Source organism: Carassius carassius, chromosome 6, assembly GCF_963082965.1.
Source record: "Carassius carassius chromosome 6, fCarCar2.1, whole genome shotgun sequence".
Classification (NCBI taxonomy): domain Eukaryota; kingdom Metazoa; phylum Chordata; class Actinopteri; order Cypriniformes; family Cyprinidae; genus Carassius; species Carassius carassius.
This window is the reverse complement of record NC_081760.1, coordinates 39,607,136-39,679,224: the sequence shown is the minus strand read 5'-3', so window position 1 is coordinate 39,679,224 and position 72,089 is coordinate 39,607,136. Positions and strand designations below refer to the sequence as shown.

Here is a 72,089-nt window from a genome sequence, read left to right as displayed (position 1 = left end):
ACAAAAGCACTGATTGGTGGATTACAAAATTCGTCCTTTTGGTCTGTTTGGTTTGCTGAACTACATTTCAAGATGACGTTTTTTTTTAGTGTATTATGTTAGGTGAGTAAAGTTATGTAGATATAAAGTTGTTTTGCATGATTTCTAGTAGTGAAATATGTTATCCTTGTGGTACGTGATTTTGATATGGTATGATTATTGAAACGACAACTTATAGTATTTGATGAAGTGGCCCAATCGTTTTTCTTTGAGAGAAAGAACATGGCAGCTAACGTTACTGCTTAACTCGTTAAACCAATACACTGGAAACCCTAATAAGTTAACTGAACTAAATTGATTGAGTAAACTCGTTGCCTCAATTTAATTGAGTAATGGAGTTTCCCAAAACTTACATATTTAAGTTTATTTAACTTTACGGTTTTGTAGATTGTACTTAAATCACTCAGTTCACCAAACTTGGTGCTTATTTAATGTACTTAAACGATTATGTTCACTTAACTTGGTATTAATTTCAAGTGTACTTATATATTTAAGTTAACTCAACATGTAAATTTGACAGAAAATTATGTTCTTATTTTTGACCGCACACTTTTTGCACACTGAAGTAAAACAAATAACAGCATATTTAAACTTTGACCTTTTGACAAAATGTTGAGTAAACTTAACAAGAAATAACTATGTTTGTGTATTTTAACATCAACCTAATCCATTGGGCAAAGTTACGTCCAGTGGACATCTTTTTATGTCTTTGCAGACGTTGAAAAGATGTCCACTGAGGAGGCAGAATGTTTTATGATGTCTTTTTTAAAATCAGAGGTGTCAAGTCCAGGGGTCAGAAAGTAAAAGTCCTGCCATATTTTTGTTCCACCCATGAACTCAGCAGCTGATTTCACCAGAGGAGGAACCAAGTCATTCCTTTCAAGTCACAAACGAGTCTCAAGTTAAATCCCAAGTCCCCAAAGAGTTAAAGTTAGTGAGATAATTAAGTGACTAATTAAATGATGACTGTGCAGTAGTGATAAACACCTGCTGTTATTGAAAATTACAGAGGATCGGATGATTTATTGTTTAAAATGATGCGACCATCATGGAGATCAGTGTTTGATTTAGTTGGCCTCTTGACCCTTTTAATAATACAAAGTAATTTGCTTTTAAGCACTTGCGGTTGTGTTACATAGTAAACATTAACACATTGCTGAATTAAATTGCTCTTTTTTATCTAAAACATTTAATGAACACCATGAGGGTGTCTCTCTTTGGTTTGTTACATGATGTACAGCTATTTCTGAACTACAAAAAAGTCCTATTAAACAAATATTATTGCAATTCTTAAATATTGGGGGAAAATTATACAGGCTCAGGATTTTAGACATGAGCACTTATCATATGATCCTCAACAGTGGTGACAAAATTATTCATGCTACAGTCCTTGATGGGAGTTTTACTATGGTGTTACCCAGCATGCACTTCAGCTTGAAGAGTTTTGTTGATTGTCACCATTGTTGAGATTCATATGCTGGGTCATGATGTCTGTGCGTCTTAGTAGGACAAGATTAAAAAAATATATATATATGCACTACATACATTAGATTTCAAATTATTTCATTATAACTATTATACCAACGGTTTAAAATGTCACGGTTTAAAAAAAAAAACTGAACATATGTTAAATGAAATACACTTTTTTTGGAAATAAACAGATTGATGCCTAACAATTACTTTGTCATGTAAAACCAGCTAGTACTGGGTTTCTGCACAGCACTGATCACACTGCTTTATAACAGCACATGTACTTCTACAGGGAAATACCTAACACAAGAAGCCAAAGGTCAAGAGCCCAACTGAAGCAAACACTGATCTCCATGATGGTGGCATCAGTTTAACCAATAAAACATCAGCATCTGATCCTCTGTAACACACAATAATGGCAGGTGTTCATCACTAATGCACAATCATCATTTAATTAGTCTCTTAATTATCTCATTGACTTTAACTCTTTGGGGACTTGGGATTTGACTTGAGACTAGTTTGTGACTTGAAAGGAATGACTTGGTTCCTCCTCTGGTGAAATCAGCTGCTGAGTTCATGGGTGGAACAAGAATATGGCAGGACTTTTACTTTCTGACCCCTGGACTTGACACCTCTGTTTAAAATGTTTTTTATGTCTTCTGTACGTCCGATATAGACGTTCACAGATCCTCCTTATAAGGTTTTCTGTGACTTTATTTCTGTCAGACATCTAGAGAAGCTCTTATTGAGAATTAACAGAGGTTTAAATGTTGATACATTATACATTTGAAGTCACCATTGTGGTGGAAAGTGTTTGGTTTAGTTGGGATCTTGGTCCAGTTACTTCTTGTGTAAGCTTGTCTTTTACTGCTGTAACAGTGTATTTTAAAACACTGTTTTTGTGGCGAAGAAAGACAAACTTAAATGAGCTCAGGTGTTATCAGCTCTTTGCCGATGTTGGCTTGTCTCTTGCTGCTGTAACTTGTGTGTTGTAAAACACTGCTATTGTGGCAATTACAGTTGAGATCAGACATGCACATCTTGCTTGTAATGGTAATAAGTTAAAATAAAATGTACTGCTGCAACTGTGGATTCACTTTTATGGATAGAAACCTAGTAGATAAAATAATGTACTTACTTTTTGAAAACAGATCACATCGTCACAAACAGACATCAAGATTTTGGATATGCATCACATCAATGGTGACAATCAGAACAAAAAAGGCTGTAAAATAAGGATGAGTTTGTGCTATGGAGCTCTTTTGTTTGTCAAGGTTGTTGTGATGCATATGCTAAATCTAGAAGTCTCTGTGTGTGAGTACATGAACCTTTTACTCAAAATATTTCAAATGCATTCATTTTGTCCATCTTCAAAATAAGTATTTTGCTCTTGGTGCCTGTTAAAAATATCAAACATAACTTATTTTATGATCTCAAATACGTATTATGTGATAACTTTCTCATCAACAAAAAACAACTGATAACACCTGAGCTCATTTAAATTTGTCTTTTTTCACCACAAAAACAGCGTTTTAAAATACACCAACTCAGCAGCAACTGGACCAAGATCCCAACTAAACCAAACACTTTCCACCACAATGGTGACTTCAAATGAATCAAGTATCAACATTTAAAACCTCTGAGTGATTTAGGTAGAGTCTACAAAAGCGTCAAGTTAAATAAACTTAAATATGTAAGTTTTGGGAGACTCCATTACTCAATTAAATTGAGGCAACGAGTTTACTCAATCAATTTAGTTCAGTCAACTTATTAGGGTTTTCAGTGTACTTCCATGTGTGGCCTTTTGTAATGTTTCACCTAGAGCCAAGGGGGTTGTAACAATCTAAACAATATAATTCTCCCTGAGATTTCAAACTGGCATTAAAGAAAAACATTAACATACAGTAAACATTTTATTGCTCTAAATTACTCATTAATTTTCTTGATAATGATATAGAATTTAATTTAATTTATTTTGCCTGGAAATTAATCAATTTTTACTTTATGCACGTTTTTCTTCTATTTTAGATGCTGTTTGCCATTGTTCAGTTTATTGATGAGGAGGATCAGCCATTTGCAAGCTCTGAGGGAAAGCACTGCAAGAGCAGGTGAGAACATGCACAAAAAAGTCAAACTTAGGAAAGAGTATGTGAAGTATGTACAAAATTACCATATGCCTTTCATTTTGTAGCTTCAGATGACAGCGGCTCACTTCAAGAGCAGGTGAAGCAAGTTGGGACAATGTTGAAGACGTTTGCTTGCACTGGGCAATCAGGTACAACTTGCAAACAACACCTGTGGTTGTTGGTTTAATTCCCACTGGGGCCATCTATACATGTAATAGACCTAGATATAAATGTCATAGTTTAGTAGTTGAGGGACCAGGACTGACTATTATTTTATTTAACCCCTGTAGGTGCAGATCAGACCTTAGTGCTGCGATGTCTTGGAGAGTTTGGCGATGTTGTGCGTAGCATGGACAACAAAATGGACACTATGCTGCAACATTTCAGTGCCAATGTGTCTGTTGGAGAGTTATCCCTGCCAGGGGATCTATTACTCCCCCTAGACACCCAGGAAGATTTAGCGTTGCTTGACAACAGTTTGAGGCAGGATAAAGAGCTCCAGGAACGATTTGTAAGTGTGCTGATTTCGTTTATAACTCCATAGGGTAATCTAAAAAGTAGAATTAAGATTGTACACTGCATATTCTACAGTCTGAATCCACACCCTGTCACATTTTATATGTATGTATGATAAGCTTCAGAGAAATGTAATTTGTAACACTTTTTTTGGATTTTCAGCTTCGGTTTTTCGCAATCAAATGTGGGAGGGACCTAAAGACAACCGTCTGGCAGATGCTTCAAATTATCTTCTCTAATCACCTTTCCATCAATACAACCTGGACTGGAGTTGGGGATAAAGCATGTTTTAGAGACATGTTCCTTAAGACCATTGTTCAAAGTAAGTTGGATGTAAAAAAAAAATGTTTAGTAGATGTGTATGGCATTATGCCATTCAAATGGAATCACAGATCTGTATTTTCTACAGGAGCCATCCGGAAGAACCTGGCAACCCAGGATGCCACTGATGAAGCCGTCCAGGTTAACGTTACGTGTTACCTGAAAGGAGAATCTGACTGTGAAGGCGGAAAAAGGCGCCGCACAGCTGAGAGGGACCCACAGCCGACCCCTTAAACCTAGGCTGACTACTGACACCCCAGCATCACTGACAACTGGAACCCTTTCTTTATCCTGCAGTCAGTAACGTCAAGACCCCTAAAGAAGCCAGAAGTGTCAGACTGCACTCACCCAATCCACACTGTTCACTGTGGATATTATCATAGTGCTTAACTCTTATTATATTGTTAAATATAGCTTGCAAATCCTTGTGCCACAGGTCAGCATTGCAGTTATATCTGTTCTACTACTGTTTTTACCTCAGCATTTTTTATATATTTGTGAAGATGTTTATCACAGATACAAGAGACATCTTGTACCCCAGGTCAGCAATGCCATTATAATGGTCTATTCTACTCCAGAGCTTTATTCTAAATTATTACCACTTATCTTATTGTTAGAAATGGCTTGTAAATGTGATGTTATACCTGAATTTTTTTTGGTGTCCTGCACATTCTTTCGTACCAGATATACTCATTACTAATATTTACTGGTAATTCTTTTCATCCCAGAGCTGACCACTTTATATTATTAACAATTATTGTAAGTGTTATAATTTGCTTGTAAGCTAAGGCTGTTTTTTTTTAACAATTTAATTGGAAACCTGCATGTTCTTTTGTGTGTGTGTATATATATATATATTTTTATTTTTTTTCTGTTATTTATATTTCAGTGATCTGACATCATGTTTCAATGACAGTTACTCTACTTTGAAATGTGGAAATAAAACTTTAAATGGAAATTTGTCTGGTTTGATCAATCATTATTCTTGATAAACTGCATGATATATATATATAAGCGGCAACCGATCGCTCGAAAATAGAATTGCCTCCGACGGGCCGTGGAAGGGTCGCCTTTGATATAACGGCGGCGGGACGGCGGTTGGACCGCGGGCCGGCCGCGGAACGAAGGCGGTAGGAAGGCGGCTGCCGCTTCTAAAAAGCAGCTGCCGCCGGCGGTGCACCATCAAACGTGTTTGCGATTACGCCATTCTGATGCTTCTACTGCCGCCGGAGCGCTGCCGGCGGTCCGCCGACTCATTGCTATCTGGGTCAGTGTGTGTTTATAGCATTGTGTTAAACAAGGAATGAATAAAAATCATCTCATCCGAGGAAATTGACTCTTGGACATGGATTATCGGAATAATGACTACCGTATTTTCCGGACTATAAATCGCACTTTTTTCATAGTTTGGCTGGTCCTGCGACTTATCAAAATTAATTTGACATGAACCAAGAGAAAACATGACCGTCTACAGCCACGAGAGGGCGCTCTATGCTGCTCAATGCTCCTGTAGTTTTTATATTTTTAACTCCACTAATGTTTTTTTTTTTATAGAATTAGAAAACCCCAAATCGTTATCTCTATAATATTTTTTCAATTATTTTATGTGATTTTTCTTTTCTTGTATAGGATCTCATATGATGAACACGTTACATTTGTATTTACAGTTTTATGGTGTTATGATTGTTATTGTTAAATACAACCGTCTTACCCTGATCTTTTATGTTATAAGTTTGGCAATAATAATAAATAGAGGTACAGGTGCACTACCACTTCACAGCATCACTAACTCCACAGTCCAGTACAGTTTCTCTCAGCGACTCTGCAATGTATGCACACGTCGAACAGCTGCTCGAAGATCTCACCTTTGGAGAAGACTGATGGTTTTATACTCTAAAAATGTAAGTATTACTACTCAACAATGAAGATTACCCCATAATGAACTGCATCCTTTGCCCACCCCAACACTTACATGCAATAATAATGATAAATGCCAATCAATAATTATATACATTTTTTCCTTAAAATTACATTTTAGTAAAAGAAGCAAAATGTATTTTCTGTCGTGACATAGCTATACAAGAATATACACTAATGCAGTTGATGTGAATGCATCAGTTTTCAGTCAAGCAATTAATACACAAATAGATAAAATATTTATATTGTATTTACTGACAACAAGAAACATGTTTAAATGATTAAAAGAATGTATAAATGTTAGCATCACAATAAATGCATACATGTACAAGTCAACAACACATGAAACAAAGCTTAATTCAAACTTACTGTTCTAATAATCATATATTTACAGATGCTGAATCCCACATCTTACTCTCATCTCAACACAGCTGTGCCAATTCTGCTGCTGCCCTGTGCTTCACAGTCTCACTCTTCTCAACGGGGATGTCTTTGAGCAACAGGATGAGGAAGACCATGATGTCGGCTCTCTGAACCACACAACCTTCAAGCGAGAGCAGAAGAACACGTGCAGGACAATCTGACTGCTGCTGTGTCTGCTCCAAAACAATCGTGTGCCTGCTCTCCACGAGCACTACTACCTTTAAAACATTTACACAGAGTTTACAAGTACATGCATTAATTATTACTTTTGTAGTGGGCTAAACCACTGAACTGGTTCAAAACCAGCAGTATGTCTGGGAGCACGGCTCTTTTCTCCAGGTGGATCAGAGGATTGTAGGCCCCTGTCATAAGAGCACTGTCAATCACTTCAGATAAAAGATCCATCACATTTTTTGATGATGCTTTTTGAAGCTTCTGAAAGTCAGCCTTCATTGTATAAACAGAAACCAGCAGAACAAACTTTACCAAAATCAAATCCTCGGTGTCTTGTGGTCTTTCTCTAGATGCTCTCACTGCTCTGGGGTCACTGATGAGGAAGAGACCACAGCAGCATCTGGTCCTGATGAGAGCTGGAGTGATGGAGCACCTCATCCATATCTCTGGACCTTTTCCGGATGCTGCAGTGGACTTCTCCATCCTCAGTGCACACACCAGTCTGCAGACATTTTCATAACCTACACAAATACACACACACACACACAATAAAAATAGTCATTACTTTATTATTTTGTTTCAGGTATTTCCTTTTTTCCCCTTTCCTTGCAGGACCTGCTCCACCACAAAAGATCTGCAGCAAATGCACAGAAATCAACAATAAGAAAAGTGCTGTTATAACTCTTTGAAATTACTCTAATTAAAATGTTTCATTTATTTTTGTAGTGTACTTACACAAATCCTTTGATGGCAGCATTCCTTCATCAGTCACTCTTCAGCAGATAAACACACATGTGTCTCATCTGTCTCTGTAACATCCAGACAAGAGTCAGTCTCCTCTGTGATTTATCTGTAATATACTGCATCTACATGTTTAGTTAGTAACTGATGTAACTCGCTTTTTATCCAAAACGAATGTTCCTAAAATAATCAATATGGCAAATGGACAAATAAAATAGATAACCTGTGTTTAGTTACTTTATGTAGATTTGTTTGATTACATGACTTACACTCATCTAAAGCAGTGTTGACAACAATGAGTGAACTCAGATGCCTCTTTCATGTCTGTTAAATGTGCTCACCTGCAATACTTATCAAAGACTATCCTGTCAGATGACAGACATTTAGTAATAGTCTTCAAGATGTATATATGGTTTATGTAAATCCACTTTTGAGTCGTGTACTTAATGGAGCTCCCCTGTTAGTTATTCATTATAAAACGTGTTTTTACAGCACAATCACAAATATGCTATATTATGTAAGTAACAAACAGGGTTTAGATTAAGCCAGGATCAGGCCATGGCTCAAGATCTTTCCTGTGAAACCGGAGGATAGCGTCTTTACACCTTTTGCTTATATGTTGCTGACTTTACACCTTAGATTTAATAGATTATTAACTCCAAAATCAATACCACTGTATGAAAATAACTTGTATTCTTAAATTTAAATAATTATTTCGTGAAAAAAATATATTCTCACCATTGTAACTCACAGCAAGCCGTCATATTCGTCTTCTTCCCAGTTTAACGGCGGTTGGCATCCAGCTTATTGGCGCAATACCGCCCTCTTCTGTTCCGGAGTGTGGATCAGATAATAAACATTGTTCCCTAACATTAATATCTACATACACTAGCGTACTCTTCAAATACAGTTTCTCCAAACGTGTTTATTATTTTAGGTAGTCATTATCAAGATAATACATGTCCAAGAGTCAATTTCCTCGGATGAGATGATTTTTATTCGTTCCTTATTTAACACAATGCTATAAACACACACTGACCTCATCGAGCTTTTATTTTGGCCCTTCCGGCATTTTGAATTTGCATATTAGCTAAATATTTAGTTTCATCCGAAACATTTAGATTCAACATTTAGATTTAGAGTTAGATTTAACATTTAGATTGAACATTTAGATTTAGCATTTAGATTTAACATTTAGATTTAAATTTGTATTTAGATTTAACATTTAGATTTAACATTTAGATTTTATATTTACATTTAGATTTAGATTTAGCATTTAGATTTAACATTTAACATTTAGGTGTAACATTTAATATTTATATTTAACTATTTAAAATATCTCTAAGTTGACAAATATTGTTGTAAATGTGCTAAAAAAGTGACCGTCTAAAATTCATACCAGTTTTTTAAACATTGTTTGAAGCTAAATGTGACAAAATGTTGCTGTTATTTTCAGCATGAGCAGCTTTACAAACGGCACCCGATAAAAACCCGCATCATTCAGCTTCTTCAAAGAGTCTAATAGAGTCATTACAATTGAATCTCGACAGATAAATCACAACAGCATATCACATATCCACAAGTGCTCCTCTCAATCCCAAACACATTTAGGATGTTTGGTCGAGTCTTTGCATTCAGACTGCAGGAAATATATCCAATGTGTTTGTTTAAAGAAGAAAGTGTATAATTGTATGAATATTGTATCACAAATTGAGCTATAAAACACATCTAATGATCATTTAAAAAATAAAATAATAATAAAAAATAATGTAAAACAGCATTTAAGATATGTTTCTGAGACGTCGCTGGATTCTTTCAGCCAGAGAAGAGACATTCTTTTATATTTACATGTATAATCGTACATTTCCATTAAGCAATATCAAAACGAACACCAGACATTTATCCTCAGTAACAAACATTTGATTAATAAATTAAATATTTGCATAGCATGCTATCAGATGTTTGAATGTCAAAGTTTGGCTGCTCAGCAGGTCACTGCATGGAAATATATGACCACTTGAGGAAATCATGTGACCACTGATCTTCGGATTTAGATGAGGTGAGGACATTGCCAGAGGACAGATATATTTGAATTGATGCTAATCTGTCTGGATGTGTGGTCGTTTATCTCCATCTCTCCTTAATGTCTCTCTTCTTTCTTTCACTTTCAGTTCTGAACACAAAGCGGTTTTGATAATAAATTTCTTAAACTTGCATTGGAAATGGAAGGCATTTTTTCAAATATATTAAATAAAGCTGATGTTCCAGTGCCTAATGCACAGAAATGTCCTTAACTCAAACTGCTCTGACAATAACTCATCTAATAAAATACAAGAAGAGTTTACTTTAGGAGAAAATACAACAGGAGGGAACAGTCTACTAAAACTTCTACTTATAAAAAAATAAAAGAAGAAATATAATATACATTTTAAAATATTAACTATTGTACTATATTTTGATTATTTAAAGTTGCATAATGTTATTGGGATGCCATCCAAAACACTTTATAAGGTCTGTAAACTTTATCCATTATCCTCTAGCACACATCCTGCATTTTCATGCAGAACATATCATAACTGACTCATCTTTAACATATATAAATCATTTCTACTCATCATATTACAAGAGGTTAAATGAGTTAAAACAGCATGTTTGTTTAAATTTACATTTACATTTACATTCAGTCAGCAGTTTTTATCCAAACGACTTACAAATGAGGAAAAAAGCAAACACCAGCAATTCATCAAAAAGGAAAATAAACATGTAAAGCCCTGCAGTACTGGGTTAAAGAAATTAAAATGACTGCATATACAGAACTGTACAAAATGACAAAGATATGCTTCACTTTTAACTTCTGTGCAATACTGTATTATTATTAATTCCTTTACCTCAATTTATTTAGCAAAAAAGTAGTTAAGCTCATATTTGCTCTGGAATAAGCTGTCATGCAGGTCATAAAGTTGTGGCTATTTATGCAATATTTGCATTGTATTTGTAAATATTTGCTAAGCATGCTCACTTATCAAAGGCAGCTGTAAGACAAATAATTATACAATAATTACACAGAAAATATTGTTTGACTAGCAGCTCCCAAATTTCATAGTCTTTCCATCCGCAGTCCATCATGTCTCATGCCAATGAACAAACTTAACATTCTTCTGAGCAACATGATCTCATGAGTATTAAAATGTACTTTACATAAACCGTGCTTACATCAAACATACATTTAGACACTAAAATGGATAATGTTGATTAATAACTTAAATTCTGCTTTGTATCTTTACCTGTAAAATGATTGTATTCTGCAAGAGAGAACTATGACTTTAACACATTCTCTTTTGGTACCGCTTTTGAGATTTTTTTCAGTAAATTCAAGTTACTGAAAACATTTTTTTTTATAAAATAAAGTCTATCTGTCAAGTTTCCTTTAAATACTTGGTTATGGTTAGGTTTAGAGGTAGGAGTGGGATTAGCGACTTTTTGAAATGCTTTTCCTGCACATTTCATCTAATTTTATATCTTTTTATATTCACTATAAAATAATTATATTTAGGTTTGGTTAAGGGATCTAAAAACAATTCATTTGTGTATCAATAAAATTATATAAAACTATACAAATAAATTATATAAAACATTTGTATTTTTTATTTTTATTTTTTTGCTACAATAATGTTTACATTTTAAATGTTTCAGTATTACCAATTTGTATGTTTCAGTATCAATCAAAACAGGCAGAAATTTATGTTTTGTGCCTGTAAATGTTAAGTACTTATACCTAACAATGAGAGCAGGCCGGTCTGAGACACAGACTTAAAATGACAAGTCTTTCCTGAACATGTATCTATGAAATCCGTGAGTAGTAACAGTAGTAACAGAAACTTTATTGCCAGAGTTTTTAACAACCCAGAAAAAGAAGACAAAAAGAGAAGATGCCTCGATCTGAGAGAAAAACACTCTCCGATCACAGGAAAATTCTCCAGGATCTAAAAAGTCCTATGAAGCAAGTAAGACAGACTTGTTGTGTTGAATGTAAATGTAATGAGCATTTGGGTTTAGAGTAATTTTCTGTTTTGAAAATAAGATGCAAGGAATTGGATGAGTTACAAATGAGACAACACACTGTCACCACCCTTATGAAAAATAATTTTATTCAACTGTGCTATTAGTATACTTCTTTTAAACTAAAAATAGGAAAGTATACTTTTAGTTTACTTTTTATGTACTTCTCAGAAATGCTTTTTATGTACTTCTCAGAAATATACTTAAAATTACGTTTAAGTATACTTGACTTATACTTACAAAAAGTCTAAATATATTTGAGCTATACTCCTAGAATCTGTGTTTTCATTGTTTTATGGTAGAGGGTGCTAGTATGCATCTTCTGTACAAAATTTTCAAATTGAAGAAGAAAAAGAAACACCACCCAGCAGGCACAGTACATCAATGTGACGTCAGGGAAGGTTGGACTCCAACTAATCCAATGTCAGTCAGACGTCATATTTTGGTTGAAAATTAAAGTCGGATTGACGTCTAAACCCAACTTTGTTTGACGTCAAACTCCGACATCAGGCAGACGTTGAATTTTGGTTGAAATAAGCACCACACTGCAACAATGGGTGAAATGCATGGCAGCACATTAAATATATCAAGATCTCAGCAGAGGAGGATTAAACAACTCCACAAACAGCATTACCAGCTTCACTTATTACTAACCAGACTGACTTTATTTCTGTCAGACGTCTACAAAAGCTCTTATTGAAAATTAACAGGGGTTTAACTCTAATGTGTTTAATTTCCATAACAGCATAAGAGTTAAACACCATAACAGTGATTAGTTTTTCCATTAGTTGAGCTCTTAACACTTATTATATGTTTTGGCTATTGTGGCTGCTGTGACAGTTTGTTTGTCCAGCACATTTGCAGCCTCAAAGAAAGCTAAAGTGACATGAGATCAGATGATGGCTGTTAATGGTTTTACAATCATCATGAAATAACCTGATTCACTGATGTTTTTTAATCTAACAATTATGTTGTTCCATTAGTACATTCATATTACAAACCCTGTGTTTCTGACACATGAGATCCAGCGGTATTATAACAATCAGTTAAAATCTTTTAACAAACATGAGCTCAAAAAGCTTAACTTATGCTGACACACTCAGACATCAACAATCACCGTATGAATCTCAACAATGGTGACATGCTTCATGCAGCAATGCATGCTGGGAGCCATGCGTTTTATACTATCCCAGCATCCATCCGATGCACATCCATGACATTTCTGTATCCGGTTCACGTACACTCTGTTGCACCTTAGCATATTTTTATGCATGCATATGTTTACAGAATGCAGAACGTGTACATTCTGTGTATAGTGTACATTGTATAGTACATATAGTACATTGTACAGTGTAGCGTATAGTGTACATTCCGTGTATAGTGTTAAATCTGTAGTGCTAACTGTATGTATGTACATATTGCGTTTAATGTGTAGTGTTAACTGTAAGTTTGTCTAATAGAACACTGTGTGTACTGACAATATGTATGTGCATATTGCACACTTTCACCTGTTGAAGTCTGTTGATTATATGTTAACTGTTGCTGCAATTTCTGCTCCATGATCAAGTATCATTAGAAAACTCATTGTGTGTGTTTTGTCTTGTATTGACAGCTGGCCAGTTTCCTGCCAAAGAGGTTTAATGAAGAGCTGGTCAGAGTTTACTACAAAGGAACTGATCAGGCAGCTAAGAATAAAAAGGAGGAAAAGAAGAAACTGGAAGAGGCTGAGGAGTGCTTTCAGATGTGCTGTGCCTCCAATTCTGGGCTCAAATAAGCAGATGAATACTATTGTAACAAAGAGTCAGAGACGTTCGGAACAATATGCAGTGGTTTATTATCAGAATGGTCAAACAGGCAATGATCAAAGGACAGTGTCAGGTATGTCAGGGGATATCCAAAATCAGAAACAGTAACAAGCAAAGGTCGGGGCAGGCAGCACAGAATCACAGTCAGTATAAACAATCAAAAGTTACTGAAATGGTGCACATTGGTCAGAAAAGCAGCACAACAACATGAAAAACAACATTTGTACAATCAATTAAAATATTATTAGTATTTTTTTTTTAAATCTGAATTAAAAACAAGATTTGCAAACAGTGGTTGCAAGACACTTTCATTCATTTATTTGCAGTGGTGTCAAAAGTATTGGCATTCATTACTCAAGTAGAAGTATAGATACTAGGGTTTAAAAAGACTTTTGTAGAAATTGAAGTATCAACTCAAGCTTTTTACTCAAGTAAAAGTGTAAAAGTACTGGATTAAAAAACTACTTCAAGTATTAAAGTAAAAGTAATGTAAGGGGAAAAAATGGCATTAAGAACAAAAGCTTAGGCCGCGCCACAGGGGCCTAATGTGCACTACCCCACCTCCTCAAAAAAACATTATTCTAAAAGCCATAGGCCATAATGACTATAACGTTATATTCAAATGTTCATGTTGAAAAAGTTGGGATGCACTAGGCTACCTGTTTCAGCTGCATATATGCCCATTGAAAATGAACGCATTTTAGTACAATGCAAATACATTAAAGGACTAGAGATATTATGACTAGTTGCCTATAAGTTGTTATGGTGCAAAAAGTCAAACTTCAGAGGCATGTCATCAATAACCTTTAATGGAATGTAAATGTACATCCAAGCTTAGCTGCAGGAATCTGCGAGGGCAATGGACAAGAACATTGGTGCAGGCTTAGTAACAATTACTCTTGTATGGTTGTCTATATACAATAAACATTATAGTGCTGTCAAAATGAATGATTAATCCAAGTGATTAGTCAAAAACTAAAAATGAAAAATAACTCATACTCCTAATACCTTTTTGATTGATAGCTTCCTGTATTCAGTACATACGTCTGGTATGGTCCAGTGTGTGTGTGTGTGTGTGTGTGTGTGTGAGGGGGGGGGGGGGTAACGAGTTACAAAGTTGTTATATCCTATTTATCACAACATTGTCAATCGCGTCGTCAATCGCAAACGATCATTTATTAAAACGTCTCGCTACCGAACTACCTACAGTAGCTTAATTTGTTGAGGATGAAGAGAAAGCACCCATTTGGTAAATGAGCCAGTACTGAGAAATAATAACTTTTAAGTAGGGTCCAGTGCCTTTTTGATACTTTTAAAACTGTACCGGCGCCTAAACGGTGCCTGAACCGATACTTAAAAAAAAAGAACCACAAAAAAACTATGGATAACATTAAAGAACATACAAATATTCAAAATAAATCCATAGCTTTCATCTTGGATCCTCTCATCCAGTCAGTGTCAGTTATGGTTGCACTAGCAGCAGGTTACCCTGCCCTGCAGTTTAATAATCTAGTTAAAGAGAATACAAGTCCCTTAATCTAAGGCTAATAAATGTATTTCACAATCTGGGTCATTATTTAATACAAAACCACACATAATGTTTCTACTGTATCTCTGCCACTCACTCTGATATTTAGTTAAGATGAGTGCTGTCTGTCACTGTCTTTAATCAGTTCTGTGAATTACTGTATGCTAATTCTTTATAAAGTAGCAACAATGTAGTTTTTAAAATACAGAATTGTGCAAATGTTTTAAGCACATTAGTATTTTCACCACAAAAAAAGGGTTTTAAGCCAGATATTTATATGTTTTGCTGTAGTGTGTCAGTAGGAAATATCAGTTTGCCATTAATTTTAATAATAATCTAGTGCGATTTTGAATGCACAAGCAGTCTGACAACGGCGAAATGAATGTTTGGAAATGTAAACTGATATTTTATACTGACACACTACAGAAAAATATATAAATAAGTGACCGAACACCATTCTTTTAAGTGAAAATACTAACGTGCCTAAGACTTTTGCACAGTAGTATATGTATAAAGTACGTATGATTAAATGAAGTATTTTTAAATAAGTGAAATTAAAGTATGTGTTCCTTCATATGTGTTAAGGGCTATATTTTTGCTGTGTCCTCTGTTTGTGATTAAGTGCGCTTGCGCTGCTCCGCCGCGGTCTGCGGATTGTAGAGCGCACTGAAAGACGGAGAGGAGACCGGTCTGACGCCGGTTTCATATGAAATTTAAGGGGGCTGACTCTGAGGCGATCGGATACCGGTTCCGTACCCAAACCCTACTTTTAAGAAATATATTTTTTGATAAACGAACCCAAAACTGGCTATGTCCTTGCTGGAGTGTGATGTGATTTGTGTCATGTGCAGGTGTGATGGATCGCGTACAAACCAATAAATCAAATTAAAATCCAACCACAATCAAATTCACTCCATCCGGATGGCGCAATTTATCTGGATAGGTTTTTTTTTTTTTTTTTGAATGATGACAAGCCGGAATGAAATAGCAGTAACGAAGCTATTTTTAAATTGTAAGGAGTAGAAAGTACAGATACTTGCGTGAAAATGTAAGGAGTAGAAGAAAAAAGTCGGCTGAAAAATAATTACTCAGGTAAAGTATAGATACCACCAATTTCTACTTAAGTAATGTAACAAAGTATTTGTACTTTGTTACTTGACACCTCTGTTTATTTGTTTATTCTTTCATTTAAAATTCTAACCAAAAACATCAGCTACAGTTTTAATCAATAGTGATTAACAGTCAGGGATGGGCAAAATCCCCAGTGTTAATTTAACACTGAGTGTGGACACATATAAACACTGAAGCAGTGTTAAAAGTAACACTGAAGCAAGCAAACACTGGTCAAGCAAACACTGACCACTATAATGGTGACACACAAATTGTGATTTTTCTCGCTTGGTGATTCTGCTTGTTAACATCAGGTGTCTTCAATAATGGTCAATCATAACTCAATTAACTTCTTAATTATCTCATTAACTTCAACTCTGCTTCAGTGTTGTGCACTTGAAATATTTATCTTAAAAATGAAGATGATGTTTCCATGAATAACCTTTAGCATCCATGGAATCTTTCCATTCAACAAAAGGTTCTTTACAGTGGAAAAATTCTTTAGATGTTTATAAAGTTCTTCACACAAAGAAAAATGTTTTAAGAACTGTTCTCTGAAATATTTGGGGGGGGGGGAGGTCCATGGGGGAAATATTCTGATTACAACATTATGAATTCATATTATGATATCTGTAAGTTTAGGAGGAAAAATTGTGCATCTGTTTTCAGTCATTGCAAAGGTGAGATTCTATTTGCTTGTGTGCTTTTACTCGAGTGATCAAACTCACTGTCACTTTGTGACACAACCTCTTATTTTCCTGAAGAAGCCAGTAGCGTAATCTAGTGGGCAGTCTCTGAATCTATAAAATCTCTGCAGAGTTCTACAGATCATCATTCCTGTCATCCTCATTTCAGGACACAAGAAAGACAACAACAGATCACCAACAAAGTGAAAATGTCTGAAGATAAAATAGATGTTGAAGAAAGCCTTTGTGATATAAAAAGAATTTTCAAGAAAGATTACGGTAATATTTTCATTTTAAGTTTGCTTTTAATTTTTTATGTACAAATGACATTTAAGTGAAATATAAGAATGTAATCTATTAAGTTACATATTTTTATTGTAAGTTTTAAACCCCCATCTCTATAACCCAATATGAAGAATAGTGGGGGTCAGTAACCTTTTTGTGGCATTTTTCCATAGGCTACTGCCACTAAATAAATAAATTAATCACATTTTAAGAAGCTTGCTAACAAAAGGTAACACATTTATGTGAATACACTGTTTGCATCACTTTATTTATATAGTTTGTGGAAATGTGTGATAGCTTTTCACTTAATGTTGTAGTTCTCAAATTAGGAACATGTATCCAGAGATGATGTCGGATAGCAGTAACTTTGCTTCTTAAGTTTAGCATTTTTAACAAATTTAGCATTTAACTCACCTTGATCTCTTGGCAAATTCAGCGGTTTGGTGTCAGTAATGGTTGCTCTAGCAGCAGGTTACCCTGCCCTGCAGTTTAATAATCTAGTTGGAGAGAATATCAGATATTGTAGTCTATTTGTTATTTAGCATTAGTAGTTTAGGAAAACTAAAACATTTTAAGAATTATGCCAATATGTTGATTAATTTAACAAGTGCATACAATTCATTCCCAGTTTTAATATATTGATCGGATAAACCTTCCTCAGTCATTCTAAATTTGATTTAGAACTGTTAGCCTACATTTGTGATCTCTCATTAATACTGTAAAGACTTATAAAGCTGAAACAACATATTTATAACAAAGTATTTCTAATAGACAAAAATGTGTCTCCACAGAGAAAAGACAGACAAAAATCACAGAGGATCTGGAAAACGTCAAACAGAAATACTCCGTAGAATTTTCAAAGGACATCATAAAGGCAAGTGAAGCATCAGAATAGAAAGAAGAAAGTTTCTTGTAAATAGTAGGAATTTAGACATTAACAAACAGAAATCATCTCATTACAGTCAAGTGACTGATTAGATGACCTAGTTGGTGAGAGACTGACATGTGCTAAATCACACCTCACGCATAAACACATCTGATAGCTTAACAGTACCATTTTTTCAGTTTTCACATGTACAATATGACCTTATCAAATGTACACTGATTTTTTTTTTACTTCTATAATACAAATGATCAAATAAATAATGGCATTATATTCAGTTTAAATCCATTGTGTTAAATCCATAATCTCAAGATAGATATTTAAACATCAATTCAATCATATTTTTGTAAAGTAACTCCAGATGATGCTCTCTGCTTCTGACATTTTCTTTAGGTCAGTTTTATAAAACCTACACCATTTACTATCTTGCAGATCTTCAACGACCCCATTCATGGTCACATTGAGCTGCACCCGCTGCTGGTGAAGATCATTGACACTCCTCAGTTCCAGAGACTGAGACACATCAAACAGCTGGGAACTAAAAATCTGGTGTATCCTGGAGCCACTCACACTCGCTTTGAACACTCAATCGGGTAACTTTTTCTCCTTTTTCAAGGCTGTACCTTTACTTAATTTTCCTTGCAATAAACTGGTTATCATTGTGTGTGTTAGTGTGGCTTATTTAGCAGGATGTCTTCTCAAGACTCTACATGAGAATCAGCCGGAGCTCAACATTACTAAACATGATTTCCTGTGTGTTCAGATCGCTGCTCTTTGCCATGACATGGGTGAGGAGCACAAACATGCACGTGCATATTTACATAGAAAAAAAAATATATCTGTTGGGATAAGAAGCACATAAGTGTGTATTTCATTGCTATTTTTTTATAACAATGACCGCTTACCCACCCCCGAAATTCAATGCCACTGTGATTTTTTTTAATAGTCTGTTTTATTTCATAATTAAAATGTATTTCACACTCATTTCACACTTAGTGTATGTCTAAAAAGTGTTGTAAAGTACCTTAAAGTACATTTGTTTGAGAATAGTTTATTTAGTTTTTCAAACACAACAAAAATTAGAAAAAAAAAATACACTTTGTTTTTCTCATAGTCAACAAATGAACAATAAGGGAAACATTCTTTCTTATGGTCACTATAGTCAAAGTTTGCTTTATTGCCACTGACTGTATACAATTTCTACAACATACTCTTCAACTGGAAGAGGAATGTACATGGCTTTTTTATTGTATGTGTTGAAGTCTCTGGCTCTGCAGCTAAATTTGAAAGAATGAGGTTCATAACTGAACTCATAAAAAAGTAATTTATCAATGACAAAGTAAATTAATAAAAGTAAATTCAAACAGTAATTTATATATAATAAAGGCACGTTACGTTGTCCTTTCAGGTCATGGTCCATTCTCTCATTTGTTTGATGGCATGTTCATCCCGGAAGTCCAGCCTGATGGTAAATGTCTGAGTTTTCTTGATTCAGTGATTTCAGCTTTGCATGTAAGCAATCAATAATTCATATTTAGCTGTTAGATATTTAATGCTGAACCATAACCAAGGCAAATATAGAGATTAATGTATATAACTGAAAGAACGATGTAGCTTAAGAAAATCAAATGAATTAAGTTAAATAAGTTAATTTAATTTATTCTGAATATTTAAAAAAAATCTGATAGCAAACTGAATATTTTACCATTGCTCAATAATTGTTGATGTCCTTATTAATACAATGTAATAGTTTGTTTATGTTGACTATTATAAACCTGCCTCACACAATGCATAAAATCTCTTCCCATTTCTCAGATGAGCATTGGGAGGTAAGCATCATAATTTCCCTATACAGATATAAACATGTATTTCAAAGTCAGTGTGCTACAAAGCATGTAGAATATCAAGTCAAAACATTCAGTCAAGCTTATTTAATTTTCTTAATGTGTCTGGTCTTTTGAATGATGGTTAAATATGGTAATAGAAGAAATGACTATAATTACTGTAATACGAGTGTGAACTGAATGCAGTGAAAGACAGTAATGCAAACTGAATTTACTTATTAATGGGTTGCAGTCATACGCTAAAAATTGTGTACATTTGTAATTTCAACAGCTGATCTACAACACACAAATAACAGATTTAAACAGTTATGCTAATACATATAAACTGTCTGAATAGAATCTGTCAAAATGTTCCATTTACTCAACTGTAAATGTTCTGTTACTGTAGCACTTCTTTGTGTTCACCAAAAGAATACGGTTTCATTTTCATTCACTTCCATGCTCTGAGCATACACTTCAAAGTTACTTCTTCATAAAATTAGAATAATAAAAAATAACATTAGAATATAAACTACTAAGCAAGTTGTGTAGTTATTGTGTACACTTTAATTGTACTGCTGTGTATTTATGTTGACCTTCTGAAGCACGAGCAGGCGTCTGTTGACATGTTTCACTGCATGAGAAAGAAGAATGGACTGGACAAAGAGATGGACCGCTTCAGACTGAATCTAGATGAAGACATCAAATTCATTGAGGAATTAATTCTGAAAGGACAAAAGGATGGCAAGGTAAAACTTGTGTTTAAGCTGCTGTTTCAGCATTTATCAGGATACAGCGTTTAAGTTCAAAATATTTTCCATCTTGCAGTGGTCAATGAAGGGCAGGACTGAGGACAAGTCTTTCCTGTATGAGATTGTGGCTAATAAAGTGAATGGCGTTGATGTGGACAAATGGGACTATTTGGTTCGGTTAGTTTTTTTTTAAAGTGATGTTTAATTAGCCTATGTCAGACTTCGTACTTCCGCTCAATTTAGCTTCTGTCTATGAAGTAAAGTGAAGTAGCAGAGTTTGGTATTACTAAGCTAATATTTAATATGATTTGAACAGGTTATGAACATCTGAAGATAAAGTATAAATATGGCTCATTGTAAATGTGTTAAGTGATTGCATTAGTTAATTCCTCTCTTATTTTACATGCAGAGACTGTTATTATCTCGGCATTCCATGTGGTTTTGACTCTCAGCGTCTGCTGAAATCTGCTCGAGTGTGTAACGTGAACGGGAGGAAACACATCTGCTTCAGAGACAAGGTACCTGACAATTCATCTTTTCATTTACACCATCACTATGTGTGTATATGATTTTGTGTTTTTGTTCTTCACCAAGAGATTCACACCTTTTCACTTATATCCAGCCACTTCTATCAAACTTGGCAACACTTTGAAAGCAGTCTTACTGTGAAAATAAAATACCACGTTTTACCCTGATTGTATCCCTCTGATTTGAATGCTCTATTTATAAGGAGCTGCTGCTGTTTATAACCAGCAGGAGCGCAGTGATGTGTGAACTGAATTTGGTGGAAGTAATGTTTGTGACAGTAAAGTTATTAACCATTATGTTCAATAACCATGAAGTTATTAACAATTTTTCATAATAAAAAATCATAAAAATGAGTAAAAGCAATTACTTTCAAAATGAAGTATCAGTAGTAGTATCAGTAGCGTAGCCAGAAAAGAGACTCTGGGTGTGCATATGAAAATCTGGGTGTGCCACATTTATTGTCAGATTACTGTGCAAAATTATGGGATAGTATTTTTGTCGCACTGCTTCCGTCCAACCATACTCCTAGTGGTAATTTGCAGGTCATGTCAAAATGTCATTAATTGTTAAATGTAATAATTTTCTTCCAAATACGATAATTTTTAACTTCTGGTACGATACTTTGACATTTCCAATCTGGCAACACTGTCTGTTGATGTTGGGCCCGGGGAGGGAAAAACATCCTCATCAGGTGTAACGTTAAGGCCTTGTGTCCGGCTGTTCATCAAGCCAAGGTTTTTTGCTAAAAAAAAAAATTAAGAAAGGAGTTCTGCGACATATTGCCAGCTAGCAATGTGCAATCAAAAATTATCTGTTTATATCATAGATTGCTGGGTCACAGTCAGCTGCTGTTTGCTGATTGGTTGGCAGTCCAAATGTCGGCAGATATATTTTAACAAAAATAATTGAAAATGTAAATTACATTTTAACATTTTTAGCATTATGGCACCATATATTGGATTCTTATTCCTGTGCCCCTGAGAGTATGATTTAGAATGTTCAGTGGCGTCACAGAACTGCCAGATTCAAACAGCTTTCGCGTGTTGGCTGGCACTGAGCCAGAGACGGACGCGCTCAGCGCTTGTCAAATATCACAATTAATGCAGTGTTTTCAACCACATAATGTTTATTTTAGGTTTCATACATTTAAATATACATAATCACTAGTAAAACAATACATTGGTAGTTTGTAAAATACACACTGATGTCTATGGAAGCAGCAAGAACTATCTAATCAAATGTAATTTGCAGACGTGTTTTATTCATATATCAGACAGACATAGTGTCACGTGAACCAGTTATGTTCTGTGATTGGGCATACGTCAGTACTTACGTATGCGTGACGGATACAGGAAGATAACACAGGAGAGATTCATGTGTATGCGGTTGCGTCATGTTGAAATAAAGTGAGTTAAAGAAGATCTACTGTCTCCTCATATATATATATTACACGAAGATAGTACACTTCACATGGTGTCAGAAGTGAACCCACACAGTACGCTGACTAAAGGAATTAGTTTGACAGGAGAAAACCGGACAGGATGGCAAAGTTAGTGAAGCAACAGAACAGCGAGGCTGGTGCATCAGGGCACGTTGATGAAGTGAAATCAAAAGTTTATAAAAATAAGTGGAAAAAAACACAATACGAGGCAGCAGGAAGACGAAAAGAAAATGAAAAGAAAAACTTGTTGAAAAACTTTAAGTTGAAAGAAAAAGTCAGTGGTAGATGTGGACGCAAACATGCAAGAAACAAATGTCCAGCTAAAGACAGAGAATGTAACAAATGCCACAAAATTGGCCACTTTGCAAACAAATGCAAAACCAGAATGATACAAGATGTGACTGAAGAAGTTGACAGCTTATTCTTAGGATCAATAAATGAGACTATGACCAAAAATGAGGCTACAGTGGATGAAGTCATCACAGATACAGAGCCACCATGGCGCACAACACTAGTGATATGCCACACTCCAGTCAGCTTCAAGATTGATTCTGGTGCTGACACGACAATAATAAATGAGGCTACATATAGCGGCCATCTGTGTCAAGCCGAAACTTAGTCCAGTCACCTCTAAACTGGAAAGTCCAGGAGGAAAAGTGGTCCATTTGGGGCAATTCCTAGCTAAGACGCAAGAGACAAAAGGAAGAAAAACAACAGACTGTTACTTTAGAGTAATAGTGGCAAAGTCTACTTGTGATAATTTACTGAGTAGATCTGTCAGTGTTCGTCTGGGTCTAATACAACACATTGAAGAAGTGAGTGTGTTTGGGGAACTAGGGCTGCTTAAAGGAGACCCCATAAAAATAGTCCTAAAAGAAAATGCTAAGCCATACAGTGTCGTAGCCCCTCGCCGCATACCCATTCCGCTGCTACCTAAAGTAGAGGAGGAGCTTAGGTGAATGGAGGAAAATGGCATAATAGAGTGCGTGACGGAGCCTACAGAATGGGTAGCGCCTATGGTGCCTGTGTGTAGGTCTCACTAAACTAAACGAGAACGTGAAAAGAGAAAAATTCATCTTGCCGACCACAGACAGCATCTTGCACAAACTGACTGGAAGTAAGGTGTAAACAACTCTGGATGCTGCCAGTGGATTTTGGCAGATGGCTCTGGATGAAGAAAGCTCAAAATTAACAACCTTTATAACACCAAATGGACGATACTGTTTTAAACGGCTCCCATTCGGGATAACATCAGCACCAGAAATATTCCAAAGGAGGGTGCAAGAACTACTGCATGATCACGAGGGCACAGTAGTTTATATGGATGATATTCTTGTGTTCGGAGCTACTCTGGAAGAGCACGACAGCCGCCTGAAAGAGGTGATGGAGACAATCCGTGCATCTGGCTTAAACCTTAACTGCCAAAAGTGTAAGTTCAGGCAGGCTTCCATTCACTTCTTGGGCCAGGTCATCAGTCAAGAGGGCGTAACTCCAAGCCCAGAAAGAGTGTCCGCCATCACCGCTCTGGAGACACCTACAAATGTGAGTGAGTTAAAAAGAGTACTTGGTATGGTGAATTATGTCGGCAGATACATACCCAACTTGTCACAAATCCTTCATCCCCTTAACGAGCTGTTAAAGAATGCAGTAGCATGGGTGTGGGACTTGCAGCAAGAAGCAGCCTTCCAGAAAGTAAAATCGCTGATATCCTCTGCACCCATTCTTCAGTACTTTGATCCAAAACTGCCCACCGTAGTAGGTGCTGACGGATCCAGTTATGGATTAGGAGGGGTGCTGATGCAAAATCATGGAGGCACACTTAAACCGGTAGCCTACTGCTCTCGTACACTAAATGAAGCGGAAAAGAAGTATGCACAAATAGAAAAGGAGTGTCTTGCTAGTGTATGGGCCTCAGAAAATTTCTATCTATATCTGTGTGGTCTGGAAAGCTACAAACTACTAACAGACCATAAACCACTGGTGACACTCTTTAACCACAGAGACCTAGACAAAACTCCACTAAGATGCCAGCGACTTCTGCCTAATGAAGTTTAACCCAGTCGCTGAGTACATCCCAGGAAAACACCTGATAGTACCCTATGTGTTGTCAAGGCACCCAGAGTCAAAAGTGGACGACACAAAACTGAGTGAGGACATCCAGGCATATGTGGACTCCATCGCAGAACTGGAAAGGCCTAAAACAGTGCTGGAGCGCATAAAAGCAGAGACAGAGAAGGATGAAACCCTACAGAAAGTTGGACAATACATTAAGTCTGGCTGACCGCGATATAGAAAGGATGTCGTGAGACCTGCTCTAGACTATTTTATGGAAAGAAGTAGTCTCAGTGAGCATAATGGACTGGTAAAGAGGGGAAACCAAATAGTAATCCCACAAATAATGATAACTGAGATGCTGGAGAGAATCCACCATGGGCATCAAGGCCTAAACAAATCCAGGGAGAGATACAATGATGCTATCTGGTGGCCAAAGATAAGCCATGCAGTAAAGGAGAAAGTGTCCTCATGCCCACACTGCAATGAGCACAAACCAAGCCAAAGCCGGGAAACACTCATCACAACGCCTTTGCCGAAACTTCCGTGGCAAAAACTAGCTGCAGATCTTTGTGAGTTTAAAGGAAAGCACTTCCTGGTTGTTATTGACTATTATTCAAGATGGCTTGAAGTATTAAGTCTCACCCAGACCACGAGTGAAGCAGTTATAAGTAAGCTGATGAGCATATTTACACGGTTCGGGATACCTGAAGAGCTGATTACAGATAACGGCCCACAGTTCACCTCACGGCAGTCAGGACTTCACATCTAAGTATGAAATCCAGCACACTACATCAAGCCCATACAATCCCCAAGCTAATGGGATGGCGGAGCGAGCTGTCAGGACCGCTAAAAGCATCCTTAGGCAAAAGACCCCCAGCTAGCTCTCCTGATCTACAGGGACACTGCTACGGAGCCGACAAAAGAAAGCCCAGCCAGACTCCTCATGGGAAGGAGACTGCGAACCACAGTTCCCAGTTCACCATCAGTTGAAACCGTCATGGCCAAATCTGTCTACCGTCAGGCAGACAGATGCCAAAGCTAAGCAGGCCTACGAATACACCTACAACAGGAGATACTCAGCTAAGCAGCTTCCCACCTTGGGGGTCAGAGACAGAGTGCGACTGAAAACAGACTCAGAAAAGACATGGAGAGGCACCGGGGTGATTCAGGCTTCGTGTTCCACTCCCCGTTCGTTTGTGGTGAAAACGCCACAAGGAGACACCATCAGACGAAACCGGAGGCACCTGCAGATTGTCAACCAAGAAAGGAACGACTCTCCAACACAATTACCAAAAGTGTCCACCCCGCCGGGCAGCATAACATCAGCTACCTTTCCAACTCAAAATAATTCAGAGACTGGTAGCATAACATCGTCACCCAGAGTTTTGAGAACACGCTCTGGACGTGTTGTGAAACCTGCCGTCAAGTTAACTTACTAGTCAGAAGAAATGAGTTAACTAGTGATGTTCACAAATGAGTACAGACCACTTATGTTGAAGGACAAAAGGGAAGGTCTGAGAAGAATGTTTGTTTATATTTGCTTGTTCAGATGTAATTTGTTAATGTCTACTTAAACAGCAAGTTAAAAATAATATTGATAAATAGAATAAGAGATCTTATGTGTATTTAATACATTTTCAAAAAAAAGAGAATATGGAAAATATTGTGTTTTATGCGGAAATGTAATTTCAGACTATGTTTCTGAGAAACAGTTGTTTTGTTTAATACTGTATGAATCCTTAGACTAAAAGGGGGAGATGTCACGTGAACCAGTTATGTTCTGTGATTGGGCATACGTCAGTACTTACGTATGCGTGATGGATACAGGAAGATAACACAGGAGAGATTCATGTGTATGGGGATGCGTCATGTTGAAATAAAGCGAGTTAAAGAAGATCTACTGTCTCCTCATATATATATATATATATCATTGCCCACTATAATGGTGATACACAAATTGTGATTTTCTCGTTTGGTGAGTCTGCTTGTTAACATCAGGTGTCTTCAACAATGCTCAATCATAACTCATTTAACTTCTTAATTATCTCATTAACTTCAACTCTGCTTCAGTGTTACTTTTAACACTGCTTCAGAGTTTATATGAGTCCACAGACTCCACACTCAGAGTGTTAAATTAACACTGGAGATTTTGCTGTGTACCTTTCACTATATAATAATAATAAACACAGTTTCTGTGTTCAAGTATTTTAATCTGTTTCTCTCACAGGTGGCTGATAACATTTATGGGATGTTTCACACCAGATATACTCTTCATCGTGAGGCTCTTCAGCACAAGATCGGCTATATCATTGATGTCAAGTGGGTTTTGTTTGAATAAGAGCATATTTATGCATCTCTTTTTCTGCTTGCATCCTGATATTTCCCCTGATTTTGTCATTGCTCACAGGTGTATGCTTGTTTCTTTCTGTATGTTAGGATCAAAGATGCCTTCGTACTAGCCAATAACCAGCTAAAGATATCCGAAAAAAAAGATGACATGTTAAAGTACACAGAACTCACAGGTCAGAAACACCATGGGTAGAAATTGAGAGAGAGATGTTCCTTTCTAAAAAAAAAAAAATACACTAAGTAAAAATAAAAGAAAACCTATTTTGGCTATTTGATGTGGCTAATATTAAATTGAATATATATTTGATCAATTAATCATCTAAAGTAGTTATCTACTTTGTAATAGAAAACAGCTGAAGGGAGCACTTAAATCGCTTAACTTTGAACATCAAGGTCCAACTGAGTTGTCACCGGATTAAATTTGATTCACCTGCCTATACATATATAATATTCAGATCGTATGCTGTTTTTATGAATGTTGACTATTTCCCTTTCCCCTTCTCTTTTTTCACAGATCACATTTTTGATCAGATCCTGCACCCATCAGACTCACACCGTGATCTGACTGCAGCTCAATGCATTCTAGAAGATATTGTCGAGAGAAAGCTGCCAAAGTTTGTGGGAGAGGCCCGACTGAAGGAAGATGGATTAAGGGTACTACACCTTGTGCAAACATGTGCAAATATAATAGTTTTACTTTATATTGATAATGGATATCAAAAATGTATATTTAGAATTTATATTTATATTTATAATAAATATCCATATGTATTTGACTGGGTAACTTTTTTTCCATCAAAAGCTCTTAGCAAATGCAGACAAAACATGAGGACAAATTAAAAGGAATTAGCCAACTGATTTATCTGAAATATTGGTGAGACTGTAAGTGGTAGATCCACTTACTGTATTATCAACAAAAGGAAGACAAAAGTGCAATAAAATAAATTAACAAAAGAGAAACAAGAGTAATCAATAACTCTTGAATTAATTTCATGAATGGAAAAGGAATAAAGTGCATAAGATGCATAAAAGTGATTCAGTTGGGTTTTACTATGGCAGAGTTACAGTTGGTTATCTTCTGAAAAGATAAACAGAAACTAAAAAGGTGGAAAAACTTCTCATGCATCAAACAAACGATGAAGATGGCCAATTTTTTTCTTATTTTGTTGAAATATATATTTTGTTCTATTTAGTTCTGCCCTTCGTAATCAACAGAAGATACTTGTATGTTTCCCAGAACACAAATTAAGTTCAGTTTACCTTGATCTTCCAAAAGTTTTCACCCCCCAGCTCACAGTATTAAGAACTAGGGCTTCCCAAACGTTTGAATGGGGTTATTTTAATAATTTCAGCAATTTGTTGTCTTAGGGTTAGGGTTATCTTTTATGTAAAATATTTTACTCAGGACAGTACTAAATAAAAAAAATAACATGCATTTAGTATGATCTCTCTTATTTTTTGAAAATTATTCACATTTTCACAGCTTCTGAAAGTTGTTTCCAAACTTTTGCATTCCACTTTATATGCATGAAATGTTCAGTTTCTAAGCTTTTTATTGAGAAATCACAGGACAGTGTTGAGAATACATTTCCACGCTGAATGATTCTATTGCTCGCAGGATCCCCACGTGATGTACGTGCTACTATCTGAAGCCTATGTGTGGCATTATAGAGCAGCACCGCATTATATTAGAACAGTGATGAACTGACCTGTACTAATAGATGTTTTAAACGTGCATTCACCCATTTAGTTTTGAGCATCCAGTAATATAATCGCATGTGTCTTGTGGAGAACTTTCAGTCTTCATTTATTTGTCATGTCCTGTTTGGAAATGGAGCATAAATGTGCAAGTCCTTCAGAGATTTCTTATCCTGTTGCGCCCTCTAAAGGACCAGCGACCAGTCGACTACAAGCTTCAGGGCAGAGCATTAAAGTTGACTAGTCTGTGCAACCCCTACCTTGAAGTGAAGGTTTGCTTGCCTTGTTGCAAATGTCTGTCTGACTCAGAACAAGGCTGACAACATTGTCTGTTGAAAGGGGACCTTTATCCCTTTACAGTCAGCAGGAGATTGCAATTTGCCGCTTTTCCTTTCTACTGCTGTGATTGGATGCTGGCATCAGAGGGACAAGTCTTTAAAGTGTCTTTAAAGTTTTACTGATGCATTATTCACTTTCCAAACCACAGCCAGAACACTTTTGGAAATATTACCAATGCATTAAATACCAACATGATGGAAATAGATGAACTGTCAAAGATGTATTCATGTGTCCATCAACAGCCGAGTTTGTGTAAAATGTTGTTCTACACATCGCTGTCACTGAGAATACTTTTTTCTCCTGAATAAGTATTGAATGGATATTTTGTAGTTTACATCAGTTATTTGGTTTCAAAACATGGATCTGTGTGATCTCTCTGTTTCACCTACTACTGCTGTATTTTAGTCCATCAAGTTCCACTCAAAATGTAGCAAATCTTTGTCCACTACTGTGGTCAGAAAGGGGCCCCACCATACCTGGGCCCAGGATTGTGCTATTCATTACACAGCATATCTTTACTGTTCATCTAATTACCATGAGTAACAATACATATGCAATGAAAGTAACAAATGCAGCTACCAGAAGATGACAATCTCATAGGAAAGCCTCGATCTCTCTCCTCTGTTTGGAACACTCTGGCTTCTTTTGTACTGTTCCACTCACACCCACAGCAAAATCCCCAGTGTTAATTTAACACTCTGAGTGTGGACACATATAAACGCTGAAGCAGTGTTAAAAGTAACACTGAAGCAGAGTTGAAGTTAATGAGATAATTAAGAAGTTAATTGAGTTATGATTGACCATTATTGAAGACACCTGATGTTAACAAGCAGAATCACCAAACGAGAAAATCACAATTTGTGTGTCACCATTATAGTGGTCAGTGTTTGCTTTAGTTGGGATCTTGACCCTTCAGTTATTAACTTTAGATTTTGTGTGGCTGTGGTAACTGAGTTGTAGCATAGAAACAGACCAGAGCCAAAGCAATCTTATGGATTTGATTGTGGTTTGGACTAAATTGTCACGGAGTGGCCTGAATGCCTGAGTTCAGGTTTCTTTACTGTGTACATAAATTAGGTGGATAAAAAAGTGATCCAGCATTTTTGGCATAATATTACATGTTTTTAAAAGTTAGTTCTATATAAAGAAAGAGTTCTTTAGTTTAGACACACAGACATCAAGAATCAGCGTGAGCATCACAACAACGGTGACCATCAAAAAAGCATGTTGTAGCCAATAAAAACTCATCCATGGCTCCCATCATGCATTGTGGCATGAATAAATTATGAGCTTTTTTAGTATCTAGTTTTATGATGTTTAGAGTAGATCTGTTTATCTGAATATGCTGTTTGTCATCATTGTTGAGATTCATACGCTGATTTTTGTTATATTTGTGTGCCTAAAACGAAAACTCTTTAATAAAAAAAAAAAAAAAAAATCAGAATCACTTGCAAGAGATGGCTACAAAATGTATAGAAAATACAGACTCTTTCGTTGTGGAATCAAAGCTGTTACAATCAATAATGAGCGATGAGAAGAGACTTTAAAGTGATTAAGGTCAAGCAACGATTACATTAAAACATAATTATCACCACTCGATGATTTTTGCTCTTTGCTCTTGTCGAAGATCCCAACTAAAGAAAACACTGACCACTATAATGGTGACACACAAATTGTGATTTTCTGGTTTGGTGATTCTGCTTGTTAACATCAGGTGTCTTCAATAATGGTCAATCATAACTCAATTAACTTCTTAATTATCTAATTAAATTCAGTGTTACTTTTACAGTGTTTATATGTGTCCACACTCAGAGTGTTAAATTAACACTGGGGATTTTGCTGTGCCTTAACAAGCTGGAATGCTAAACTGAGCATTTTATGCTGACCATAAGCACCCCATAACATGTGTTTGCTATCCTTCTGTGTCAAATTAATATGTGGATGACAGAGAGTCTAAGAGAGTGTTAGAGAGAGTCAGATCACACAGAACCTATTCTGTATGTTATTGAAGATAAAAACTGTTAAATTGTGTTTCTTCTCTGTGTCTGCTTTTCATTATTATTATTATTATTATTATTATTATTATTATTATTATTTAGTCTAGTACTTGCATATGTAATTGAATAGTTACCTTCTGAATCCTTTAGGAAGAACTGAAGGCCAGATTAGAAGAGCAGCCTGATAAAGCCTCCAGGATTAAAGTGTATCAGGTATTGTGTCACACCCCGGACTCATTATGTTGTGTTTTCCATTCCACATGTTCTCTGTGACCCAGTTTCTGTCTCCCGTGTTTGGTTAATTTGATTCCAGGTGTGTCTATTTTCTTCCCCATGTGTCCCATGTCCCTATTCATTTAGTCATTCTTTTCACCTGTGTTTCCGAGTATCTTTTGTATAAAAGTCCTAGTCCTTTCAGTCTGTGTTTGTCGGGTCTGCAAGTTACATATGTGTATCTTCCCCAGTGGTCTATGTTGGATATCCCTTATGTTGGATTAATAAGCTCTTATTTCGCTTATCCTCAGCTCCATTTTCCTTCTGGATAGCGTATCGCGAAATCTTGATTCTCACTCAATTCAAACATTTATGGTATGAAATCGTCATGATTATGAATTTTCTTCACACAAAAAGTAATTGTTGTCTTTACAGAGAAAAATAAAACACATGAATTTCATATTTGGGTTTCAAACATTTGGACCATTCATGTTCCAATACCCCATGTTTCCCATATGCAAAATCAATGTTTTGAACAAGTTGATTTTATCATGATTGCACAAGTGAAATTAATGTGGTTTTTCTGAAAGGGTGGTATCTTTTCGAGGGGGAAGTCGTGGCCTAATGGTTAGAGAGTCGGACTTGTAACCCCAAGTGTCATGTCACTTTCCCTATTATCTATTTTTTCATGGTTTTTAAGTTTGCAAAAGTTTTGTGCCAGGGATATTCTTACTCTATCTACAATATTAAATAAAGTATGTGTTATTATAAAATGACTATTTTTGACTAAATATCTAGACGAACATTAATATATATATGTATATATATATATATATATATATGTTATATATCACTGCATGATGTTCATACACAAATTGAGTTTTTTTCAGATCTTTATTTAACACACTGCATAACTTACTATTGAAGATTTTAATAAGCCTTACTACTCTTACTTATTTTGTAGTGATATATATATATATATATATATATATATATATATATATATATATACAGAGGTGGGTAGTAACGAGTTACATTTACTTCGTTACATTTACTTGAGTAATTTTTTGGGGTAACTAATACTTTTCGGAGTATATTTAAAGATGGGTACTTTATACTCTTACTTGAGTAAATTTTTGGGGAAAAATCTGTTCTTTTACTTCGTTACTGTGGGCGACGCTCCTCTCGTTACTTTATCTTAATGCAATAAATGTTATAAATGCTTCAGTTTATTCCAAACGCGCCGTCTGCTTTTCTCTGGGCAATGAGCGATGCCCATTCGCGAATGATTCATTCTTTTGAGTCAATTCTGTTCAAAGGCTTGATCAAACCAATCGGCAAACGAGTGAATTGGTTCATGAATCAGTTTGAATGAGTCGTTCAGTTCCCTGTCGCACGCGCTGAGCGTCTGAAGTGGTTCACTCAGAGTTGTAACGTTTAACATCAGCAGCGTTGAAAACGTGGCTATGGAACTGCACTGAATTGAAAGCAAATCTGCAAAGGCTATTGCTTGCGATGGAGATCCTTATTAGATGAACACCGCATGTGCTGTCTACTGTTTAACAGGTAATAACTTGGGCTACATTCGATTACAGTACACGATACCACTGTGACATTAGTTTGTTGTACGTGTGTGGCTTATAACAGAGGGGAGTCAAGAGATAGATGTGTTTATACAGCGCTGCGCATTATAACCAATCACACATGATTCTTTTGAGCTTATTAAAGCATTGGCCAATCAGAGGTGTTCAGATGAGTCATCGCTAAAATGCCGGTGCTTCCTTCACTCGCTCGCTGACTGAATACCTCTTTCTGGCGAATTCTCTCGTCAGAAACAACAAAGTGCAGATGTGTGTACGAATCTTTAATTAAGATATTGATTTCACAGTGTTAACAGTTTCAGTGATTTTAATGGGAGTTTCTGAGAGTGATTGAAATCTAGACTGTCAGTGAAAACTATCTTTAATAATGTAAATGTTATTTGCTCTCTTTCTGAACAATGAAAGGTTAGTAGTAATATTTATATCACATTAACTTTCAGTGTTAAATTCACATTTAATATAAAGTCAGTCGTATTAAAAATATGTTATGGCATGACACCTATATCTGTTACTTAAGTAAACAGACAAGGTTTTATAATAAATTACATAAATTGGAGTAAAGGCTGATGAAATATATACATTTATACACGCACACATACATTACATACATTTTATCTATATATCTAAATAAAAATAGGCTCAGTATAAATGACCCAAAGTAACTAGTAACTAACTACTTGAGTAGAATTTTTTCCCGATACTCTTTTACTCTTACTCAAGTAACTATTCAAGACTAGTACTTTTACTTTTACTTGAGTAAATATTTCTAGAAGTACTTTTACTTTTACTTGAGTACAGTTTTTGGGTACTCTACCCACCTCTGTATATATATATATATATATATATATATATATATATATATATATATATATATATATATATAATTTAGTGTAGTTTTTGACTGATTGATTCTTGTAAACCTTTAGGAAGAACTGAAGAATAAATGGGAGAAGGCAAGGATTGACAGCCCTCTGACAGTTGGGGACTTTGAGATTCATGTAAGTTTCAGTGGGTAAAAATAAGACATTCATTTATTTTTCGTTTATTTTTCTATCCCATCTAAAATTTCTTCTCATTCAGGTTCTTGAGATGGGATTTGGTGAAGTGGGTAACGAACCCATAGATAATGTTCATTTCTACAGCAAAAATGACCTAAAGACAGCCTTTAAGATGGAGAAGTACCAGGTATGAAATCTTAATTTTATCTCATAAATTGACAGAACTATCAATGAATATGTGACTGAATCCTGATCTCTTTAGTTTAATCTCTATTCATAGTCCTGGTAGGAGAAGTGCTGGTTAACATGTTGTGTTTGGTTTATCCTGTTTTCACAGGTGTCCAGTCTCAAGCCAAAAAGGTTTCATGAATATCTTATGAGGGTGTACTACAAGAAAACTGATGGCAGTTATCGGGATGTCCAGCAGAAGGCAGAGAAGAGCTTTCATGAGTTTTGCAAGAACAATGAGTTAATTGATTTAGGTAACTCTGCATTTCCATCGATTTGTAGTGAATTATCATCTGTTGCCAAAATCACAGCTTGAGCTACATGAAATGTATTACGAATGAGAAAGAAGTCTGTCTGTCGGACTTCATGTCCGGGTCAAATTTTCATCTAAACACATTTATAAGGCCATTCAGAGTATTTGTGTTTGTGTGTGTGTGTGTGTGTGTGTGTGTGTGTGTGTGTGTGTGTGTGTGTGTGTGTGTGTGTGTGTGTGTGTGTGTGTACTGTATGTGTGGTTTCAGATGTTCCAAAAAATTTTCACAATTAAAAGAAATAAAAATAATAATTATTATTTTATTTTTTTGGTGAATCGTGATTTATTTGCGAAAACATCTGATGCAGATTTCACATACCTTTTTGGGTATGCATGCTTGGTGAATAAGAACCATTTTTCTTATTTATTTTACTTTTAATATTTGGGCCAATTTTCACATTATTCTCTAGACATTATGATTTCTCATAGCAATGAAACTCCATCAGCCAAAGAACACATTATCAATTATACACATACTGCAAATGTATATGATAAGTGCCAAGGTCTGAGACGTGCAGATGTGCAACATTAATTAAAAGGCATTTTAAAGTACTGAAACTTACATATGACTGAAGTAAAATGGTTGTGGAATTTATAATAAATTAATTATTGATTTTTCACTGTTTCACAAAATTTCCATATATTTTTTTTATTACAACTGTGGCAAGTTGTAGTTATTTTTAACACACTATAGTAAAATATATTGTGCTCAGGTCCAAAAACAGTCATTAAATCATTATTAAAATCATGAAATTTATTAAAATAAATAAACTGAAACACAATAAAATATTTCCTACACCATATATTATTTCCTTTTTTTACAGGAGTCGAAAATGGGTCTGTTGGAAACCTGTCACAAAACAATCAACCTTCCCCAGGCAAGGTAAAAATGCAAATGTCACTATTAAATGCAAGACTGAAAAATATTATTACATAGTCTAAGAAATTTTTGTAACAAACACTAGGCTCTGGTGGAAAGTAAGAAATCACAAGACGTCTGGTCAAACACATATCAGCTCTTAATGAGTTGTGCAAACACATTTATGCAGTTGTGGATCTGAATTAATTGGAAATAACAATAATTACATTATTACAGATTATTTGCCCTCACAGAAGAACACTGTAAGAGTGTTGTTCAGAAATATTGCAAGATGAGAAAGTGTAATCCTATCAGTCATGTTATCATGCATTGCACCACCCAAAGTTAACACTTATTGTCAATAATATTACTAAATAGTACTTTTAGCAATAAGATACATGTAGTCTACATTTTCAAAGATATACAAGTATAAATCTTTTTTTTTCTGTTTTCTGACGTGTGATCGCAAAGCAATTGAACACTGAGAATTACCATAAAGCTTTCTCTTTACCCTTAATGATCCTATATACATACTCAATAATACAAGACACTGTATTATGAACACAAGATGATATGCTCACAAATCAATATTTCAACATATTTTACATATTTACGACTACTAAACAGATTATGCAGGAATGCATGCAGTGCGACATCAAACAAAGAATCACAAATCTTGTGTTCCTGGAGTTCCTGTGGCTCTGTGGTAGAGCATTGCATTAGCAGTGCAAAAAGTCATTGATTAGATTCCCAGGAAACACATAAAAAATAAAATAAAAAGTAAAACCTGAATGCACTGTAAGTCGCTTTGGATAAAAGCATCTGCTAAATACATAAATGTAAATCAAACATCAAATAGTATGCTTGCAATATATATTTTTTAAAGTAATTAATAAATGAACAAATTACACATTGGTATATGAATGCACTCTGTCACATCATTTAAAATGAGCAGTCTAACTTCATCAATGTTCCTCTGAGTATGCCCCGATGGACAATGGCTGCACCTGTGGACTGATCTTCATTAGAAACTTAGAGGGGGAGACAATTAATACAACTGAAAACACAATAAAAAAAGAAAAACAAGCTACTATACTAAAATTACACAAAAAATGAGCATGTCGCTAACTAGCGTAGACGCTAGCTGCCAGCACACAACATTAGATTAAACTAGTTGTGCAGATAATGTGGCTCAGTGGTAGAGCTTTGCATTAGCAGCTCAAAAGGTCATGGGTTTGATTCCCAGGGAACACACATACTCTCAGCCTTTGGAAGTAAATGAAAAAACAAAGCCTTTTCTTCATTGGTATTTGGATTTTTTTTTTTTTTAAGAAGTGATAATAATAGTTTTTATATTGATTAATAAAATAAATGAATAAAAGTAAAATGTTAATGCTAGTAGCATTCTTTGCAGTTACATTCTGGACGTTTAATTAGATTCATGATATGAACTGCATTTATGTTTTCCATTTTCTATCTTGTAGATCTTCAATGACCCCATTCAGGGTCAAATTGAGCTGCACCCGCTGCTGGTGAAGATCATTGATACTCCTCAGTTCCAGAGACTGAGACACATCAAACAGCTGGGAGGAACATATCTGGTATATCCTGGAGCCACTCACACTCGCTTCGAACACTCAATCGGGTAAGGCTTGTTTTTAGTTTAGTGTTTAATATGCACATGCAAACAGCACCTTGCTATCTACCCTTGCTAGATCCTCTTCAGTTTGCCTACAGAGCAAACAGGTCTGTGGACGATGCAGTAAACATCGGACTGCATTATGTTCTGCAACACCTAGACAGACCGGGGACCTATGTGAGGATCCTGTTTGTGGACTTCAGCTCGGCTTTTAACACGATCATGCCAAACCTCCTCCTGCCCAAACTAACTCAGCTCTCCGTGCCCACCTCCGTCTGTCAGTGGATCAACAGCTTCCTGACAGACATGCAGCAGCTAGTGAGGCTGGGAAAATACACATCCAGCACCCGTACAATCAGCACCGGAGCTCCCCAGGGCTGTGTTCTCTCCCCACTGCTCTTCTCCCTGTACACTAATGACTGCACATCTAAGGACCCCTCTGTCAAGCTCCTGAAGTTTGCAGATGACACCACACTCATCGGCCTCATTCAGGACGGTGACGAGTCTGCTTACAGACAGGAGGTTAAAGAGCTGGCTGTCTGGTGCAGTCTCAACAACCTGGAGCTTAACACGCTCAAAACAGTGGAGATGATCGTGGACTTCAGGAGAAACCCCCCTGCACACCCCCCACTCACCATCATGAACAGCACTGTGACTGCAGTGGAGTCATTCAGGTTCCTGGGCACCACTATCTCTCAGGACCTGAAGTGGGACATTCACATTGACTCCATTGTGAAAAAGGCCCAGCAGAGGTTGTACTTCCCTCGCCAGCTGAGGAAGTTTAACCTGCCACAGGATCTGCTGAAACAGTTCTACTCCACCATCATAGAATCCATCCTCTGCACTTCAGTAACTGTCTGGTTCAGCTCAGCTTCTAAATCGGACCTCAGAAGACTACAAAGGGTAGTCCGGACTGCTGAGCGAATTATCGGTACAACCCTCCCATCTATTCAAGAACTGTACTTATCCAGAGTGAGCAAAAGGGCTGTTAAAATCACTCTGGACCCCTCACATCCAGCACACTCCCTCTTTGAACTGTTGCCATCTAGTCGACGCTACAGAGCACTGAGCACCAGAACGACCAGACACAGGAACAGTTTCTTCCCTCAGGCAATCCATCTTATGAACAGCTGATAATAACTGTGGGACACACTACACTATTTATATTTATATACACTACACTTTTTATCCAACACACATACTTAGCGTACACGTAAATCTTTTGCACATAATATACATGTACATACATGGAACACACTATACTACTTATATTTATATTTATATACACATACACTTATTTATCCAACACACATACTTAGCGTACAGTTAAAATTTTTCCACATAATATACATGTACATACATAAATGCTCATTTTAATATACCTGCCATACATTGTCAATTTGTATATTGTCAATCCTTACCCACCTATTTGTATTTTTTTGCATTTTTTATTCCTTATTGTGTTTTTTGTTCTGTCGCTGTTATGTTGCACTGCGGAGCTCTGTCACGAAAACAAATTCCTCGTATGTCTGAACATACCTGGCAATAAAGCTCATTCTGATTCTGATTCTGATTCTGCAGCTGCCACTGTTCTGTTTATTTTAACGCAAACTGCCCTCTGCTGGCTCGGAGTAAAGTGTCAAAGGCGGGGAAAACAAATATGGGCGGGGCGACACGTGTCGCTCCGCCTCGAAGTGTCGCCCCGCCCCATCGTCCAGACTGCACTCTGCGGTTACTCCATGACATCAGCCTTTTTACAAATTCACATTTTTGTTGCTTACATAGATATGATAAAGGCAGCATGTTCAAAAGGTTGTAAGGCCCCCAAAACAGAGTTATTGAAGACACCTAAAGTTCACGAACAGAATCACTGAAGGAAAAAAATAATTAACTTGCTTACCATTGTAGTGGTCAGTGTTTGCTTTAGTTGGACTCTTGACCCTTAAAAATTTCAACTGATTTTTATTGGTTGCTTGTTGTGATACAGCAGCTAGACAAGCCAAGAAGGAAATGAGATCAGACGGTGTTATTTGTTTTTGCATCATCATTTGATCTGGGTTTCTGAGTTGGGTGTCCCTTACGAAAAATAATCATGGTTATAATATGCACATGCAAACAGCACTTATTCTTTACAATAAGTTTTTTATTTGTTAACATGAACTACATTAGTTAACATGAACTAACAATAAACAATGCTTCAGCATTTACAAGTCTGTTTCGAACATTTCTATCATTAAAAAAATGTCAACAGATTATATATATATTTGATATTTGATTTGCAGTTGATTTTACCACATGCTCAATCGTCAGTTAGTTCATTATTTCATAAAGATTATTTTATTTTCTTGATTTTAGGACAAACACAGTGTCTGGAAATTACATTGAAATAACATGAGTCTAAATCTAATGCATCCTGAGAGTGTTGATTTGGTCCAGAAACAGTATAAATTATGTCTAAATGAACCTTAAATGATTTTGAAATATTTCCACTGACCACTTTTGAACTAGTTTTTAACCTTGTAAGGAGGTTCTCTGAACGTCTACAGAAGACGTCAAAAAAAGACGTCATAAAAACTTTCATTCTGGCTCCTCAGTGGATGTCTTTTCAACAAAGACATAAAAAGACATCCACTGGACGTAACTTTGCACAGTGGGAAATAATGCCCATCATCACAGAGTTCAATATGGAGAATCAGTCAACTGATCAAATGATGTAAAAGCTGGATTTATCCTGTGTTGTTTGTAAAATTATGTGTTGTCTTTGTGTAAGGGCGGCGTATTTAGCAGGACGTCTGGCAGAAGTTCTGAAAGAGAAACAACTGAAGGAGTTTAAAAATGAACAAGAGGAGTTTGAAAAGAAACAAGATGAGTTTGAAGAGAACATAGAGGAGTTTGAAGAGAAACAAAAGAAGTTTAAGAAGGAAAAGGAGGAGTTTAGAAAGAACAAGATCAAGTTAATTAACGAGAAAGACATCCTGTGTGTCCAAATCGCAGCTCTGTGCTACAATTTAGGTGAGTGCCAGAAACAAGCACACTTGAGCAGAAATAAAAGTCTATCTATATCTATACATCTGTGATTACTCTTTGTTTTGAACATCCTTCAAAAGAGGGGAACAATGTAAAGGGATTTAAATACTAATAATAATAACAAATACATAATATACATTAATATAAAATGTATTCTTTATGTAGACTTATTTACAGAATTGGAATTTATGTAAAGAGTTTTTTAAAATTACATTTGAAATGCTAAACGTTTGTTTGATGTAAAGGTGAAATTTAAACAATGTTTGCTAAAAATGTTTGTAGTATTTTGAAATGAGGTAAAGCAAAATATGTATACTGTACTTTTGTACTTGAGTGATTTTATATCATTGGGAGTTATTTTATTCTTTTAACTGACCATTTCCTCACTTTATTTTTTTTAGTATTTTTTTTTTATGTCATGTCAAATGAAAAGAGTATACAATTTTTATCATGTAAAATATGAAACATGTATATTTTACAGTTATGTTTTTCATTAAGGTCATGGTCCGTTCTCTTACGTGTTTAAGGACAGGTTCATCCCTAAAGTCCCTGGTAAGTTTCTCACTTCTCTGATGACAATGTATCCGGTCAGTTGGGCATTCAGTTAAGTGTAAGCATTAATGATACAATTTATTATTATTATTATTATTATTATTATTATTATTATTATTATTATTATTATTATTATTATTATATTTGTTTGTAAATATCATTAAATATCATATCATTTTTAAATATCATAAAGCAAAATTAAATAACACATTTCTATTATTAGACTCTACAGCAGATGAATAGATATACTTTCAGTAATGTGTATAACTGTGATGTCAGTTTAATTTCTTATGAGATCATTTATGAAACATGTCTTATATAATAACCTTTGTTTGCTTGTTTTCTTAGGCAATCAGTGGAAGGTAAGCAGAAAATCTCATCTATACTGTGCATAAAATGTGAACTGTATTTTAAATGTCATGTTTTTAGGAAAAAGTGCTTTCTTTACAAATACAAACAAATGCTACTATACACTGTAAAAAGTGATTCTCTATATTTATTCAATAAAATTGTGTCAAAAATGTACAAGCAATATTATGAATTAAATTTAACACATTTTAATTAAGTAGAATTAACCATTCAAAATGAGTAGAATAACATGAAAAAATTAAGTAAAATTTATACAAAAATATTGATTTCATTGGATAAAAAACAAACAAACAAAAAAACACTATGCTAAAGAATACTATGTTATGCATGCCAGGCCAGTAGTTGGCGATCATGAAAAACCTTCCAAAACATTATATGCATGCACATGACATGGTAGTAGCCCAGAGTGCAGTCTGGACGATGCAAAGGCTATTTTGACACGTGACACGTTCTTTTGAACGGCTCTTTGAAAGGAACGGATCGCGAAGATCCGGATCCCCTCAAAGAGCCATAAATCCCTTCACTATTACAAACCCTGTGTTTCTGCTGCATGAGATCCAGCAGTATTATAACAATTAGTTAAGATCTTTAAAAAAACCTTACCCTATGCTGACACACAGATATAAACAATCAGCACATGAATCTCAATAATGGTGACAATCAAAAATATTTAGATAAACTGATCAATTCAGAACTTCACTGAAAAGCTACTGTCACAACAAAAACAACAGCAAAATATAAGCAAATATTTAGAATTAAACAAAATAATAGGACAATTCAGCTGCATAATTTATTCATGTTGCAATGCATGCTGGGAGTTTTGTACTATGCTAATACCCAGCATGCATTGCAGCAAGGTACATTTGATTGTCACCATTGTTGAGATTCATGTGCTGATTGTTGATGTCTGTGTGTGGCATCATATATTAAATTCTATATCTTACAAAGAACAATAAAATGAACAATTTATAACAATTATTAACAATAATTATTCAAATTGAATGTACCATGGATAAATAAATGATCGAACTAGTGATGGGATTTATGGCTCTTTGAGGGGATCCGGATCTTCGCGTTCCTTTCAAAGAGCCGTTCAAAAGAACGGCTCTTTTGGCTCTTTTTAAATATTTAGTCAGTTTTAAGAAGCCAGCTTGGGGGCATCTCAGTTTATCCTGGAAATAATCACTGGGAGGAATGATGAGGTGAGATTTGTAGTCAAATAATTAAAACTCAGATATCACACACCAATATCTGAGTTTGAATTATTCTGAAATATTGATTATTACCTCATTTGTCATGTGTGGACTATATTCCATAGGGTTGCACAAATCCCTCTGCTTAGACAGTGACATCACTATTTTGGATTTACCTTTAGTACAAAATGTGTGTGTGTGTGTGTGTGTGTGTGTGTGTGTGTGTGTGTGTGTGTGTGTGTGTGTGTGTGTGTGTGTGTGTGTAAAGCTACGTTGACTTATGTTATTCATACAATACCTACTCAAATAAACATCAAAAACAAAGCCGGCTGCAATGAATTTCTGTGCAAAACAGCTTTTACTACAAACACTTTCACACAAGAACATTGTTATCACACAAGAACATTTTGATAGAAAACAAAAAATATTTAAAGTAGATAAAATTAGAATAAATAAAATGGAAATGTCTACATACTACATACTATTACTACTGTAAACTTTGCAAATAGGACATCAGCCCCTTCAAGTCAATGAACAATAACAAAGTGGGCTGCAATGAACATGCACAACTAATAACTAATATCATCACGCTATAAAGGGTTGGCCTGCGCTGGGTGCGCCCCTCCCCCTATAACTGTTCTGTCTCGCGGAGGAGCTCATTTGTGTGCATCTGTGTGAAACACGCATAGGAAAAAAGAACGACAGAAAGAACGGCTCCCCTCCAGGCGCGACTCGGCTCCCATCGTTCATGTTTATGAGCCGTTCAAATTGCCGACGAATTGCTGGATATTCGGCAACACACATCTCCCGATATTTCACCGGTTTTCGACTATTCTGATGTTTTGCTGGACATTCTTGTCGGCGGAGCGGCTGCGCTGATCACACGCTTCAAGAGGACGCGCAGACGGGGAAAGCGAGCGGGAGCGCTCGTGAGACTCAGAAAACGCAGATTTCGAACGCCGTTGCCTAGCACCATCTGGCAAATCTCCGCTCTCTACCCAACAAAACGGACGAACTGCTTCTGCTCTCTCGGACAAATAAAGATTTCTCCCACTCTGCTGCTCTGTGTTTCACGGTAACTTGGCTGAATGACACCATACCGGACAGCGCGCTCCATCTGCCGGGCTTTCAGCTGTTTAGAGCGGATCGCGACGCAGAATCAACGGGGAAATCGCGCGGCAGCGGGACATGCTTTTAAATCAATGAACGGTGGTGTACAGATGTAACTGTGTTAAAGAAGACGTGCTGCTCAAATCTCGAAACGCTCTTCATTAACTGCAAGCCGTTCTATTCGCCGCGGGAGTTTCACTCGTTCATTCTGGTTAGTGTTTACATCCCTCCTCAAGCGCACGTGAGCTCAGCTTTACAGGAACTCACTGAGCAGATCACAGACACAGAAACCCAACACCCAGACTCTGTTTTAATCATTCTTGGGGACTTTAATAAAGCCAATCTCTCCCGTGAACTGCCAAAATACAGACAGCATGTTACTTGTCCCACAAGAGACAGTAATATATTGGATCACTGTTACACAACAATAAAGGATGCATTTCACTCTGTTCCACGAGCAGCTTTGGGACGTTCTGATCACCTTCTGGTTCATCTTATACCGACCTACAGGCAGAAACTAAAATCAGCTAAACCTGTATTAAGGACTGTAAAAAGATGGACTAATGAAGCAGAGCAAGATTTACAATCTTGTTTTGACCTCACTGATTGGAGTGTTTTTGAAGCTGCTGCCACCGATCTGGACGAACTCACAGAGACCGTAACATCATATATCAGTTTCTGTGAGGATTTGTGTATTCCTACCAAGACTCAACTAAATTACAACAATGACAAACCGTGGTTCACTGCAAAACTCAGACAGCTCCGTCAGGCCAAAGAAGATGCTTACAGGAAGGGGGAAAATGTCTTGTATAAACAGGTTAAATACACACTGGAAAAGGAGATCAAAGTGGCAAAGAGGAATTATTCTGAAAAAATAAGGACTCAGTTCACTTCGAACGACTCCGCATCAGTGTGGAAAAGTCTAAAGAAGATCACCAATTACAAGACACCACCCCCCAGCACTGTGGAAAATCAACGACTGGCAGACGATCTGAACGAGTTTTACTGCAGGTTTGAAAGAACACCCATCACCTGCCCTGAACACCTCCCCACACAACCATTCACACCATTCACAACTCCTGCAACCAACCCTGAATGCCTCTCCAAACAAACGTTCACACCATTCACAACTCCTGCAACCCATCCTGATCACCTCTCCAATCAACCGCTCTCACCATTCACAACTCCTGCAACCAACCCTGAATGCCTCTCCAAACAAACGTTCACACCATTCACAGCTCCTGCAACCCATCCTGATCACCTCTCCAATCAACCGCTCTCACCATTCACAACTCCTGCAACCAACCCTGAATGCCTCTCCAAACAACTGTTCACACCACTCACAACTCCTGCAACCCACCCTGAACACCTCTCCAATCAAGCGCTCTCACCATTCACACCTCCTGCATCCCCCCTCTCCCCCACACCTGCAATACAGATCAGTGAAGATGCGGTGCGCCAGGTCTTCAGGAAGCAGAAAAGGAAAAAAGCACCAGGCCCAGATTGTGTTACACCAGCCTGTCTGAAATCCTGTGCTGACCAGCTGGCCCCCATCTTCACACAGATCTTCAACAGATCGCTGGAGCTGTGCGAAGTCCCTTCATGCTTCAAACGCTCCACCATCATCCCCATCCCCAAGAAACCCAAAATTACAGGACTAAATGACTACAGGCCTGTGGCTCTAACGTCTGTAGTCATGAAGTCATTTGAAAAACTGGTGCTGGCCCACCTGAAGGACATCACTGGACCCTTGCTAGATCCTCTTCAGTTTGCCTACAGAGCAAACAGGTCTGTGGACGATGCAGTAAACATCGGACTGCATTATGTTCTGCAACACCTAGACAGACCGGGGACCTATGTGAGGATCCTGTTTGTGGACTTCAGCTCGGCTTTTAACACGATCATGCCAAACCTCCTCCTGCCCAAACTAACTCAGCTCTCCGTGCCCACCTCCGTCTGTCAGTGGATCAACAGCTTCCTGACAGACATGCAGCAGCTAGTGAGGCTGGGAAAATACACATCCAGCACCCGTACAATCAGCACCGGAGCTCCCCAGGGCTGTGTTCTCTCCCCACTGCTCTTCTCCCTGTACACTAATGACTGCACATCTAAGGACCCCTCTGTCAAGCTCCTGAAGTTTGCAGATGACACCACACTCATCGGCCTCATTCAGGACGGTGACGAGTCTGCTTACAGACAGGAGGTTAAAGAGCTGGCTGTCTGGTGCAGTCTCAACAACCTGGAGCTTAACACGCTCAAAACAGTGGAGATGATCGTGGACTTCAGGAGAAACCCCCCTGCACACCCCCCACTCACCATCATGAACAGCACTGTGACTGCAGTGGAGTCATTCAGGTTCCTGGGCACCACTATCTCTCAGGACCTGAAGTGGGACATTCACATTGACTCCATTGTGAAAAAGGCCCAGCAGAGGTTGTACTTCCCTCGCCAGCTGAGGAAGTTTAACCTGCCACAGGATCTGCTGAAACAGTTCTACTCCACCATCATCGAATCCATCCTCTGCACTTCAGTAACTGTCTGGTTCAGCTCAGCTTCTAAATCTGACCTCAGAAGACTACAGAGGGCAGTCCGGACTGCTGAGCGAATTATCGGTACAACCCTCCTATCTATTCAAGAACTGTACTTATCCAGAGTGAGCAAGAGGGCTGTTAAAATCACTCTGGACCCCTCACATCCAGCACACTCCCTCTTTGAACTGTTGCCATCTGGTCGACGCTACAGAGCAATGAGCGCCAGAACGACCAGACACAGGAACAGTTTCTTCCCTCAGGCAATCCATCTTATGAACAGCTGATAATAACTGTGGGACACACTACACTATTTATATTTATATACACTACACTTTTTATCCAACACACATACTTAGCGTACACGTAAATCTTTTGCACATAATATACATGTACATACATGGAACACACTATACTACTTATATTTATATTTATATACACATACACTTATTTATCCAACACACATACTTAGCGTACAGTTAAAATTTTTCCACATAATATACATGTACATACATAAATGCTCATTTTAATATACCTGCCATACATTGTCAATATATATATTGTCAATCCTTACCCACCTATTTGTATTTTTTTGCATTTTTTATTCCTTATTGTGTTTTTTGTTCTGTCGCTGTTATGTTGCACTGCGGAGCTCTGTCACGAAAACAAATTCCTCGTATGTCTGAACATACCTGGCAATAAAGCTCATTCTGATTCTGATTCTGATTCTGCAGCTGCCACTGTTCTGTTTATTTTAACGCAAACTGCCCTCTGCTGGCTCGGAGTAAAGTGTCAAAGGCGGGGAAAACAAATATGGGTGGGGCGACACGTGTCGCTCCGCCTCGAAGTGTCGCCCCACCCCATCGTCCAGACTGCACTCTGCGGTTACTCCATGACATCAGCCTTTTTACAAATTCACATTTTTGTTGCTTACATAGATATGATAAAGGCAGCATGTTCAAAAGGTTGTAAGGCCCCCAAAACAGAGTTATTGAAGACACCTAAAGTTCACGAACAGAATCACTGAAGGAAAAAAATAATTGACTTGCTTACCATTGTAGTGGTCAGTGTTTGCTTTAGTTGGACTCTTGACCCTTAAAAATTTCAACTGATTTTTATTGGTTGCTTGTTGTGATACAGCAGCTAGACAAGCCAAGAAGGAAATGAGATCAGACGGTGTTATTTGTTTTTGCATCATCATTTGATCTGGGTTTCTGAGTTGGGTGTCCCTTACGAAAAATAATCATGGTTATACTATAGTAAAACTGTAGTAATCCATGGATTTTTGGCGTGTTGACTATTATTTGTATAACCACAGATTTACTACAAATACCATGGTTAATATAGCAAAACCATGGTTAATTCGTGGTTACCATGTTTTAACTATAGTAACCATGGTATTTTTGGTTTTATTTGTAGTAAAACCATGGTTAATTTTCTTAAGGGGTGTCTTACCAATGACAGGTGTCCTGTGGTTGTACAATATAAGTTTAGGTGTTTTCAGCATCATCCAAGAAATTCTTAGAAGCACCTTTGATCAAAGCCTTTTTAAAAAAATATATATTCATTTTTCCTTTCCATGTAGGCACACAGACATCAAGAATCAGCATGAGAACCTCAACAATGGTGACAATCAAAAAGCATGTTACACTGCATTCTGGGTGCCACCAATCAAAACTCATTTACGGCTCCCATCATGCTTTGTGGCATGAATAAATTATGAGCAACAATTCTATAGTAGCTTGTTTTGTGATTCTTACAGTTCGTCTGAATATGCTGTTTGTCACCATTCTTGAGATTCATACGCTGGTTCTTGATGTCACTGTCTGCCAAAAGAAAATTCCCCTCTCTCAATCAGAATTCTTAATCTCTTGAGTACACTGAAAACTCAAGGCCTTTTATTGTTGAATCACAAGGCTGCTATAATGAATGTTAATGTAACTCAGAGATCAGGCTCTGAATGAGTTCAGATATTCAGGTAAAACAAAGATTATGTAAAAGCATAACCATCACCACCTGATCATCTTTTCTTCTTAGCTTGTCTAGCAGTTACAACAGCAATGCAAAATGTAATATTAAAACATCAAGGGTCAAGAGCACAACTAAAGCAAACACTGACCACTATAATGGAAACCAATAATTTACCCTTTGATTCTGTTTGTGAACTTTAGCTGTCTTCAATAACTCTGTTTTGGGGGTCTTACAACCTTTTGAACATGATTCCTTTATCATATCTATGTAAGCAACAAAAATGTGAATTTGTAAAAAGGCTGATGTCATGTGCATGCATATAATGTTTTCGAAGGGTGTTTCATGATCGCCAACTACTGGCCTGGCATGCATAACATAGTATTCTTTAGCATAGTGGTTTTTTGTTTGTTTGTTTTTTATCCAATGAAATCAATATTTTTGTGCAAATTTTACTTAATTTTTTCATGTTATTCTACTCATTTTGAATGATTATTTCTACTTAATTAAAATGTGTTAAATTTAATTAATAATATTGCTTGTAATTTTTGACAATTTTATTGAATAAATATAGAGAATCACTTTTTACAGTGTAGATCAAACACAATGTGGTTAATAAACAGCCTACTAAAAGTAAACCAAATTAAATATTGTACTGTTGAAAGTAGCAAGTCTTAGCAAAAACCCATCACAATAAATGTGTTCATTGACACACAAAAGTCTATTGAGTGAGTGTACTGGAGCACTTCATTGCAGAAATTTTTCAAATTATGCTTACATTTTTAATACAGCACTATCATTTTGTAATCATTTTCTCACTCTTATGTCCTCCCAGACCTGTATGACTTTCTCTTCTTCACTAGAACACAAAAGCCAATCTCCAAAAGGACACAAAAACAATTATAGTTTCATAAACATTGCTCAGAAAAAGGTTTTGAAAGAAAATCTTGCTTCCAGTGTTTTATCCACAAGAATAGAAAGCCAGGATACCAATTTAATAATAGATCACTTAATTCAGTTTTAGATACCTGCTGAAACGAAACGAGACACTCTGAGGTGTAGCATCTTTTATATATATATATATAATAATATACAATAGATGTCCAGCTCAACATAAAATTCTATATTTATAACTCTATACAGTTTACATTGTTTATTTCTAAAAGTTATGACTGTGTGGCAATTCATATATATTTGTGTTTGTGTGTTTTATTCTCATAGCTTGAGGATGCCTCGGTTTGGCTGTTTCTGGACATAGTAGAGAACAATGATGAACTGAAAAAAGAGCTGAAAGAAGATATCACCTTTATTCTGGAGTTGATAAAAGGAGTTGATACTTCAGCTAAAGTGGTACTAAACCTTGAACTGTCCTTCCAATGCTCAAGTCATACAGTGTTTCTGTTGAGTATTGAAGTTATTTTGATTCTTCAGTGGCCAGCGAGGGGCAGGACGGAGGACAAGTCTTTCCTGTATGAGATCGTGGTAAATCAAAGGAATGGCATTGATGTGCGCAAATGGGACTATTTTGCAAGGTAAAAAAATAAACCTTTAAAGGACTGCTCATTTATACTTATAATAATGGTTGTTAATCTTAACATCGATAATTTAATTGTAAACTACTTACATAGACATCACTTTAGATATCCTTAAGAAGCTTTGATATAATATAACCTTATATGTTCATAAATATTAATATTTTGGTTTATGATGGTCACGTGGCTGCAGAAAGCACGCAACACAGAAGTAAAAACCAAGAAAAAAACACTGTTGTGTGTCTGTATAAAGTCAGAGCAGTCAGCACAACATCAACCAAAATCATATCTCGATATACTGTATCTCTGTCAGAGACTGTCATCACCTCGGCATCCCAAACAGCTTTGACCATCAGCGTCTGCTGAAATCTGCTTGTGTGTGTGAGGTGGAGGGGAGAAAACACATCTGCTTCAGAGACAAGGTACACATGATAACTTACTGTATTTATGACTTCTCATAAGATCATTTATTACCTATGAAGTTGTCTTTATATATAGTGTGTGCAGTTTGTAAAATAATGTGTGAATGATCAATCATTGTTCAGCCTGTAAGAAATGATTGTAGAAACAATGCTTCAGTCAACTGAGTTAAAACAGAAACTTATGAGATAGCTTCCTCCATTACTATACATAACTTAATTCAGTTTATTAAGATGAACATGAAATCAATGTTCAGATTTGAGAAATATGTTTATGAATTCAATTGTAAACATTTACATTTCAATATTTATAATTTAAGACAACTCCATGATGTAAAGTTAATGTACACTATTAGATGAGGCTAAGATGAAAATAAAATAAATCAAAGGTCCAGTTCATCTTATCAGCCAATGTGTCATTCAGTATTACATGAGTAAAATTGTCCTGGTTACGTCTCTGCTTCCATCTAATATGAAGGTGAATGTTAGGTGATCCGATCACTAGTGCTCAGTGTTTTGTTGTTAGATCAGTGAAATCACGTACTGTAGTCAGTCTGTGCTCTAATTCATCACTCTCTCTGTCTCTCGCAGGTGGCTGATAATATTTATGACATGTTTCACACCAGATACACTCTGTATCAGCAGGCCTACCAGCACAAGATCGTCAACATCATCGAAGAGATGTGTGTTAACATTGACTGAACTTCAGTTTAAAAATATATTTGTGCTCTTCTTGTTCAGTGTTGCTTAAGTTGTTTATTGGTTCATACTTTTTTGATTTGTTCATTAGGATCTCAGAAGCCCTCAAAGCAGCGAAAGACCAGATCACACAGCTCTCACCAGTTACTGTATCCAAGGAAGATATTGACAAGAAGATCTTAAATATTCTAAACAGGGTTACAGGTGGTGAGGACCAAACGTCAAAAGCAATGAAGGAGTTCATCAAACTGACCGGTCAGTTAAAAACATGTGCAGGATTGTGGAGAATTAAAACGGTTCTTCTTTCATTTGACCAGAGACTTATATTTGTATTTATATATTGTTTTTCCTTCTATCAGATCACATCTTTGAGGAGATCTTATACTCCACTGATGACAAGCTGAAAGATGCCCGGATGAAGCTCGAGGATGTTGTGAAGAGACGCCTGCCCAAGTGTGTGGGAGAGACGAGAATAACACAAACTAAACACAACGACAAACAGAGCTTACAGGTAAAAGACAACATTTACAATTAATGTACTAATCTTGGACCTGTTGCAAAGCAATGGCATCAATGTATATGTAATGTACACTCTTAACACACCTTCTTAACTAAACTTTACAATTAAAACTGTCTTTTTTTAAAAATGGGCAAACACAGTTTGTCCCATTATTACTCTATTAAAATGACATAAATGAATTTCAGTTTACCAATAATACACTGTCCCGGTTGTCACGGTCAGTTTCAGCTGAGGAAGAATGTGTCAGGTTCAAACTGCAGCAGTTTTATAAGAAGACAGCAGATAATTCATAATGATGATTATTAAAAAAAGAACAAATTAAGCAACAGACCATGAGAACAAATGAGAACAGGCCATGAATAACAGAAATTGAGAGCGATACAAAAGGAACAAACAAGGAAACCAATTAAGTGGTTAACTATACTAATTAACTCAATAAGATCTTCTGTAGACGTCTGACAGAAATAAAGTCAGTCTGGTTATTAATAAGTGGAGCTGGTGATGCTGTTTGTGGGGTTGTTTAATCAGATCTTGAGAGATTTCATGTATTTTATTTCAGTTGATTTCATCTAAGACTGTGTCTGAAGTCAGTTGTAGTAGTTCTTGTGTTTCTCTTTTCTTCAGTGATTCTGTTTGTTAACAGCAGCTGTTCATCACTAATTCTCAATCAGCACTTAGTTAATCACTTCATTACCTCATTAACTTAAACTCTGCTTTAGTTGCTTTAACAGTCTAGTAGAGTGAGACCAAATATAATCACTGTTAATTTAACACTCAGGATTTTACTGTGCAGGGGTTCATCTCCCAAAAGCATTGTTAGCTAACTATGGTCACAATTGTTAAAATTTGTTTTAACAAATCTGTAATTGAAGTTGTTCAGAGAGGAACATACAAGTTAAAATTTGCATAAATGTGTAGTTTATAAAAATATAAGAAATACATATATAATGGCTAAACAAGCAAGTTAATTTTCAGGTGCTCTTGTGGGCAAACTGGTCTCATGTGTTTGTCTTCAATCACCATTTGTACAGGAAGAGTGGAATAAAGCAGTGGACGAGTGGAACAAACTTATCCCAACTGTTTTCTTGGATAAGAAGGATTTCATCATTGATGTATGTTATGTTCAAATCTAATTTCACACTTCGACATTTGTGTTATTGTCTCAAAACGTTTAAGTCACTGTAATATTGTGAATCTTTGACACAGACTATTCAACTGGACTATAGTGACAAGAAGACTAAAAACAAGGCTGAAAAAAGTCTGGACCTCATCAAAAAAGTCTATTTCTACAGGAAGAGAAACCCCACTGAAGGAATCAACATTAAGGAATATGAGGTTCTTGTAGCACTTTGCTGCTCTAGTAATTTAACATTACACTTAGGGAAAAAAGTACACATATTGTACATTTACTGGTATTTTATCTTGTTACTGGGACAAAATGTTATTCACTGATCTGGGCAAGTCAAAGCAAGTTTCCTAGATCTATAATTATTGATGACCATGTTTGTTTTTTACTTGTATTGCAGATATCCAGTCTGCTGCCAAAGGAGTCTACTGAATATGTTGGTCGGGTTTACTACACAAAAAAATCAGACGAGGAGGAGAGGGATGCTAAGGAGTGCTTCAGATGGTGGCGTCTCCGTGAGGACGGGGTGAGAGTTTATGGCTTGTTTGTCATTCACACAGAAAGCACTTTACAGTGACACTGTTCATAAACCAACTGTTCATACACTAAGGCTCTATTTTCGTGTCTCATATAAAGCAATGTTCTCTTTCCTTCTAGGTGTGTATGATTCTGGTCTTCGATCAGGAAGAGTTTAGAGGCAATAGGAGCTTGATCACAGGAGACTGTCCATCATTGGACAGCTGTGATATAACAGAGGTCCGCTCCTGTAAGGTGCTCAGTGGTGTGTGGGATCTCTATGAGGGTCCTCACTACAGGGAACCCAGTTACCGACTGCAGGAGGCGGAGTATCGAAACCATGAGGCTTGGGGTGGCAGTGACAGCACTGCTCCTGCTCTGTCTGTTAAACGTGTGACAGAATAAAGTCCACATCTGTTGCCTTCATTCATCTGCAAACTAGGGCTGTGAGTTTAAAGCATTCATTTAATGTTTAATTATAATTTCTAACCAAAAATAGTCTAATCAATGATTTACACTGCTGTCATAATCATGTAGTATCTTTTACTTTTTATTTTAATGGTTTTCTCTGCCAATGGTAATATATACACTGAATTGAGAATAACTTGATTAATTACTTAGCATGTCATGCAATTAATTTGATTTAGCAGATGCTTTTATCCAAAGTGACTAGAAAATAAAGAACACCAGGATTAAATTATTACAACTGATTGACAGTTATTGAAGCCACAGGTGACCATATGAGATTATTTTGTGAATAAATGTTGTGGCAGATGCTGCTGACAAAGAGCAGTGCAATGAAAAATCAGTGATGAGAAAGTAAAATCATAAAAGTAAATCAGTCTGAAGAAACAGAGCTACTAAACTAAAGTGGAGGGCGATTTTATCTTGATTTTAGTTCTTCACAAATACAGTAAACCGATATTTGAGCCTAATTGCTGATTTATGTTCTTGTTTGAGCAGCTCTCTATGCTTGTTATTATTATTATTCACAATGTGGTGCTGATGCTGGGTAAATCTTCACTAGTTGACAGTAGAAGATGGTGAAGGGTTATATAATACTATTACAGGTTTGTTTGGTGATGGATAAATATAGGTAACTGATGAATCTTTTATTTTCTTGTAATTTCTTCAGATGTGTGTGTGTAGGTCAGTGATCTGGTTACAGTAGGATATATTTTGGGGTTCGAGTTAATAATTTTTAGAGATTTAATTTGACATTTAATGAGTCTTTCTACATTAGATATTTTACCTTTTAGGATGTAGGAGTTCATTTACATATTTCTGGGAAAACATGAGTTATTCAGGGGATAAAATGTAATGCTTTTCAGTTTGTTATTCTCAGAAACTGACGAAAATAAACTGTATTGCATCAACAACAATGATGGAGTAATGATTTATTTCTTGTCTAATAAATGTTTGCTATATTTAGAGTATTAGTTCCTTTGCTTTATAGATGTGTCTTGTGATTAATTAATCACTAATCTGTTTCAATTAAACAGACAGTCATTAATCCTTTATTACACACATGAAAGAGTCTTTCAACAGGGTATCATGATACCAGTTTTCATCTGGTCGTGTGACCTCAATATATTGTATTTAGACCGAGATTAGTGTCAGTTTGAGAGTGGGTTTAATTAGTTAAGATGATTGTGGGTTCATCCGCCTTTGAGCTGGAACTGAAGTGTTTTACTGTAGAGCTCTTGTTTAACAGAGGTTAGATTACATACATGCACATGTTTGGGTATTGAAATAAAGTAAATATTTGTTGTGCTGAACGATGATGGTAAGAGCGCAAGACACCAATAAGAGTGTTCAGTGTCTTCTAAGTTAAATTACCATATTTTATTATACTGAAAATGAAACTAATTAATTGAAAACAACAACTTATAAAGCAGTCATGAAAAAAATACTAATGATGCCTTGAGTCATGTACACATCTTCTGTAGTGACCGAAGTGACTCAAGGACAATGACACATAGCCTATTAGGACAGACATTTATAAGAAATAGGTGTTACAGACCAAAGGAAACTTATTTTTTAGTTATAGAAAAGCTGCCTAAATATCCTTTCACATGTGTACAAAAAAGGATTAAGATGAACAGATTCTCTTTGCCTTAATTAACACAAACTTTATTATCTGCATTTTGTAAAGCTTTGTGATGCATTATTTTGCTTGATTTACTCTTTATTAGTTTTATCTATATTTGTTTTGGACTAACAATGGAACTTAAAAACCTCTCCTGTGTGATAGTGTAAGATAAGTTAGAGTTGTCAGGTTTTGTTTCTGTAGAAACAGCCCTCACATGTGTGGCAGTTTGCAGAGGGAAAGCATTTAAAACCCAGCAGAGGAAAGATCTCAGTCTTCACAAGAACATCACACTTTCTTGACAACATAAATCTCACAAAATGGAAAGCGCAGTATAGGCAATTCTTTACATTCGACATCAAACTCCTGACAGACAAGAATTAAGATAATATAGTGAGAATCAAAATGTAATATACACTGAAAACCCTAATAAGTTGACTGAACTAAATTGATTGAGTAAACTTGTTGCCTCAATTTAATTGAGTAATGGAGTCTCCCAAAACTTACATATTTAAGTTTATTTAACTTGACTGTTTTGTAGACTCTACCTAAATCACTCAGAGGTTTAAATGTTGATACTTGATTCATTTGAAGTCACCATTGTGGTGGAAAGTGTTTGGTTTAGTTGGGATCTTGGTCCAGTTGCTGCTGAGTTGGTGTATTTTAAAACGCTGTTTTTGTGGTGAAAAAAGACAGATTTAAATGAGCTCAGGTGTTATCAGTTGTTTTTTTGTTGATGAGAAAGTCATCACATAATACGTATTTGAGATCATAAAATAATTTTTGTTTGATATTTATAACGGGCACCAAGAGCAAAATACTTATTTTGAAGATGGACAAAATGAATGCATTTGAAATATTTTGAGTAAAAGAATCAAGTACTCACACTCACAGAATTCTAGATTTAGCATATGCATCACAACAACGGTGACAAACAAAAGAGCTCCATAGCACAAACTCATCCTTATTATCCAGCCTTTTTTGTTCTGATTGTCACCATTGATGTGATGCATATCCAAAATCTTGATGTCTGTTTGTGACAACGTGATTTGTTTTCAAAAAATAAGTACTTTATTTTATCTACTAGGTTTCTATCCATAATAGTGAATCCACAGTTGCAGCAATACATTTTATTTTAACTTGTCACCATTACAAGCAAGATGTGCATGTCTGATCTCAACTCTCATTGCTACAATAACAGTGTTTTACAACACGCAAATTACAGCAGCAAGAGACAAGCCAACATCAGCAAAGAGCTGATGACACCTGAGCTCATTTAAGTTTGTCTTTCTTCACCACAAAAAAAACAGTGTTTTAAAATACACTGTTACAGCAGCAAAAGACAAGCTTACACAAGAAGTAACTGGACCAAGATCCCAACTAAACCAAACACTTTCCACCACAATGGTGACTTCAAATGTATAATGTATCAACATTTAAACCTCTGTTAATTCTCAATAAGAGCTTCTCTAGATGTCTGACAGAAATAAAGTCACAAAACCTTGTAAGGAGGATCTGTGAACGTCTATATCGGACGTACAGAAGACATAAAAAAACATTTTAAAAAAGACATCATAAAACATTCTGCCTCCTCAGTGGACATCTTTTCAAGGTCTGCAAAGACATAAAAAGATGTCCACTAGACGTAACTTTGCCCAATGGATTAGGTTGATGTTAAAATACGCAAACATAGTAATTTTTTGTTAAGTTTACTCAAAAAAGCGCTTGCGATAAGTTGCCTTATTTTTTTAAGTTGACACAACTTTTTTTTTACAGTGCAGTATAGGGTTTACTGTATTTTCATAAATATTGTGACATTTTGTCAAAAGGTCAAAGTTTAAATATGCTGTTATTTGTTTTACTTCAGTGTGCAAATAGTGTGCGATCAAAATTAAGAACATAATTTTTAGTTAAATTTACATGTTGAGTTAACTTAAATATATAACTACACTTGAAATTAATACCAAGTTAAGTGAACACAATCGTTTAAGTACATTAAATAAGCACCAAGTTTAGTGAACTGAGTGATTTAAGTACAAGCTACAAAACCGTCAAGTTAAATAAACTTAAATATGTAAGTTTTGGGAAACTCCATTACTCAATTAAATTGAGGCAACGAGTTTACTCAATCAATTTAGTTCAGTCAACTTATTAGGGTTTTCTACAAAAGTGTCAAGTTAAATAAACTTAAATATGTAAGTTTTGGGAAACTCCATTACTCAATTAAATTGGGGCAACGAGTTTACTCAATCAATTTAGTTCAGTCAACTTATTAGGGTTTTCAGTGTATTGGTCTAACGAGTTAAGCAGTAACGTTAGCTGCCATGTTCTTTCTCTCAAAGGAAAACGATTGGGCCACTTCATCTAATACGAAGTTGTCGTTATTGTAGTATTTTACCATATCAAAATCACGTACCACAAGGATAACATATTTCACTAGTAGAAATCATGCAAGACAACTTTATATCTACAGAAGTTTACTCACCTAACATAATACACTAAAAAAAAAAGTCATCTTGAAATGTAGTTCAGCAAACCAAACAGACCAAAAGGACGAATTTTGTAATCCACCAATCAGTGCTTTTGTTCTCTTGTTGCTAGGCAGAATTCCTCCCATGGCCAATCACATTAAAGGAAGAACAGAGTGACGTGGAGTTTTTCCAAAGGATTACTCATGATTTGAGCTCACAACACTTAAAATCTTAAGTTTATGCATTTTGAAGGTAAATTAGTTAAATTAACTCATATTTTTAAATGACAGGGCCAAAACGCAAAATTTTAAGTAATGTTTAGTCAACATTACTTGATTTTTTAAGTCAAGACAACATTAGGGTTTACAGTGTAGAATACTGTTTCTTACTTACTATATAACTAATAAGGAATTATTGAATAACTAACAGGTGATTATTCATTAATACTTAACTCACTACTGTTAACTACTTAGAAATATGTGTTAACTAATCAGTATGTAATATAATTTTATGATTGTGTTAAGTAACAGTTAGCTAATCAGTAACTAATATATTCTGTGATACCTCCTGAAGAACTACTATTAATTATCTACTAGTTAGGGTTCAAGAAAAATAACTATGAAGTAACTACTAATGAACAGTTTTACACAATTGCATTGAATTGTGACCCTTTCATATAAATGTTATTAGTAGTAGTAGTATGAAAATGCAATATTAATAAATGCAATACATTTTATATAGGTTTTGCCTGTGTAGTAAATTGTTTTGTGAGTGTGTTTTGTAAGAAATCACCTTCCAATAGGAAACCCACCATGACTCCAGTGCCTTGCCATAACTTACCTTAGTTTTTATATTTTATATATAGTACTGTATGTGTTACAGTACTGTATTAATTATTATTAATTAAATTTCTGTATGTAAGGCAAAGCCTGAGGAAAAGTGAAAATACAGGTATCCAATTTGTAATTAATAAAGAATTATCAAATAATTATGCAGGACTTATTTTGAACCTAAAACATTAGGCCTCTTCTAAAGTGAAAATGTCGAGAACCCATTAGTAATTAATAATTAATTATCAGATAACCCTGCAGGATTTACAGAATTATAAAGTGAACCTATTAGTAAATAATAATAAACTACATCATGTTGACTAAAAAAAACCTATAAAAGTAATCATAAATTTTGTAAAATACTCTCATCTGTTTGTTTCAGATAAGAACATTTCTTAATACAGCATATTTTATTCCATTTTAACATGTATACTGCCCACATTTTAACTAATTTAACAAACATTTCATAATCAAAAGTTAAACATTTAGAAGCAAGCAAAATCCATATTTAACTTCCATTATAGGCTAATAAGTGGGCTGTAAGAAAGTTGCTACTGTAGTAGTACTTTGTACTTGTCCCTTTACTAAAGTAGTTTTGAAAATGAATAGGCCTACTTATAATTTTACTGGAGTAATATGTTATTGGGGTATCTGTACTTTTACTCATGTACTTGATTTGTGGGACACAGCCTGATTATTATAGTGTGTTTTTTTTGCGTATAACTGTTCAGTAGTAGTTATTTCATAGTTATTTTTCTTGAACCCTAAATAGTAGATAATTAATAGTAGTTCTTCAGGAGGTATCACAGAATATATTAGTTACTGATTAGCTAACTGTTACTTAACACAATCATAAAATTATATTACATACTGATTAGTTAACACATCTTTCTAAGTAGTTAACAGTAGTGAGTTAAGTATTAATGAATAATCACCTGTTAGTTCTTCAATAATTCCTTATTAGTTATATAGTAAGTAAGAAACAGTATTCTAAAGTGTTACCTAATTTCTTCTGCTGTTTGTCATTTGCATCTGATATATTACAGTTTATTTATGGATCCCGCGTCCTTTCACTTCTGCTTTCATGACCAGTGGAGATCAAAATCATCACCACCTCTCAATAGTGATGGGGGGAAACAGCTTTATAAACCTTTCAACTGAATCAATTGCTTTGACAAATTTTCTGTATTAATTAGCAGGGCTTGTTTTGTTTGTTTTATGACGGTCAGGCTTAGTCAGGCTAATAAAAGTCTAGTACAACTCGGCCTTTTTATCATACAAATACAGTATGTCAGTTAAGAAAGCCTACAAATTTAGAAACCTGACTCAAGATCAGGTAAAACCCAAAGAAAGTTCATGGGTTCACTAAAACGTTTTGAAACTGTGATGACAAAATTAAGCTACGGAAGACATCGTGTTTTTTCATGAAGTATGTTGTAATGGGGGGGGGGGGGTCATGTTGACAGCTTAACATCAAGATGTCTGTCAGCCATTGTCTATCAGCTCAACCCTAGTTGTAACTGTACAATGGCATGCATGTGTGCAAACATCAGACATTATATTTGCTCATGAGGGATAATGCATTGGGAGGTTGTGGTGTCAGTCTAATATCAAGATTTGTCTTTTCCTTTTTTTTTTCTGAGGTAGAAAATTGTCACGGTGCGAAAGGAGCGAAGACTCAAATGCAGGCAGAATGGTCCTTTTAATACGAAAATGAAACTAACAAATACAACCCCAGGGGGACAAACAGGCAGACTAGAAACTGTACTATAAACAGACATAACACCACGATGGAAAACAACAGATCAGCGTAGGATACAGACACCAGGAGAATAAATAGGGAACCTAACGAGGGAGACACAGGTGTGGCAACTAAAACAATAATGATGTAACAAGATGGGTGGGGTCAGAAAATAGACAGGAGAGAGCACATGGCACCAAATAAAACACAACACTCACAAAAGGACAGTGTCATCTGGTGGCGCTCCCGGGCACACCAGCTGAAGACTGTGACAGAACCCCTCCCTTAAGGAGTGGATTCCAGACACTCCAAAGTAGGAATCATGGAGGGAGGCGGAACGGAGGTGGATCAGGGAAATGGATGGAGGGCCTGGGCCTGGAGAAAGAGGTAGAAAGGTTCGCCCCAGGGGAACCGAGAGCGGACGGCGCCGCCTTGGGGGAACTGTGAGCAGATCCCTCTGCCATGGGTGGATTTTGAGCAGCCATTGCCTCCCTCACCGACATCAGGGGAGGATCCTTCACGCTGCGTCTAAGCCCGAGGTGCCCAGAGAATGACCACAAGAACCTGGAAGTAGCCGGCACGACCTGAGGAGGTTCTGGGAGGGGGCACCATCCAGCAGTTCCACTTCCTTCAAATCGATGATGTGGTCAACCATCTCCCAGTAGGATCACATATCCAACTCCCCCAGCTCCTCCCTGTTGACAGGCTCATCCAGGCCTGCTAGAAACAGGTGGATGAGGGTGTTTTCCTCAAGCCCTAGCCCCTGGGCTGTATAGAAGAGATCTTCTGCATACAGCCCAAAGGGGCGATTGTCTTGTGGGCAGGGATGTGGCCCATTGGCCAGGGTCTGGATCCTATGTTGTCTGGCAGCCGGGTATAAAAAAATTCCCATTGCTGGTGAGTCTTCAAGTTGGTTGATCTGTTCTACCACGGTGCGAAAGAGGCGAAGACTCAAATGCAGGCAGAATGGTCCTTTTAATACGAAAATGAAACTAACAAAAACAACCCAGAGGGGGACAAACAGGCAGACTAGAAACTGTACTATAAACAGACATAACACCACAATGGAAAACAACAGATCAGCACAGTACTAAAACAATAATGATGTAACAAGAAAATAGACAGGAGAGAGCACATGGCACCAAATAAAACACAACACTCACAAAAAGACAGTGTCATCTGGTCGCTCTCCGGGGCACACCAGCTGAAGACTGTGACAGAAAAGTCTTCATTTAAATTGTAACATAATTTACCCTCACACAGTAGATATCAGTAAAGCAATATATGGGCTAAAAGGAATTAATATATGGGTAAATCTAGAGATAAACCTGCTTTAAAAATATTACATATTCAAACACGTGTCTACACATTCAAAAGAAACACGTTCAATATTGCTGCAATAACAGACTAACAGTGTGTGCTGACTCTGTCAAGTTTCACATGTTCTTTTTAAAGCGTTTTGGCACCGTCAGCCTTCCATACAAAGCCTCGTTTGCTGAAATCTCATGACTTTTATAAATGTGCTCTGAAACAGTTTTTATTTTATTTTTTAAAAATAATTATTTGCAAAGTTTCTAAAGCTTCACATAGCAGTGCTTGAAAAGCACTTATAACTTGCAATTATAATTTTTTCTCCCTTGTTCATGGTGATATTATGAGTTTTAAGTTCACCAAGAAACATCAGTTTGTAACATAAAGCAGCAGAATGGCTGTTTTTGTGCTGGTAAAATAACTGGAATCGACTGATACTGTAAGTCCTAAGGGATGGACGTATCGATTCTGATGTGAGTATTGAAAGTATCAATACTAAGGTTCTTTTGTTGTTTTTGTTGTTCAATTTAATAAGACATTTAAAGCATTCAATATGCACTGAACTGGATAAATAACTATTTTCCTGCTCATCAGATCACACAGGAATGCTGCAAGACAGAACTAATCAATCACAGAGAGCGTTCATTCACTGCTGACTCTGCGTTCAAACAGGGCTGCTCTTCCTCAGTGTCATAAACCATTGATGCTTTTGGGTAACACAGCACTGAATAATTATTATCAGAGGACAGAAAAAAGTTATTTCACAACAAACAAACTGAAATTGTAGTCTATTCTTTTGCAATTTATTTAAAGTGAACTCTAAAGCTCTTATTGATCATGCTCTATTCTGGAACTGATGTTTATTATAAATCATAAATTGTCAGAATAAAAAGGTTGTATTTTATGGGTGCAACTGGCAGTCCCTTATGAAAATGAACTATGGTTGTACTTTACAGTAGCTGCGTTTACATGGACACTACTAATCCGATCGTAATAGGACTAGAAGCACAATCAGAATAAAAAACTCACATGTAAACACGTCAAATGGATTGAATTGACCAGATCCGACTAACATTTTGATTGGATTGTAAGGGGTGGTTTATCCCTTTTGTAATCCGAGCGAGTGGACATGTAAACACTTGAAAACCGAAACGTGAAAGTACTGCGCATACGCAGTGATGTAGAAATAGCGTAATGATGTATGACAAGCAGAACGAGCTGTTCTTCCTGGTGACTAAAGTGTCCATAAATAAGTGACCTGTCATTATAAATCTCCCTTTCACTCAGCGTATGTGAAGTTGAACACAGCCACGTCCCACCAGTCCTCGTTTAAGACTCTCATCAACAGATGACTAGTTTTGGGTGCGGGAAGGGGCGCTTTTACACTTTTTTAAGTAACGTTAAGCAGCACAACAGTTCATGTGCTGGTCGTCGCCTAACTAGGACCCGAAGTAGATACATATCACGTGTGCTTTTTAAAACAGTATGCAACAGCAGCGGGAAACTCTGTATGTTCATGCAGTGTGTGCATGTCAAAAGAGTAAATCTGATCAGAAGCTTGTGACATGTAAACGCGCACATCACCCCGATCACTTTATTCAGCGTTTTTGTAGACACTATGTTCGGATTCATCAATCAGAATGAATTCAATCCCATGGAAGCAATAAGTGTCCATGTAAACGCACCTAGTGATTGCAGTATTTGTAGATTCCCATGCTTACCTCTACAGTAAACTTATTTTAAGCATGTGTTAACTCAAATATAACATAATAAGCTGTAGTTGAGGCATATTGAATGATTTACGCCTTTTAAATAAAGGCTAAAACTGATACCATGACCCATTTGACACTTCATCAATTAATAATTTAATAAATGTAATAATTTAAAAGTTAAGTTAAGGGATATCGGTATCTGTATCTACTATACTGGCCTTTGGAAGTATTGATATCGTATCAAAAGCAAAATAAGTGGAATCACCCATCCATTACAAACAGCCACAGTGCTCTTCTGTTAAAAACAAGCTGGATAGAGCAGTGTAAAGGTGCATTGCTCCCCTCTGCTGTAATTCAGCCCTCTACAACAGGTTCAGCTCAGCTCTCTTCCAACAGTGTTTGTGCAATCAGTCAAGCATCCCTCTCTTAACTGAGTTCATTTACACTAGTCAACATTTGAAGTGGGTTAAAACCTTTCATCAAAGCTGTCCTAAAACCAAAAACAAAATGTGTTCTTGTCTTAAGACAACTTTGATGAATTTTTTTTGATCCACTTGTGTGTTTTCACAGTAATGTTACAGTAAACTGGCAGCAGCTTTGCCCTTACATCATTGTTTTTCTACAGTTTGCTTGATGTAGCTAAACTTAATTTACAGTTTGTTACTGTTCAAATAAGTGTCTTTTTTTACAATTTTAACTCCACATGAAAACCACACTACAGGGAGTAAAAGCAACACTGAAGCAATTTTGCCATTTATGAGACAATTAAGGGATTAATTATTAATTAAGCATTAGTGAACACCTGCATTTATCAAGTACAATCACTGAAAGAAAGAGAATAAACCAGAAATACAACTGAAATAAAAGACATCTCTCAAGATCTCAGCAGAGCATTAAACAACTGCACTAACAGTGTTACCATGGTGTGTTTCCCAAAAGCCTCATTAGCAAACAATGGTCCACTGGCAATAACAGAACTTCAGACATCCACAGAAGCTCTTAGTGACAAATAACAGAGATTTAGATGTTGATTTGTCTTTTATTGAAAGTATTTGGTTACCATTATGGTGAACAGTATTTTTCGTTGGTTGGGATGAGATTTTTGTCTTGTCCTGCTACCCAGCATGCATTGTGACATGGAGCATTTAAGGTCACCATTATTGAGATTCATATGTTGATTGTTACATATGTTGATATTTTTGTGTATCTAAATGTTGACATAGATCAAAGTATCATGTGTGCAATGTGTTTTTAGAATCTTTCATAAATACTGATTACTACATTGATGGCTTACGTGCTGTATAAACACACCACTATCATAAACTTAACTACACTTCATATAATGTATTTTCTGCATGGATTAAGGCTGGTTCTTGTATTAGGTGTCATTCCTATTCAATAAAGGCATATGACTTCTGCATCTAACTTGACTTTCTTTTATATAAACTTGAAAGCCTCTACACTCATTTCCACATGTGTTTATCCATAGCGTGCTTCCCTCTTCTGGTTCCCCACAACAACAAACACACAATGATTGTTCCTGTTGTCAGTTTTGTCATTCGATGTTGATTTTGCTGCTGTCAACACATAACCAACATCACATGCCTATATTGTCAATTGGCTTTTCTTGACAAACAAAAAAACACAAACGAATAATCAATAATCAAACAGATAATCAAATGATACTTCAAATGAATCGGTTATTGTTAATTAAAAAATGTCAACATTTAAAACTCTGATGATTCCCATTGATAACTTCTTTAGACATACGACAGAAATAAAGTTAAACTTACTAATAATAAGTGAAGCAAGTAATGCTGCTGAGATCTTGAGAGATTGAATGTCTTTTATTTGCAGTCATAGTTCTTTTGTTTCTCTTTTCTTCAGTGATTCTGCTTGATATCAGCAGGTGTTCATCAGTTTCTGGATTCTCTCTGTCAGGTGGGCTTTATTATTCTCATGTAGGGAATAGTGAATGAGGGTGTAGGGTGGGATTTGAAACACAGCCAGAGTGTCCACTCTGAACACTGAGAATATACAGTTATATTGAAGTTGACTACTTTATTAAACACAATAAAATATTAATGTATTGTTTTGTTTGGTATATTACTGTTTACCCAGTTAACTCATAAACAAATTCTTATAAGAATGTTATAAGTCCAACGTTTTTATTGTCTGTCTTTTATTGATATTCACACATTGTTGACTTCTTCAAGAAATGTTTTTTCAGAAGGTTTCGTTTTACAGTTTTTACTAACATATAGGATAAACAAAGTGCTAATTTCATTACTTCACAGAAACATAATGGGATAATTTTTTGAACACCTTAATTTATTAGTAATGTAATAATAACATCTTTCAAATGTAATGACAAACAAATTCATATGTCCTTCAATAAATATACAGTCGTGGCCAAAAGTTTTGAGAATTACATAAATATTAGTTTTCAAAAAGTTTGCTGCTAAACTGCTTTTAGATCTTTGTTTCAGTTGTTTCTGTGATGTACTGAAATATAATTACAAGCACTTCATACGTTTCAAAGGCTTTTATCGACAATTACATGACATTTATGCAAAGAGTCAGTATTTGCAGTGTTGGCCCTTCTTTTTCAGGACCTCTGTAATTCGACTGGGCATGCTCTCAATCAACTTCTGGGCCAAATCCTGACTGATAGCAACCCATTCTTTCATAATCACTTCTTGGAGTTTGTCAGAATTAGTGGGTTTTTGTTTGTCCACCCGCCTCTTGAGGATTGACCACAAGTTCTCAATGGGATTAAGATCTGGGGAGTTTCCAGGCCATGGACCCAAAATTTCACCATTCTGGTCCCCGAGCCACTTAGTTATCACTTTTGCCTTATGGCACGGTGCTCCATCGTGCTGGAAAATGCATTGATCTTCACCAAACTCTAGTTGGATTGTTGGAAGAAGTTGCTGTTGGAGGGTATTTTGGTACCATTCTTTATTCATGGCTGTGTTTTTGGGCAGAATTGTGTGTGAGCCCACTCCCTTGGATGAGAAGCAACCCCACACATGAATGGTGTCAGGATGCTTTACTGTTGGCATGAAACAGGACTGATGGTAGCGCTCACCTTTTATTCTCCGGACAAGCCTTTTTCCAGATGCCCCAAACAATCGGAAAGGGGCTTCATCGGAGAATATGACTTTGCCCCAGTCCTCAACAGTCCATTCACTATACTTTCTGCAGAAGATCAATCTGTCCCTGATGTTTTTTTTTGGAGAGAAGTGGCTTCTTTGCTGCCCTTCTTGACACCAGGCCATCTTCCAGAAGTCTTGGCCTCACTGTGCGTGCAGATGCGCTCACACCTGCCTGCTGCCATTCCTGAGCAAGCTCTGCACTGGTGGCACTGCGATCCCGCAGCTGAATCCTCTTTAGGAGATGATCCTGGTGATTGCTGGACTTTCTTGGACACCCTGAAGCCTTCTTTACAATAATTGAACCTCTTTACTTGAAGTTCTTGATGATCCTATAAATTGTTGATTTAGGTGCAATCTTAGTAGCCACAATATCCTTGCCCGTGAAGCCATTTTTATGCAATGCAATGATGGCTGCACGCGTTTCTTTGCAGGTCACCATGGTTAACAATGGAAGAACAATGATTTCAAGCATCACCCTCCTTTTAACATGTCAAGTCTGCCATTCTAACCCAATCAGCCTGACATAATGATCTCCAGCCTTGTGCTCGTCAACATTCTCACCTGAGTTAACAAGACGATTAGTGAAATGATCTCAGCAGGTCCTTTAATGACAGCAATGAAATGCAGTGGAAAGGTTGTTTTTTGGAATTAAGTTAATTTTCATGGCAAAGAAGGACTATGCAATTCATCTGATCACTCTTCATAACATTTTGGAGTATATGCAAATTGCTATTATAAAAACTTAAGCAGCAACTTTTCCAATTTCCAATATTTATGTAATTCTCAAAACTTTTGGCCACGACTGGGTATATATATATATATATATATATATATATATATATATATATATATATATATATATAGTTTAAATTACACCTCTTAAAAATAAAAAAAAGATTGCAATGAGACTGAAATTACTGCATAATCATGTTCACTACAAAGACACAGTGGAGTTTTCTACTTCAGATTATTAGTGGCATAGCCTTATATTATGTTACATTCTGTAGTGTTATATTTCACAATATTATCTCTGATTTTTGTATGATCTCTGTGTTTATATTTTGTTTTCAAAATCATCAGCCTTTAACAGACTAATAAATTAATTATGTCGTCAACACAACCATAACAAAAACAATGTCAGCAGACAGATAGTGAGGTGCATCTTGACAACCACTTAGCAAACTGAAACAAGCATTGGTTTCCAGTAACAGCTTCTCCCCAGCAGGACAACACAGTACAGTTGATGATCAAACTCACCAGTCATCGAGACACACCCTCGTCACTGAAAGCCAAGATATCATGCTGCAGTGGGCGGAGTCTCTCGCTACATAACACCTCCACACAGTTCTAGAGTTACTCATTACCTTCTTCATCATTTCCAGCCGCACACAAGAACATCATCAGATACCTGGGAAGAAGAGAAGATGTCTGGATCTAAAGGCACAACAGATGGTGAGAAAACTGAACAAATTGAAGAAATGGCTTTTACTTGATACTTTAAAAAAATCTGTATTTTTTTTAAATAATATTTTACAGAAATATCAGAATGCAAATTCAATGAGGTTATTAGTTGTCATTGATGTTATATATATATATATATATATATATATATATATATATATATATATATATATATATATATATATATGAAACGACAACTTATAGTATTTGATGAAGTGGCCCAATCGTTTTCCTTTGAGAGAAAGAACATGGCAGCTAACGTTACTGCTTAACTCGTTAGACCAATACACTGAAAACCCTAATAAGTTGACTGAACTAAATTGATTGAGTAAACTCGTTGCCTCAATTTAATTGAGTAATGGAGTTTCCCAAAACTTACATATTTAAGTTTATTTAACCTGACGGTTTTGTAGATTGTACTTAAATAAATCACTCAGTTCACTAAACTTGTTGCTTATTTAATGTACTTAAACGATTATGTTCACTTAACTTGGTATTAATTTCAAGTGTACTTATATATTTAAGTTAACTCAACATGTAAATTTAACTGAAAATTATGTTCTTATTTTTGACCGCACACTATTTGCACACTGAAGTAAAACAAATAACAGCATATTTAAACTTTGACCTTTTGACAAAATGTCACAATATTTATGAAAATACAGTAAACCCTATAGTGCACTGTAAAAAAAAAAGTTGTCAACTTAAAAAAAAAAGGCAACTTATCGCAAGCGCTTTTTTGAGTAACATCAACCTAATCCATTGGGCAAAGTTACGTCCAGTGGACATCTTTTTATGTCTTTGCAGACGTTGAAAAGATGTCCACTGAGGAGCCAGAATATTTTTATGATGTCTTTTTTTAAAATGTTTTTATGTCTTGTGTACGTCCAATATAGACGTTTACAGATCCTCCTTTCAAGGTTCTGTGACTTTATTTCTGTCAGACATCTAGAGAAGCTCTTATTGAGAATTAACAGAGGTTTAAATGTTGATACTTGATTCATTTGAAGTCACCATTGTGGTGGAAAGTGTTTGGTTTAGTTGGGATCTTGGTCCAGTTACTTCTTGTGTAAGCTTGTCTTTTGCTGCTATAACAGTGTATTTTAAAACGCTGTTTTTGTGGCGAAGAAAGACCAATTTAGAAGAGCTCAGGTGTTACTAGCTTTTGTTGGTGTAAGCTTGTCTCTTGCTGCTGTAACTTGTGTGTTGTAAGACACTGTTATTGTGGCAATGAGAGTTGAGATCAGACATGCACATCTTGCTTGTAATGGTGACAAGTTAAAATAAAATGTATTGCTGCAACTGTGGATTCACTTTTATGGATAGAAACCTAGTAGATAAAATAATGTACTTTTTGAAAACAGATCACATCGTCACAAACAGACATCAAGATTTTGGATATGCATCACATCAATGGTGACAATCAGAACAACAAAGGTTGTATAATAAGGATGAGTTTGTGCTATGGAGCTCTTTTGTTTGTCACGGTTGTTGTGATGCATATGCTAAATCTAGAAGTCTGTGTGTGTGAGTACTTGATTCTTTTACTCAAAATATTTCAAATGCATTCATTGTGTCCATCTTCAAAATAAGTATTTTGCTCTTGGTGCCTGTTATAAATATCAAACAAAACTTTTTATATTTAAATATTTTTTTAAAAACTTTAACAAAACTTCAACAAAAAACATCTGATAACACCTGAGCTCATTTAAATCTGTCTTTTTTCACCACAAAAACAGCGTTTTAAAATACACCAACCCAGCAGCAACTGGACCAAGATCCCAACTAAACCAAACACTTTCCACCACAATGGTGACTTCAAATGAATCAAGTATCAACATTTAAACCTCTGAGTGATTTAGGTAGAGTCTACAAAAAAATATAAAGAAAAACCCTAGTCTATAAGGAAAAATCCCCTTTTATATATTTTTTCATGAATATAAATATATTCATTTTGACTATATATTATTATCATTATATTTTAAATATTTATGTATTCTATTAATGATTGTGTGTTTACCTTTAGCATGAAGAAGCTTCTGTTAAAATGTTTGACCACATTGTTAATGAGAATAATCTGGAATAATATTTTGTGTTATTTCACAAAAGGGGGGAAAAGAGAGTATTTAAAGCATAAAACTATTCTTGTTACACAAACACTTTGTAAAGTTTTCATCTTCATTATTATTGTAGCTTGTTGTCATATTGTTCAAGCTTTTAAAAAAATACAAATATATATGGGGAAGATTATACAGTCCAAAATAGAGCAAGTAGATTTCTTTAAATCTGAATCATCATTGTATTAGTGTCTTTTTACAGAGACTGTCATTACCTTGGCATTTCAAAGAGCTTTGGCCATCAACGGGTGCTGAAGTTTGCTTGAGTGTGTGAAGTGGAAATAAAGGATGGCTTCAATAATGCTGAAAAACCAAAGAGGCTGTCCATCTGCTACAGGGACAAGGTACCTGATACTTTTGATCATTTATGTTATAAACTTGTTCATGCTTTACAATGTCGTAAACAGATTTATTGCCAAACAATTTTGTTATTTAATATATTGAATATGTCTACTTTTTAACGAACCAGTTTATTACTCTACAGCATCTTTTTGCAGATGAAGTATAACATAACCTTTAATGACAGCAACCATGCTATTTCAACATAATGTATAATTTAATACTTTTTACTTCAATCTGGCTAATTATACACCATTCATCAAACTTTTATAAATCTTCATATAATGATAAAATGATATAATATATTTTTAGTTTTTAGATTTTAGTAATGTATGGACAAATAAAATGTCTGTTTTATGTCACATTCTGGTCCATTTTCTTTGTCTAACAGGGGAAAAATAATATTTATGACATGTTTCGCACCAGTTACACACTGCATTGTCAGGCCTACCAGCACAAGACTGTCAATATCATTGAAACCATGTAAGCTTTATATACATACATACACACACACACACACACACACACACACACACACATATATATATATATATATATATATATATATATATATATATGTGTGTGTGTGTGTGTGTTCTTGAGCATTTCACTCTCTCTCTCTGTCTCTCTCTCTCTCTCTCTCTCTCTCTCTGTCACTTCCGGTGCGAGCGTGAGCATGTAGAGGCGGAGTGGTGTGCTCTTTCCCTCTCTCTCTACTGTATCTATACCCGACTGCGTGTTTATAGTTATAGTAGGGCCGCGTGCTATCCGCTCTTTTGAGGAAGCATGTCGGCCCCACGCATTCAGGCATTGAGCTCACTTACGCGGCGACACGGTGTAAAGGTGGTGTCTGCGGTGAGCGTGGAAGATTGTTGTTTGGCAATTGGAGAGGTGGTTGGGCACGAGAGTGTGCTTTCCGCCTCGAGAATGAACAGTGCTATGGTAGTTTTTCTTGATAGTATTGATAAGGCTAATGAAATAGTTGAGCAAGGAATAATTATCAGCGGTGAACTTGTCATTCCCCTTTCTCTACCGGCTAAGCGAGTTACATTGTCAAATGTCCCACCATTTGTGAGCGATGATATTTTAACCCAAGCTTTATCTCGGTATGGTAAATTAGTTTCCCCGATCAAAAAAATCCCAAGCAATATGTGAAACATATTGTTTCCTTTAGGCGTTTTGTGTACATGATTATTAAGGATCACTCTGATTTGGATATGTCACTCAATTTTCGGATCGACGATGTTGTTTATGTTGTTTTTGTCACCACTGCAAAGATGAAATGTTTTTCTTGCAACAGTTTTGGCCACTTAGTTCGCAACTGTCCAGATAAATTTGCAGCAAATGAAAGGAATGTAATTGAGAATTCTGAATTCTAAAAAAGCAAAGGGCTTAATGGCAGAGGGGTCTATCACGAACAAGGAAGTCTACCGATTAAAGAAAATTGTGAGAAATCTTAACAATGCCCTGAATAATGACAGTGGTTAACGTTAACAGCAGGAATGCTATTTTTTCTTTGCTTTTTGGTTTGTTTTTTTCTTTCTTATTAGTCATGAGTGAAGTGCATTTAGCCACTTTGAAAGTCAATGGTGCTAGAGATTCCAGAAAAAGAACAAAAATATACGAAGTAATCAAACAGAAAAATATTGATGTTGCTTTTTTACAAGAAACCCACAGCGATGTGAAAAATGCTGTTGACTGGTTAAGAGAGTTTGATGTCACTGCTGTGCTAAGCCATAATACTTCTGTCAGTGGGGGAGTGGCCATTTTATTTGCAAATAATTTTAGTCCTGTTTCTTACGTAGTTGATGAAATTGTTAAAGGTAGGCTCTTGAAAGTTCGAGCAGTTTTTGAAAATTATGTGTTTGTCTTTATTTGTGTGTATGTTTCTGCTGTACCAGTTGAAAGATAGTTTTTTTTTAGACACATTGTGCTCGACTTTGCAAAATTGTTGCACTGAAGATTTTTTATTTCTAGGTTGAGATTTTAATTGTACTGAGCTCAATTTAGATAGGAATCACATTGAGCCTCATTTATCTTCTTGTAACCGTCTTATTCATATTATTAAAAAATATGAATTATGTGATATCTTGAGATCTTTGAATGGCAGTGAAAGGCAGTAAACTTGGGTTCACACACGTGATAATGTTATTTCTTTGGCCAGATTGGATAGATTTTATATCTTTAATTTTCATCTTAACATTTTTAGTAGGTGTTATATTACACCAGTAAGTTTTTCGGATCACAGTATGGTGCAATGTAAATTTATTCTAAGCTCAATTAAACCCAAAAGTGCATATTGGCATTTTAACACTAAGCTACTAAATGATAATTTTTTAAGGAATCATTCAAGTCTTTTTGGGAAGTCTATAAAACAATGAAGTG

At 36.1% G+C, this 72,089-nt stretch overlaps 2 protein-coding genes and 1 long non-coding RNA gene across 3 annotated transcripts; all 3 read left to right on the top strand.

Moving 5' to 3' along the window:
* The first annotated feature begins 13,628 nt into the window (after positions 1 to 13,628).
* On the top strand, positions 13,629 to 40,487 carry LOC132141758 (deoxynucleoside triphosphate triphosphohydrolase SAMHD1-like). Its single transcript, XM_059551420.1, has 17 exons — positions 13,629 to 13,664; positions 18,477 to 18,676; positions 18,756 to 18,871; positions 19,492 to 19,551; positions 19,899 to 19,912; positions 20,512 to 20,703; positions 20,735 to 20,835; positions 21,068 to 21,176; positions 26,910 to 27,001; positions 27,119 to 27,204; positions 27,546 to 27,685; positions 31,216 to 31,278; positions 33,806 to 33,877; positions 33,960 to 34,064; positions 36,762 to 36,922; positions 39,687 to 39,928; positions 40,471 to 40,487. Exons 1-17 carry the CDS (start codon positions 13,629 to 13,631, stop codon positions 40,485 to 40,487), a joined length of 1,806 nt encoding a protein of 601 aa, XP_059407403.1.
* Positions 40,488 to 48,801: 8,314 nt separating this feature from the next.
* Positions 48,802 to 50,520, top strand: LOC132142876 (uncharacterized). Its single transcript, XR_009434116.1, has 5 exons — positions 48,802 to 49,013; positions 49,095 to 49,195; positions 49,509 to 49,617; positions 50,206 to 50,297; positions 50,405 to 50,520. It is a non-coding gene; the product is annotated as an uncharacterized LOC132142876 (long non-coding RNA).
* A 118-nt stretch (positions 50,521 to 50,638) lies between these two features.
* LOC132142875 (gamma-crystallin B-like) lies at positions 50,639 to 53,857 on the top strand. Its single transcript, XM_059553060.1, has 6 exons — positions 50,639 to 50,824; positions 51,865 to 51,945; positions 52,040 to 52,168; positions 52,360 to 52,485; positions 52,617 to 52,881; positions 52,918 to 53,857. The coding sequence occupies exons 1-5, from the start codon at positions 50,729 to 50,731 to the stop codon at positions 52,878 to 52,880; spliced, it is 696 nt and encodes a 231-aa protein (XP_059409043.1). The 5' UTR covers positions 50,639 to 50,728; the 3' UTR covers position 52,881; positions 52,918 to 53,857.
* The last annotated feature ends 18,232 nt before the right edge of the window (positions 53,858 to 72,089 follow it).

Coding starts and splice junctions, on each gene's coding strand:
- LOC132142875 (XM_059553060.1), top strand. CDS start 50,729: ATGAAGCTCGAGGATGTTGTGAAGAGACGCCTGCCCAAGTGTGTGGGA. Junction 50,825..51,864: donor ACGACAAACAGAGCTTACAG/GTAAAAGACAAC, acceptor CCATTTGTACAG/GAAGAGTGGAATAAAGCAGT. Junction 51,946..52,039: donor AGAAGGATTTCATCATTGAT/GTATGTTATGTT, acceptor TCTTTGACACAG/ACTATTCAACTGGACTATAG.
- LOC132141758 (XM_059551420.1), top strand. CDS start 13,629: ATGGTCAAACAGGCAATGATCAAAGGACAGTGTCAG. Junction 18,677..18,755: donor CGCTTTGAACACTCAATCGG/GTAACTTTTTCT, acceptor TGTGTGTGTTAG/TGTGGCTTATTTAGCAGGAT. Junction 21,177..26,909: donor ACATCTGCTTCAGAGACAAG/GTACCTGACAAT, acceptor TTTCTCTCACAG/GTGGCTGATAACATTTATGG.